This window comes from Saccopteryx leptura, chromosome 11 (assembly GCF_036850995.1).
Source record: "Saccopteryx leptura isolate mSacLep1 chromosome 11, mSacLep1_pri_phased_curated, whole genome shotgun sequence".
NCBI lineage: Eukaryota > Metazoa > Chordata > Mammalia > Chiroptera > Emballonuridae > Saccopteryx > Saccopteryx leptura.
In genome coordinates this window covers 76,182,491-76,254,273 of record NC_089513.1, presented here as the reverse complement: position 1 = coordinate 76,254,273, position 71,783 = coordinate 76,182,491, and the positions used below count along the sequence as shown (strand labels likewise).

General features: G+C 47.3%; 1 protein-coding gene across 1 annotated transcript; it reads left to right on the top strand.

Annotated features, from left to right (window-relative positions):
* The first annotated feature begins 34,881 nt into the window (after window positions 1-34,881).
* Window positions 34,882-68,978, top strand: PLPPR4 (phospholipid phosphatase related 4). Its single transcript, XM_066353487.1, has 7 exons — window positions 34,882-35,224; window positions 52,731-52,916; window positions 59,728-59,857; window positions 62,414-62,609; window positions 64,286-64,343; window positions 65,114-65,287; window positions 66,280-68,978. Exons 1-7 carry the CDS (start codon window positions 35,147-35,149, stop codon window positions 67,633-67,635), a joined length of 2,178 nt encoding a protein of 725 aa, XP_066209584.1. The 5' UTR covers window positions 34,882-35,146; the 3' UTR covers window positions 67,636-68,978.
* The last annotated feature ends 2,805 nt before the right edge of the window (window positions 68,979-71,783 follow it).

Below are 71,783 nucleotides of genomic sequence, written 5' to 3'. Positions count from 1 at the left end.
GTGTAAGGATGTGAACACCGGGAGGCCGCCGACCACACTCGCTAGGTCATCAGATGAGTGTTACTGTCCTCATTAGGATGGCCAGGCGCCAACATGGAGAACCTAGGCTTTTAGAGGAATTTACCTTTTTTTTTAAGATGTCGTAGAAAAAAGACTTCCATACCAAAGTCTGAGGACATTTTATCTGAAGTTCTAATGGGAAACGCAAGCAAGGCTCGCAGGTGTGGAAGAACAGAACTCCACCGAGTCGATGCGAAGATCTCAGGGCTTTAGTGAGCGATGTGTGTGTGTGTGTGTGTGTGTGTGTGTGTGTGTGTGTGTGTGTGAGGCAGCATCTCAGGGCTTTAGTGAGTGCTCCGTGTGTGTGTGTGTGTGTGTGTGTGTGTGTGTGTGTGAGGCAGCATCTCAGGGCTTTAGTGAGCGCTGTGTGTGTGTGTGTGTGTGTGTGTGTGTGTGTGTGTGAGGCAGCATCTCAGGGCTTTAGTGAGTGCTCCGTGTGTGTGTGTGTGTGTGTGTGTGTGTGTGTGTGAGGCAGCATCTCAGGGCTTTAGTGAGCGCTCCGTGTGTGTGTGTGTGTGTGTGTGCATGTGTGTGTATGTGTATGTGTGTGTGTGAGGCAGCATCTCAGGGCTTTAGTGAGCGCTGTGTGTGTGTGTGTGTGTGTGTGTGTGTGTGTGTGAGAGGCAGCATCTCAGGGCTTTAGTGAGCGCTGTGTGTGTGTGTGTGTGTGTGTGTATGTGTGTGTGTGAGGCAGCATCTCAGGGCTTTAGTGAGCGCTCCGTGTGTGTGTGTGTGTGTGTGTGTGTGTGTGTGTGTGTGAGAGGCAGCCTTCCAGCCAGCAGGGGGGAGGGCACCCCGAGGGGCCGTGCAAAATGGAAGGAGTTATAGGGAGAATCATGGGCGGAGGGAGCTGCTAACAAAGGCAACGCAGGGATTTGGGGGGAAAGGGACCTCTTTTGTTTTGACCACTGATTTTTCTGTAACCGAGAAGAGAGAAAATATAATTCACCAATCCACCCCATGTTTGCATTACCATTTCACTGAGGGTGGTGAGTTCGGCATTAAACTCATCTAACATGGGGTGAAGAATTGGAATATTGACTGGCCCTTTATTTCAGTCGAGTTATGGGGTAAAGATGTTGGAAACCGAAATATGGTTTGATGTCATTGAGTTTTAAGGGGGCATGAGAAAAAAAAACACAAAAAAAACCCCTTTTTTACTTAGTCTCTTTTAAAAACCAGTCAAATCAATTTCCTTCCGTTCCCCAAACCCTAAAAGGCGTGCAGATTCAGTCCCTACTCTGATTAGAAACACTGTCACGCATACACAGCAAGGGGCTTCCCTGAGCACAGGGGTGTGGGGACAGGAAGCAGCTGACCTGCTACCCCCCTCCCCCATGCAGTAAGGACATCCCTTTGTAAAAGTCCCCAGGGGTGCCTCAAGTGTCCCCTAAAACTACAAGAAAGGCAAAAATCAATTCTCTCCTAAAAAGCTCTGTCCTTCAAAGACCGACAGAATACTCAGGTCAATTATTTAGTCCTACAATTAGCAGGCTCAGAAACGGACCATCTGCGGAGTCAAATTCGAGTGAGCCTGGGTGCTTGCAGGTGACTTTCTCCCTCCCTCTGTCCGTCCAAAAGGCCAGGTAACAGGTGTGTCAACAGACAACACCAATATTAATAACTATGTGTCCGTCCAAAAGGCCAGCTAACAGGTGTGTCAATAGACAACACCAACATTGATGACTATTCCGCACCACGTCCGGAATAGATCACATTGCCAAGTGCTCTCCTAAGCTTATTTTGTGGATTGTAATGAATCCATGATCTTGAAAACGTCCCATTCTCGCATCCTTGATACTCAGAGTCACATCTCTCTACCTGACCGGTCAGGCCGGTGACCTGTTTCTTCTATAGCGGTGTTATGGGCACTTTGTCACTGTGAGGGACAGAGATGGGGGTGTTCTCCTGGGAAACTTAATAGCCATCTGGGAAGACAGAATGGAGAGGGTGCCTCCAATATCAGGCACAAGGCACCTTTTATTTCGTGCCCGGGAATTCCCAGACATGAAAGTATTGCTTCGCTGCTAAAAATCGGTTACTATATTACTCTTTATTATATAAATAAAGGGCCAGCACGGGCAGGGGAAGATGACGTGATGCACAGAAGGCGGCGTGGCTGGAACTTCCCTGCGCCCACAGAAGAGGTCAAGGGCACCTTGATGGACAGGCACCGTCAGTATTGAGGGGAGAGAACCAACACCAGAGGCGAGAACACGTGCAAATACGTACTTTGGCGGACTTGATAAATGACTAAGAATGAAAGTGATTCGCTGTCAGGAAATAATATAAAGTGAATATTTACATTTTCTGAAGTCCAACCTAGACTCCTTTGGAAATGTAACATTGTCTTTGAAAGACTGTTATTGGTAACTAAATACCTGCTCACCGCTTGAAGCCTTTTGCTAACTGAACCTGATACGTGATCGCACGCCACGGTGCAGGGCCCTGACCCTTTTTCACACTCCTGTGTACTTATTTCATACTAAGCGGTTCAGGCCAGTTCAGAGTGTAGACCTCCGTAAATGTCTATCCCCTTCAGAGGGACTTCTCCCGTGCGGGTGGGCGGGGCCCCACGCAGTTCTCGCTGTGATCCCCACACAAGCTGTCCGTCACCTTCATTTGATCTGTGGAAAATCAAGGTTCAATGCTGGCGAAAGCCAAGCTGAGCCAAGCGGAGATGGAGATGGGGTGACGTAACCTGACCCAGTCTTATGACACACACACCTGCTATTATCATTTCCACCGGGGTTAAACGCTTTGAACTGAGCCGCCGATCAGGTGGGATAGTGCTGTCTCCCAGAGACCGGGCTGAGGCCAGGTTGCATAGCCTCCCGTTCCAGATGACAGCCTGGTTTATTCTCACAGACTAACTATAAAAAAAAAAAAAACTCTTAATAAGAGCACCCAGTGTCATAAATGGTGATTTTCTGAAACCTGTTGGCAAGGACTCCGTTGTTTGATTAAATTGAGTTTAAAAAGAACTATCCACTTTTTGAAAAAACAATGAGGCCTGACCTGTGGTGGCGCAGTGGATAAAGCATTGACCTGGAAATGCTGAGGTCACAGGTTCGAAACCCTGGGCTTGCCTGGTCAAGGCACATATGGGAGTTGATGCTTCCAGCTCCTCCCCCTGTTTCTCTCTCCTCTCTCTCCTCTCTCTCTCTCCTCTCTCTCTCTCTCTCTCTCTCTGTCTCTTTCTCTCCCTCTCTCTCTCCTCTCTAAAATGAATAAATAAAATAATAAAATAATAAAATAAAAATGAAAAAAAAACAATGAGCATCCATCAAAAACAAAAGTTGGAAGAACCCTTCCCACAGACCTAAGTTTAACCTTGTAAAAATCTCTCTCTCTCTCTCTCTCTCTCTTTCACATACACACACCCTACCCGATACCATTAACCATTATTATTTAACTACAGCTCTTTTTCCTTTTTAATTTTTTTTAAATGTCTTGATTCATTTTAGAGAGAAGAGAGAGAGAGAAGGGGGGAGGAGCAGAAAGCATCACCTTCCATATGTGCTTTGACCAGGCAAGCCCAGGGTTTCGAACCGGTGACCTCAGCGTTCCAGGTCGACGCATTATCCACTGCGCCACCACAGGTCAGGACTAACTACATCTCTCTGAGCACAGCTACGCCTCAGTCCCTGAAATTACATAAGATTGCAGAAAGCCCTCTTGGAGAGGTATAGACTGCTCAGGGCAAGAAGCTGCCCCCGACACCCCAGCTGGGGTCCCAACTTGGGCTGGAGTAGGAATAGGGTACCGCCTAGCCCCCAACCCCAGCCAGGCACATGGGTCTTCCTGCAAACGGAGGCTCAGCAGGACCCCTCCCCATTCGGGATGCTTTGAGTTTCGAGCCCTCAGCTCCCGAGTGAGAACAAATACAAATCCGGTATTAGAGGCTTCATTCCTGCCATAGGAAACCAGGAAGGGAGTCCCAGGCCCTCACATTTCTAACAGCCTTCACCCTGGAAAACCTGTCACGGTAAGACCTTTCTCACCTTCTAGAAATGCATAGAAGTCTGCAGACCAGATAGGCCTCTTGCCAGCTTTGTGACCCAGGATTATATTTCTCAAGGACCTGAGAGCCATCTCTTTGAGAGGTCACCATCGAGGGACACAGCGCACCTGTTTCCCGGTTTCTACGGGAGGGTAGGGGGCCCAGCGTCAGGGGCTGCCTGGCTCCAAGCCGCACAACTATTTACATGAAACAAACAAACATGAAAGTTTGTTTCTTCTTCTGGGTAAAGTCAAATAGCTAACACAGATGGTCACCCCAATTACCAGGAGAACTGAGGGTGGCTGCATGTGACAAATGGTGCTGTCAACTCCTCTTCCGTGAGGACTAGTTATGTTTATCTTGGAAACATGTTGACTGTTTCCTTCACTGTGCAGAAGTTTTTTAGTTTGAGGTCGTCCCGCTTGTCTGTTTCTACTTTTGATGTCATAACCAAGAAATCATTGCCAAGAACAATGTCAAGGAGCTTGTCCCCTGTCTGTTCTTGTAGTTGTTTTTTTGTTTGTATTTTTCTGAAGCTGGAAACGGGGAGAGACAGTCAGACAGACTCCCGCATGCGCCCGACCGGGATCTACCCGGCACGCCCACCAGGGGGCGACGCTCTGCCCACCAGGGGGCGACGCTCTGCCCACCAGGGGCAACACTCTGCCCACCAGGGGGCGATGCTCTGCCCCTCCAGGGCGTCGCTCTGCCGCGACCAGAGCCACTCTAGCACCTGGGGCAGAGGCCAAGGAGCCATCCCCAGCGCCCGGGCCATCTTTGCTCCAATGGAGCCTTGGCTGCGGGAGGGGAAGAGAGAGACAGAGAGGAAGGAGGGGGGGCTGGAGAAGCAAGTGGGCGCTTCTCCTATGTGCCTTGGCTGGGAATTGAACCCGGGTCCCCCGCACGCCAGGCCGACGCTCTACCGCTGAGCCAACTGGCCAGGGCCTGTTCTTGTAGTTTTATTGTTTCCAGTCTTACCCTTGAGTCCTTAATCCCTTTATATATATAAATAATATATATATAAAATATATATAAATATATAATATATATAAAATAAAAAATATATAATATAATATATATAAAGTATATATATAAAGTAATATATATATATAAAATATATATATGTATATGGCCTTGACCGGTTGGCTCAGTGGTAGAGCATTGGCCTGGCGTGCAGGAGTCCTGGGTTCCATTCCCAGCCAGGGCACACAGGAGAAGTGCCCATCTGCTTCTCCACCCCTCCCCCTCTCCTTCCTCTCTGTCTCTCTTTCCCCTCCCGCAGCCAAGGCTCCATTGGAGCAAAGTTGGCCCGGTTGCTGAGGATGGCTCCATGGCTTCTGCCTCAGGCACTAGAATGGCTCTGGTCGCAACAGAGCAACGCCCCAGATGGGCAGAGCATCGCCCCCTGGTGGGCATGTTGAGTGGATCCCGGTTGGGCACATGCGGGAGTCTGTCTGACTGCCTCCCCATTTCCAACTTCAGAAAAATACAAAGTGAGAGAAGCAAGGAGGCAAAGAGACAGACTCTCACATGTGCCCAACCGGGATCCACGCAGCATGCCCACCAGGGGGCGATGCTCTGCCCATCTGGGCTATTGCGCCATTGCAACTGGAGCCATTCTAGCACCTGAGGCGGAGGCCATGGAGCCATCCTCAGTGCCCAGGCCAACTTTACTCCAATGGAGCCTTGGCTGCGTTGGGGAAGAGAGAGATAGAGAGAAAGGAAAGGGGGAAGGGTGGAGAAGCAGATGGGTGCTTCTCCTGTGTGCCCTGACTGGGAATCAAACCTAGGTCTTCCAGACACTGGGCAGATGCTCTTCCACTGAGACAAACAGCCAGGGCCGAGTCTTTAGTCCTTTTTGAGTTGATATTTGTGTATCATGTAAGATGAGGGCCCAGTTTCATTCTTTTGCATATATGGATACTTAGTTTCCTCAACACCATTTGTTAAATAAAAAAATAAAAACGATCACATCCCCACTGTGGAGTCATGGAATTTTTGTCACAGATCATTGACCACACAGGCATGAGTTTATTTCTGGACCCTCTACCCCATTGGTCTATGTGCCTGTCTTTATGCCAATACCAAACCGCTTTGATTTTTCAAGCTTTGTCATATTTTTAAGTTCAGGAAGTGTGAGGCCTCAGGATTGCTTGGCTATTTAGAGCCCTTTATTCTTCCAGATGAATTTTACAATCACTTTTTTCTTTTTCCCTGAAAACCATGCTATTGGGATTTTTGTAAATTGTATTGACTCTGTAGTTTGCTTTGGGTAGTATGAACGTTGTAATAATTCTCAAACTCTTCTTTTAAAAAAATAGAAGAGCAGGGAACATTTCCAAAGGCACTTTTCTGCATTTCTCCAACATGGCTCTACCAGGACCAAGGCAGGCGAAGGCATTACAAGTGAAGAAAACTACAGGCCAATGTCCCTGATGGACATGGACACAAAAATCCTCAATAAAGTGCTAGCAAACTGAATTCAATAGTTCACCGAGAGGATCCCACACCATGTTAAATGAGATTTATCGCTGGGCTTCAAGGGTGTTTTCACATATGCAAATGAGCCAATGTGATATACCCCGTTAACAGTGGTGTAACAGTGAAAGCCACATGATCATTTCAATAGACGCAGGAGAAGCACTTGACAAAATCCAAGACTACTTCCTGATAAAAATATTCCACACACTAACAGTAGAGAGAAATGATTTCCAAGGATAAGGTTCGGTGAGGAAGAGCCTACAGCTACTACTCAACCGTGTAAAAGCTTCAGCCCTTTTCCCCAGATCTGGAGCGAAGCGAGGCCGCCCACTCTCACCACTCGTACTCAGCATTGTTCTCAAAGTCCTAGACAAGAGCAATTAGTCATGAAAAAGCAAGAAAAGCCATCCAAACCAGGGGAAGAGAAACAAAATCATCTCCGTATACAAATGACATTACCTTGTATGTAGAAAACTCTGAATATTTCACACAAAAAGAAAGAAAAAAGAAAAGGAAAGAACCATTGGAACTAACAGCAAATTCGGCAAAGCTGCAGGACACAAAACCAACATACAAAACTTGGTGGCATGTATATTCACTAACAACAGACCATCTGGAAAGGAAATTAAGGAAGCAATCCATTTACAATAGCATCAAATACACACACACATACACACAAACACACATATGAATTAACTTAAGGAGGTGAAAGACTTGTACAATGAAAATGATAAAATGTTGCTGAAAGAGATTAAAGAAGACGTGAATAATTGGGAAGAAATAGTCTCCTTTCTGAGTGGTGCATGTTGGTATCCTATATGTTGATTGGCCTCTATCTTCAAAGGTAGACCTAGTCCAGCTCTGAGCAGTCATCTGCACGGTAACAGAATCGCTTTGCCGCGGCCAATGGGTCACAAAGCCACCTCCCGAAGGGACGAAGCAGGTCGGGTGGGTGGCCTCCATGAGGAACGGAGAGCCCAAGGGGGCGCAGGGCAGAGACGTGACACAGGAGAGACCGGGAAGTCAAGTACCCGCGGAAGGTGTCGCGTCTTCGGAAGAGAAATGGTGGGTAAAGTCGAGGGTACTGAGCCCAACACGGAGCCTGCGGAAGAGTAAGGTTTTCCGGATACTGTGGACCAAGGATTCAAGGACGAAAACAGCTAAGTTAGAGGTGTCAGGGGTAGGCTGTGAGAGTCACCCGGTGCGTGAGCTGGGAGTTATCCCTGGAACCAACTGAGAAAGGGTCCCTCCCCAGTAGGGAAGAAGCAGTGATAGGTATTACCTAACAGAGGAAAGCCCTAAAAATGAAACCCTTACACGGTAACGTTAACCCCAAGGATACTGCCAGTGAAAAACGTGCCTGCTTTCATGTGGTTTCTGCACAAAGACTCTTTGTTGCATTGCAGATTCCTAGACACTGTACAATTAGCTGAAACTGTGCTGATTTCCAAAAGTCATTCAGAAGGAAGACTGAGGCCCTGCCCCTCAGATCCGCAGACGCTCAGTGCCCTTGGTCCCTTGAATGATGCTGTTGGAAGAGACCACTGGTCCAGTGCTCTCTGTGTAAGTAAGAGGTTTTCAGATCCTCGCTTACAGTGTCTCTTACGCCACATTTGTGTCCACAGTTTCCAGCCACTTGCAGGGATTTACTGTTACACGTGGGAATGAGTGTGTCGGGAAGAGAGGGCGAAAGCCGCCAAGTCTGATGAGGAAGGGACGCTGAGGGAAAGAGTGACATGGGGACACCTCAGCCACAGCCAAGAACACTATCTCTCCTCTGACCCCTTGCAGAACCCTTTATCAGGCAAACATAAGAGGTCTTGACTCGTTAACTGCTCTTCCCAAAGCCGTCAGAGTGACAAGGCCTCTGTCCGGTGAGGACGATGGAGGCTTTGCTTACAGAAATGCTGTCACCTGTTCGGGTCCCAGAGTGGAAGGCTTAGTCTGACTTAGGAAGCTATGGAGGTACAGACTACGTAACCAAACCAACGTGTGTTGTTTATGTTTGTGGCAAGTTGAAATCTATTCCTCAAAGGACTTTCTAGCTGTTAAAAAAAAAAAAATCACTGGTCCACGGTTGAGTTTCTTATGACGTATCGAGATTATCTGACTTCCCAATTTCTCATAAGAGAGACCTTACAGAAAACACCAGCTGCCATAACTGGAAACTCTCCAGCTGTGCTTAAGTCATTATTTTAGGTACCTTGCTATTTCCAAAGTTCCAATTACAGTGATGTATGTCCTAAGGAGACAGCTTTTGCAGTGAGGAACTCTTTTTAAAGCATAAGTGATGCTGAGAAAAGAAGTAACTTATTTGGCAGGTGGGGGTCCCCTGGCCCTGATGGCATTTTGTGCACGCTGTCCACGGCTGCACAGAGACCTGGTCGGGAAGCAGCAGCTCACAGCCCTCCGTCCGTGCGCATGCCGGGCTGGTGACTACTCTCTCTGTGCCGGTGCCCTTGCGTCTCTGGAGAAAGAACCACCCTCGTTCTAGGCATGAGAAAAAGATACCGGCATCCTTGAAGAGGACACTGTAGTAACAGTTTCAATGTGCAGATGAAAAGCATCTTGTTCCCCTCATCTATAGTTTCCCACGCTGCCTCATTTGACTCTCAAACCGACCTTTGTAAGATAGAGGAGCCGCGGTGACCTCTGTTTTACAGATGGTAGTGACACTGCCACCACACCTGTATGGTCACTGGTCAAGGGCTCTCACGGCCTCCTTCACAGTGACAGCGGAGGTGGGCTGTACCCTTCTCAGTGTCTCAGGTGTGCTGAGGAAGACCACAGGGCTCAGAAAGGTGCTCACACAGCAGGTGCCGGGCGTCTGTTCTCATCGCTCCTCACGGGGTGTCGTCATCTCCTCTGGGAATTCATTGGGGGGGGGGTCATAGAAATATTTAGCAACAAGAGTTTTGACAACTTGAAACCTCCTTGGAATCTTCACTTAAAGAAACGTTATCAGAAACTCCAGGTAGTGTTCCACTAATCCACGGCAAGATGAATCAATCCAAATGTGAATGCCGGATTTGTTAGAGGTCAACACTGAAGGCAGAATTCCTCTGGGTAGCCAGCCATTCTCCTCTGATCTCAGTACTCCACAAATGTCAGGCCAGGGCAAGAGAACTCTGCCTTCCAGCAATCTCCAGACAAAGGCTTCTCAATAGCAAAGTCCAAGATCAGCCTAAAACGGTCGTTTTACACATGTTTGAAATGTACACTACGGGATCTTAAACCTGTGGACTCTAGGGGCAGATACTGCTGTTACTTGCTCCCTGTAGAAGGCTGTGCTGAGTTAGTTGATAGCCATGCCATAGATATATGTTCCGAATTCACAATGCAGATGTTAGCATCTGCTCTACTAATCCCTCAGCCAACAAGTATTTGCTACATTCCCATGATTCACCAGTCTGAAAGATTCACGCATGCGTGAGACAGGATCTTGGAAACGTTAAGGAGGCCAAGAGAGCAGGTTGTGAAAAACATTCAGAATCCCATGAACACCCATTAAATAACCAGCTATTAAACATAGCCCCTGCCCTCACAGAATTTATAATCCCAAGGAAATAACACGCCACTGATATTATTACTAGTAATTCTTGTTACTATCACATAATTTTTTTTCTTTTTTTTAAATCAAAAGGCAATATTTTTCCATGGACCCTTAGATTAAATTCAATCTTTTCATTGTTATTTTCAGAATGTATTGTGCTAGACCTTGAAAATACATTTGTTTAACCTCTTGGTTATTGTTTGGCTGCAAAAGATGTCTTTCTCTCCCTGACCCTGCACTTGGGTCGGCCAACATGAGCGCAAGGGCGCGGTCGGGGACGGCTGGGGACCGGGTGGACGCGGGGCGGGATGCTGGACTTGCAGTTCAACCTCGGTGAGCACAGGTGCCTGTCCCGAGAGTGTGTAGGATGGAGGATGCGTGCAGAGGGACAAGTGAGGAACACATGAGGGTAAACAGCTAAGGAAAGGTGAGGAATGCTGCCGCTCTGTGTCCCCAGCGCCACCATCAGGCCCAGGAAAAGAGAGAGACATTCATCGAGCTGATTCTCAATGACCCTGGGTCACCGCTGACCACCCCCCCACCCCCCAGACCTGGTGGTTGAGTCAGGCGGTGCTGTGGGCGGTGCTGTGGGCGGTACCGCGGGCGGTACTGTGGGCGGTACCGTGGGCGGTACTGTGGGCGCTGCACCGGCTCCAGCACGCTGTGCAGCCACCACGTTTCTAAAGGCGCAAGGTTGATATTCACCAGCCGCGCGTGCGCAGGTGTGGGCTGGTGGGCACAGGGGGCGCAGAAGAGGAGCAGCCCACCCCACCCGCTGACAAAGGGCTGCTGTCACTCACACCAGGCCCATTAACTTCTTGGTATACTTCCTGGTCCCCCCCCCAAATTATTTACAAGCTTCAATCATTCTTATCTTCACTTAATAAAGAAATAAGTGGGGATGATCTTTTCAGTCTCACTCCTCGCCAGACCAAATCAGGAAAGGAAAGCCATTCTGCCTTTGAGAGACTGGGGGCCTTCTCGTAGGGCGGCTGTCACCACACCCCCCCACACCCCCGCACACACATGTGCGCAAGCACACACATGTGCACACAGCAGGCCTCAAGATCTCCTGTCTCCCTGGTTGGTTGCTGTGTTGTGATTGACAACCAGATAAGCCCCTCCTTCACCCCAGCTCCCGGAGCTTGGCTCCTCCCTCCATTTTCATGCATCTCTTTTCTGTCCGTCCCACTAGGAATGGATCCCCACTCTGCATTTCGCTCAGTCGGACCTTGTGTGACACTTATATACATTCTGAGTTTCTAGTAAATGTCCTGAATTTCCCTTAACTTCTTCGTCTTCACTACTGATAGATGACCACCTCTCCACAAAGCACATGTGCACACACACGCACCCCCACCCCACGTGTGCACACACACCCACACACACACACACACCCACACACACACACACACACACACAGACCAAGAGAAAAAGGCTTGGGCTTTCGAATCCTGAGCTCGTGTTGATGCCATTTGTGTCCCCCTGGCCATCTTGATCCGACTGTGACCATTGGAAGTGCCGGCCAATGTCACAGCTCCGGGAGTCACATTTTAAGCCTCCCTATGGGGCCTAAAATCATTTGCTTCTCCCCCCACTCTGAAATAGTAGCTTTTCCAAAATAAAGAACCACTGTAAAGAGAACTGCCGTGAAACCACACGGGGCCCACGATGAAGTGGTCCCCATGGAAGCGCGCGCTGGTTCCTGATGCCCCAGGACCTGAGGGAAGCCACACTCATTCTGCGCCCCATCGAACCAGAGGGCGGGGAACCCCAGCCCCCACGGCTCGGGATGAGCAACCTTTGGAAGTGAACAACCAGGAGCGCGGAGAAGTCAGAACCCCCAGCTGCTCAGTCGCCCCTTTCCTCCTGTTGCCATGGTCGCTGCAGGGCACCTGTCCATAAGCATCGTCCACACAGCACATGCACAAGTGGGGAGGGGAACGTCGCCAGGATCAGCAAATCTACTGACACGCACGTGGGCTCTTCTGTCCTTGGCAAGCTGACGCGTGGGGACAAGAGCCCGGCGAGTCACAGATAGAAGTAAAAGATGCCACCCGTCTCTTACCTGGGCCTGAACCTGCAGCTCCCCTGGCCTCTGCCGAGTGCCAGCCGAGTCACCTTAGGAGGCTGCTAGCGTGACACCATCAATATTTAAAAGGGAAAGGAACGGGTAGGAGGGGAGGAGCGGGGCTTGAGAAATCATCTTGGTCCTCCAGAGAGGCCAGAGAGGATCACCTTACCCTCTCCAATGACTAATTGCTCCCAACCCTGGGGGGGTGGGGGGGAGGTGAACTGTCTAAGCTCAAAACAGGCTTTCTCTGCCTAAGAACGGGAATTCAGAAATGGAGAGAATGGGACACAGAATAAAGATGAAAAGGAGAACAGAGTGAGAGGGGAAAAAAGGGAAGCAGAGGAGATGGGCATGTGACAAGAGAAAGTAAATAATGAAAAAGGAAGAAAAAATAGGAGAATTGACGATAAAAACAGAGACGCAGAACAGAGAGAAATTACACTAACCTAAGCAATGATCACATCCTCGCTTAGTAGTCTTGGGGAAGGGTTTCCAGCTTTCCAAAACAGGAGGGAGAAAACAGACACGGACGGTCATTTTCCTCTGTGACCACTGCTGAATGAAGGTACCGTATCGTGGGAGGCTCCTTGCCCAGCTTCAGGGAAGAAACAGAATTGCAGAAACACATTATTCTAGTGCCAAGAAGCAAGTTAGAAGTCACTTAATCCAGCCTCCTACTTCGTGCAAGAGCCCTCTCTACCGCTTCTCAGACGAGGCATGCTCCCTCCTCTTCTGGTCTCTCTCTTAAAGGGAGGGATCCCTACCAGAAAAGTTGTTCGTGTCCGCTTTAGGTAACACTCAGATCTAGAAAGGGCCTTCTTTCTTTTGAACAGAGGTCTGTTTCCGAAGAGCTTCCTCTCAAGGGTTCTACCTCTGCAGACACAAAGAAAAATAATAGGAAATAAAAAGAAACATAAGGGAAGGCATGTATCATGGAAGATCACATCAACACTATTAAAGAATGCATAAAGAAAAAAAATATATTAAAAAGGGGTGAAAATTGTGACTGAAGAATAAAGCAAGTTAGAAGTAAAAATAGGCTATAAGAAGATACCCACTGGAGAAGGAAGAGAAACGGAGAAGAATGTTTTATCATCTCATTAATTTGATTTCAATATTTCGGTGATGACTTTTACATCTTCTCCAAAATGGAATTTGATTGTTCTGAAGAACAACAGTAGCCGCTTAATTGTCTTTTGTATGTTGTAATTCTGAAAGTGTTATTTTTTGCCTCTGATTTTCCCAAACACAGCCATAATCTCAGCAGTCCAGCTTCTGATTTAAGAAAGATGAAGCTAAATTTGTGATTCTTCTGTCTAACGTGGTCATTACACGGTTGGAGATACAGTGGTTGCTTTTTGTTGTTGTTGTTGTTATTCAAGTGTTAGTAATTTCTGTGCTATAAATAAACTGGATGTTCTCTAGTTCATAAACAGCTTCCATCTGGGGTCCAAATTTATAATGGTTCTGGCTTGATATGTATCTATGTGTTGCCAGTATCTGAAACCTATTAAAAAGAGAAGTTTAATCTACTATTCACTTGTTCTTAGCCACACGCTCCTGAGTTTTCAAGTAATTTTAAAATGTCCGATTTATTCGTATTTCCTTAGTGCAAAAAATAGATTTATAGAAACGATTTACTTTTGCTTTATTTTCTACACAACAGAAAGGTAGCGAAAGTAGACATTAATGGTGTGGAGACCATCTCCTCACACACAAAACACCAGATGGAAAGAATTGTGAAGGCAAAGGCCACCTTAAAGAGATTACTGCCACTTGTGGGGTTAAAACAAAAATTTGGTTTTTCTACTTGTCAGAAACCTTTGAGTTTGAGGACCCTTGGAGAGCTAGCACTTTCAATGAAAATAGAATGTTCCCAAATTTATGTTACTGGAAATCAATGCTTTGTTATGAAAGCCCTCCAAATTGTATATAAAATCTTCCCTGATCAGCTGGAATAGACTCTTCAATATGAAAATGACACAGAAAGTTCCATGTGAGTGTATCATTTGGATGTTCATTGAATGAGAAAATGTCTCCTGTGGTCTTTTACCCTTAACATGTTTTCATCTGTTTTAAATTTTATAATTTTCCATGAAAAAAATAGCAGCATATGGAGAAACCCTCCCTAAATTATTATTATTATTTTTTTGAATGCTAGGAGGACAGATTTGAAATCCAGGGAGTGAAACAAAAATTCTTCCTTCCTTCCTTCCTTCCTTCCTTCCTTCCTTCCTTCCTTCCTTCCTTCCTTCCTTCCTTCCTCCCTTCCTCCCTTCCTCCCTTCCTCCCTCCCTCCCTCCCTTCCTTCCTTCCTTCCTCTTTTTCTGAAGCTGGAAACGGGGAGAGACAGTCAGACAGACTCCCACATGTGCCCGACCGGGATCCACCCGGCACGCCCACCAGGGGGCGATGCTCTGCCCACCAGGGGGTGATGCTCTGCCCCTCTGGGGCGTCGCTCTGCCGCAACCAGAGCCACTCTAGCACCTGGGGCAGAGGCCAAGGAGCCATCCCCAGCGCCCGGGCCATCTTTGCTCCAATGGAGCCTTGGCTGCGGGAGGGGAAGAGAGAGACAGAGAGGAAGGAGGGGGTGGGGGTGGAGAAGCAAATGGGCGCTTCTCCTATGTGCCCTGGCCGGGAATCGAACCCGGGTGTCCCGCATGCCAGGCCAACGCTCTACCACTGAGCCAACCGGCCAGGGCCCTTTCTTTCTTTTTTTAACCAAACCAAAATAAAAAGCAGTGAGATCTCCTCGTTTCAAGAGCTGTAATTAACTCACACAAATACTTAATGGGCAATGTGTATTGTCATCAGAGTTGTCCGCGTGCTGTGATAATTTTTGCGATAGTTCTTGAAACCTTATCCACGTTAGTTGCTGAAATTTCTCCAGGTAAAGGGTATATCTACTGTGGGAAAACAATCATTTTCAATAACAATACCTGAGAAAATGTTAAAGTCCTGTTCCCCAGCGTTCAGCCTGCCGGTTTCTGCTACTCGCATGGGAGGGCCTGTTTGTGAAGTGGACGATTGATGAGTACAGGAACGAGGCTAATGCAGATCAACATGGACCTTCTGGGAACCTCCTCTTCTCCCCAGACTTTCTTTCCTCTGAGAGTAGAGTCGACTTATGTGGAAGAACAGCCCTCTCTATCTTTACGGCATTCAATTTCCTACCCTGTGAGACTTTTCCAAGCTGCACAAAATCGTTCCGGCTGCGTTGGCTTGGCAGCCGTCACCCGCCTACACTGTGACCCTGCAGAACCACTGAGCTTCGCCCGCTCCTTACTCTCGTCTCAAGGGGGACCGCGTTAGGATTCCACACTAGGCTGGAACCTTCGAGAGCCTCCCTGACCTTCTGCCGTGTCGTATCTTGGCGTCTGTCTGTATCCATCATGACTAATTGATGTTTTTCAAAAATCCAAATAGTACAAGTTACAACTTGTACAAATCGTCCAGCGAGGAGGGAAAGAAGAGAGAGAGAAGGTGTGACTGCACATTCTCGGGAAGAAAATCTGGTTAATCTACAGTCGTAGGGATGACATTTGAACAAAGACTAATGGAATGGTTATTTTTATTAAAGCATGCTATGATGTTTATTTTCTTAAAACAGAATAATAACTCTTTTTTTAAAAAAAAAAAAGGAAAAAATATTCTAACAGTAGGTATAATTTCTTTTTCTGAGAAATATTCTAACAGAACGAAAAGCATTTTTTTTTTTCAAGAGAAGTGCTTTAGAGTTGATGGGTCTGTGTGGGAGGGCAGATTGGCTGCAAACTTAAGGAAAAGAAACTATCTAAATCATCTTTATACAAGGTAATTTTCTACAAACAAGTGAAATAATACGGCTAGGACATAGTCCTGGCCATTAAGTGGATTGATACCAGTAGAAACATTTAGCAACTGTCCAAATATTAAGGAGGCCCCCATATTAAGGAGGCCCCCAGGCATAACACAATCGTGCCGGAACATGAACGGCACCTGTACACCCATCAGAGAGAAAATACAATCCTAAAATCCCCGGAACCAGAAGGTATTACTATTGGCTGCGGTATTCCCGCACACTGCTTTCTGTAAATTAAAATACTTAGAACTATTTCTATGTTCTTAATTAAACCTTAAGGCCTGACCACATGGTGGTGCTGTCAATTGTGTTGACCCAGGACACTGAGAACCCAGGTTTGAAAGCCCGATGTCATTGGCTTGAGTGCGGGCTCATCAACACGACCCCATCCATGGTCTCTGGCTTGAGTGAGTCCAAAGGTCGCTGGCTTGAGTCCAAGGTTGCTGGCTTTAGCAAGGGGTCACTGGCTCAGCTGTAGACCCCCGGTCAAGGCACATACGAGAAAGCAATCAATGAACAACTAAAATGCCGCAACAATGAGTTGATGCTTCTCATCTCTCTCCCTTCTTGTTTGTCTACCCCCCTCTCTCTCTCCCCCCTCTCGCTCTCTTTCTCTTTCTCGATAAACAAACAAACAAAACCTTTGAAGGCCCTCCTGGCAGACAGACAGGAGCACCAGATGTCCTTCATCTGCTCAGGTGAAATGGGACAGACCACAGCGCATGACCGTGGACCACTGAATTCCTGTGGTCTAACAAATGTCAGCGTGTCGTTGATTTTCTTAAGGCCTCAGCAGCAACACGGGACCTTCAGCGACTTGGGTTGGGGCAGCTGCCAACCTGGTGATGCCACAAAATCTGAGTTGCAAAACCTGCTGCCCACTCAGGCCCGACCTTCAAATCCCGGGTGGGGTTGGAGAGGTTTCAGAAAGGAGCTTGAACAGAAACCCTGCTGCTACAGCTCCGGGAAGTCAGGTGTGTGTGTGTGTGTGTGTGTGTGTGTGTGTGTGTGTATACATTATATCACTCTTTCACTGCTTTCATCATTACATTTTTTGCTGTGCCATTGTGAGCCACGTATTGTAGTTGACTCTATAAAAAATAATAATAATAATAATGAAACTAAAAACACCCCCAGGGCCCTGGCCGGTTGGCTCAGTGGTAGAGTGTCAGCCTGGCGTGCAGGAGTCCCAGGTTCGATTCCCGGCCAGGGCACAGAGGAGAAGCTTCTCCCCCCCCCCTCCTTCCTCTCTGTCTCTCTCTTCCCCTCCCACAGCCAAGGCTCCATTAGAGCAAAGTTTGCCCAGGCGCTGAGGATGGCTCCATGGCCTCTGCCCCAGGTGCTATAATGGCTCTGATTGCAACAGAGCGATGCCCCGGAGGGGCAGAGCATCGCCCCCTGGTGGGCATGCCGGGTGGATCCCGGTCGGGTGCATGCGGGAGTCTGTCTGACTGCCTCCCTGTTTCCAACTTAAGAAAAATACAAAAAAAAAAGAAAGAAAGAAAGATACAAAAAAAAGAAAAAGAAAAGAAAAAAACCCCAGAGACAGAGGAGTGAAGTAGGGAACTGGGAAGACCTGGTAGAATTAGAAAGACTTTAAAGGGTGCCTGGGAGAGAAGACAGCGTTTCCACGGCGCTCCTGTAGGAATGAGGGTACCGGCTGGCCTGTCCCCCACCGGGTCTCCTGGGGCAGCTGGACCGCATCTGGAATCCGGGCGGGCAGCAGGGAGGGCACAGACAGACACCAGAGTCAGGGACACGCAGACTCTGTACCAGGAAGGCTAGCCTGTTCAGCAATGGTCACTTCTGGGGGAAAGTTCTTCCTAGTGGTGAGGAGGTCAGGAAACCAGCTGGACGGTCTGCCGAAGTCCTGCACTGGCGGAGGCCCTGGTTGGCGGTGGAGAGCTGCACAGGCCCCATCTCTCCGCGCCCTGGAGCGAGCGCGGCTCCAGCCGCTAGTTTGTGGAAACTGGGAATGTTCCCTGATGCTGGGCACACGCCCGCCAGCCACCCAGGACCGGTCTCAGCAAACAGCGCCTGGCAGGGCCGTGCCCACACGCCGCCCAGCCGTTAGCCAGGGGGCCTGAGGGGTCTACACCCGTTCCCCGCACCAGACGTCCCTGAAGGAGAGCTTGTGAAGTTGCCTCTTTATTCCAATCCCAATGACAGAGCAGGAGGTTTGCATCCGACACAAACAAATGAACAAACAAAAAACGATGCCTCACTAACAACAGGATGAACCTCAAGTTTATAACATCTGGTTATAACGCTCATCTCTAAACACACTTGATATCATATAAAAGCTGTAGCTAAATATTTACGGGGAAGCGTCCGTGCTATTATGCTACTGAATGAGTAGAGCAGCCCACAGCGCCGCGTGTAAGTCATATTTGGAGGAAGTTGTATGCGTACCAAATGGGGCAAGAGTCGTTCACAGCTGTGCGCACACGAAGCCATTTATTCTTGTATCGTTATTTACCGGTTATTGTGTTCTTTTCCTTATGAACAACGGCAAACATGCTTTTGTCCCCTCCCCTGTAATTTCGATGTGTAACACCATGCCACGTGGTGGGGGGCGTCAAACGGTTGATCTTTGGCAATAAGAGTCAAGGTATTTTCCCTCCGCAATTTTCTGTGTTTTCCAGAGGTTTTTGCTGCAACATCGAGGATTTGATATGCGAATGTTATTATATTCCTAAATAATTCAGCAGAGGCAGACAGTCCGAGACTGGAATCGCGTACAAGAGACACGTTCCTATCTGCCGTTGTCGGGTGACGGTTACTTGGAAGTCGTCCTCGGATACTTGCGGACTCGTGATTTCACTTGCAGTTGGAATTTTCAGCATTAAAAAAACAAAAACGCCTCTGGGAACAACACGCCTGCCTTCATTTAGTGAGAAGGACGCATCGCTAAAACCTGCTGTGGGCAAAAACGCAGTCCCCTCCCGTTCAGTCCAGCGTCCCCTCGCTGGGGGGCGTCGTAAGGAAACAGCAGCGATGAGAACGCACCATCCTCTGACTTGCTCATCCTCCGGTGGGCCGTCAGCTCGTTCTGTGGCCCTCCCCGGCTTCTCTGACTTCGGCTCGGCAGATGGACGTGGAGGCGGAATGTGCCGTGACACATTCACTCCTCCCACGCAAGGTTCTGTGCCCGCAGATCCCCCGGCATGATTTCCCTCCGACTGCAGCAGCAGCACCAACGCCGCCAGGACAGAACTAACCCGCTGCGAGCCGAGAGAACAGTCGGTGACGTTGACTGCTGGGGAGACCCAGCCACTGAACCCGAATCCGGGTCAGTGGGGACCCTTTCTGTGTTTTCTCCCGTTAAGATGGCAGTGAAGTAAGTTGTCACCGCTTTGCAACACTGTATCGTGAGTAGGAAACATTGCGTGGTGAGTGGAAGGCCTGTGGGGGTCCCCTGGCTGAATCTCGAGCTCCAGCTGCCCCTGGGATTTTCTCCCGAGTTGCCTTCCCTGAAATTCTTTCTGGCGTTGTGAAGAATGCTCTTCTGCTCGGAGAGTATACTTTCTGTGAGGTTTTTCATGCAAAAATCAGAAATGAAAGAGAACAACATTATGTTTTACTGAATTCATCTGCCAGGAAGGCCCTGTTCTGTGAAACTGGTTCTGAAGGGAGTCGAACGTCCGCCGTGGCCTCCCAGAGAACGATGTCATTTTAACCTCGGTGTTCATGCTCAGCTGTGGTTGATGAAAAATACTTCAAGCATCTCGCCTTTGATAGTAAAGAAAAAAAAAAACAGCAGCAAAGACGCCAATAATTTAAGGGGCGCAGACATTATTATGTTTCTACTGTAAACCCGGCCTGAGTGACTGCGGACGCGTTTCATGGGGCACATTGTGGGCACGTCTGCGTCCACACAGGCTGCGTCCACGGAGCCTCGGCGTGCACTACACTGGATCTGCTGATACATCGAAATAGCTTTCTGATAAGCCAATCTCTGTCCAGCCCTTACTGACTCCACCCTCGGGGTATTCCTCTGGGAAGAGCAGTTTTGTGGCAGCCCCTGGTCGGTGCCTTCTCAGAATGCACCTAACCTGGTGATGATGATGATGATGATGATAATAATAGAAAATAGAGTCAAATCTAGCTTTTCTGCACAATACCTCTGTTGACCCCAGAGGCGCGCTGTCAGAGTGACTGCAGGCAGAGCAGGAATCGCTGTGCAGCCATCCCGGGAGCACGGTGACAGCACAGAGCCATCCCGGGAGCAGGGTGGCAGCACAGAGCCATCCCGGGAGCACGGTGACAGCACAGAGCCATCCCGGGAGCAGGGTGACAGCACAGAGCCATCCCGGGAGCGCGGTGGTGGCACAGAGCCATCCCGGGAGCGCGGTGACAGCACAGAGCCATCCCGGGAGCAGGGTGGCAGCACAGAGCCATCCCAGGGGCAGGGTGACAGCACAGAGCCATCCTGGGAGAACGGTGACAGCACAGAGCCATCCCGGGAGTGCGGTGGCGGCACAGAGCCATCCCGGGAGCGCGGTGGCGGCACAGAGCCATCCCGGGAGCGCGGTGACGGCACAGAGCCATCCCGGGAGCGCGGTGGCAGCACAGAGCTGTACAAACCCACAAAGCCCACATCAGCGCAAGGGGTCGCCAATGGAGCCCCCCCGAGTGCAGATAGATGGAACCACGCAGGCAACGTCCTAGATGAGAGTCTCAGGACAAAAACGTGATGGCGGTGACACATAGCGCGGGCAAGCTTTTCAGAATTTCAACTTGAGGTCTTCAGAACCAAGTAAGCTCAAGTTAGTTACCCCCTCAGTTAAGAGCTAACATCATTCATTGGCTGCGCTGTGCTTTTTACATACATTAGACCCACCGCATGAGTATCAAGTCTGTTCTGACCTTGCAGCTTCCACATCTTTGATCAACGATCTCATAAAATGAACTACTCTGTGATGAAAGAAGGACCCCTTTTTCTTGGAAAGAGTCTATGCAAGTGCTTTCTGGGGTCTGTTGTTTTCCCTCCGCAACCAAAAGGAACGAGTTTAATAAAATGACCCCTGGATAAACAAGGAGTACAGAACAGATCCACAGAGCGGTATTATGAAAAAGGGGGCTTCTTTCAGAGGGTCTGTCTCAAATGATAACCCACAAACTGTGACTCTTAATTTAGTGTTATACATATATTGTGTCTTATATATGCTATCCTTGTATATTGACACACATATATTGTTTTGGGGGTTTTTTTGTGTGTGTTTTGTTGTTGTTTTTTTTACAGAGACAGAGAGAGTCAGAGAGAGGGACTGATAAGGAACAGAAACGAAGAGAGATGAGAAGCATCAATCATTAGTTTTTTGTTGCGACACCTTAGTTGTTCATTGATTGCTTTCTCATATGTGCCCTGACTGTGGGGCTACAGCAGACCGAGTAATAAATAACCCCTTGCTCAAGCCAGCGACCTTGGGTCCAAGCTGGTGAGCTTTGCTCAAACCAGATGAGCCCGCGCTCAAGCTGGCGACCTCAGGGTCTTGAACCTGAGTCGTCCGCATCCCAGTCCGATGCTCTATCCACTGCACCACCAGCTGGTCAGGCCATATATTGTATTTTATAGATGTTATATGTTATGTATACAATGTATATCGTTACACGTACAATCATACAATATTTGTGTTATACACGTATCATGCACACACAGACATATATATGCACAGCATTGCCTTGTGACAGTTTGGTTTAGCTACATGTTAATTCTGAGCCTTTTTTGTGAATTGTAACTTTTTAGAGCAGAAAGGGACTCCTGTGGATAAAAGTGATCTGGCCCCCCTTGTTTTCAGACACAGAAATTAAGAACTGTAAAGGTTAGTGACTTGCCACAGCACATAACCCGCTGATGGCCAGCATCTGGTCTAGAACGCACGACGCTTGACCCCTAGCGGGGAGCTGGCCGGCCAGTCCTGCCCCGCCCACAAGTTAAACCCTCCCGGGTAACTGACGTGCCATCTCGGAAGCTGCTACGTGATGTCACTGAGGCTCTTTATTCTTAAGCATCTAAGGAGTAACTTCAGGAGTGACGCCCTAACAGGTCCTGAGAGTGGAGCTCCCCCAAACGCCCGGTTTGGTGGTGAAGGGAAGTTCGCCAGCGGGGATGAGCTAGCTCATCGTGAGTAGCACAAAACACCATGTATCTTGAAAATAAGAATATCGTCTGACAAATGAATGCTTCTGAAAGGAACCCTAAAACCCAAAGAGATGGTTTGTGTATCTTAGACACACAAAGAGTGATAGCTTGTTTTCTTTGTGGAATTATTATAATAAAAAACAATCCGACATCAATATCCTTTACCCCTCCCTCTTTTCTTTAGGTGAACGGACGTGACAAACTTCCCAAGAACCATATACGTACTGGGTTTTCAATGTACTAAATAATCAAACCCTTCTCCAATGCAAAAAAAACTAATTCTAAAAAAATAATCAGTGTTATAGATTTTTATGGTAACTAAAATGTCCAATAGAGTATAAAGAGTATACACGCTAACACGTTAATAATTACCACAGTATGTTTTGTGTGCATTTTCCTGGATTTGCCAAATTTTATGTACTAACCGTTTAATAATTTAAACTTTTTAAAAAATAAGACTAGGGGACGCCTAGAAAAGGAGCCATGAAAAATGTTGGTACACTTCTGTCTCCACGAGCCTTCTGTTGCCGAAACTGAGTCTGATCACTCCGCTTCCAGAGGTTCTGACAGAGGCAAGAAAAGCTGTTTACTCGGATTATCCATGTCGGGCCGGATGTATGGTCCCATCACGTTCTCTTCAAAGAGTGACTACTTCACGGTGATGAAAGGCCATTCACAAACAAGCCCTAGAGAGTGGACACGACCGCTTTGAAGCTGTTTTGGCAACTGATGCTAAACTATATTCTGTCTCACGGTTTAGACTCAGAAATACGTGAGAAAAAGCATAGAAGGACCAAAAAAAGTGGGGGGGGAGTAGAAGCTTAACAGAATGTCTAGGTTTTTAAGGTGATTGACTCACTCGGTTAAGAATTATTTATATAAAATGAAGAAGCACGCGTCCTCAAGCAGCCTGCAATCTAATAAATATTGTCAGTGTTATCGGTAAGACTTCCAGTCAACAACAGGCGGTAAGTAGGTAGGTTCTGGGTGAGCCAAAGGTTGTAAATGGATTTTTGACTGCGCAAGGGGTCAGACTGTCCCCTAACCCCAGCCCTGTTCACGGTGGAACCATTGCACTAACTGTGTTTGCCGCCTCAATTACTTTCACACCAAACATCCATGGCATTGAAGTAGCAACAACTCACTTAAGCTCTCCCCTTCTCCTCTCCTCCTACATGCCACCACTCACCATCCCCAGCAGATCTGGTCTCTCTAACCTCTTCAGAATGTTCACCTACAAGATCATCAGGTGAAGATATTTGCCCATTAGTGTCAGATGTTTTACAAGATGCTCTTGTTCTTTTTTTTTTTTTTTTTTTTTTTTTACAGAGACAGAGAGAAAGAGTCAGAGAGAGGGATAGATAGGAACAGACAGACAGGAACGGAGAGATGAAAAGCATCAATGATCAGTTTTTCGTCGCGACACCTTAGTTGTTCATTGATTGCTTTCTCACATGTGCCTTGACCGCGGGGCTTCAGCAGACTGAGTAACCCCTTCCTGGAGCCAGAGACCTTGGGTCCAAGCTGGTGAGCTTTTGCTCAAACCAGATGAGCCCGCACTCAAGCTGGTGACCTCGGGGTCTCAAACCTGGGTCCTTGGCATCCCAGTCCGACGCTCTATCCACTGTGCCACCGCCTGGTCAGGCATGCCCTTGTTCTTAACGAACCAAGCTAAATTCTCTTCTAGTCTTCCCCTCGGCCTGGTTTCGGCTACTAACGAGCACCCTTTCCCACCGTCACCTGTGCTCAGGGCTGTCTCTAACTACCGCCAAAAGGTCAAGGTGGGTCGTCTGGGTGAGTCATCTGGGAGACGGTCGTATCCTTACCACGTTGGCATCAGCTTGATGTCCTGGTCCCATCTGCCCTGAGATCGTGGGCCCATCCTGGTGATGGCTGGGCTGTCCCTTGTTTAAGAATATGAAGCCTCTTGAGATCAACTCATTCCGCCACCACACCTGTGCTGTCCTGGACAAGTAAAAAAACAGTGAATTTTCCTGCAACTCCACCGATTGTGAGAAAGGAAGATTTCTATGCCTTCCTGCCTTGCTTACACGAGGGAGGGGGCTCCCGGATGGCGGTGGGAGGCTGTCCGAGGCCCGTTGCTATAGACACATCCCAGAGACATAGCTTCTGCTCTCGGCTTGACAACTGGAATGCAGAAAATCCGATACCTCTCTGAGCTCTAAGGCGCATTCTGCCCGCACATTGCTGAACCATGTGAGTTTTTATTACCTGAAACTCCCTGAGGGTCCGTCTAGGTGGGAGAAATGATTGCCCGGAATCTTCATTGAGATCCACCAATAAATAGGCTCCCTTTGCTTTTTTTTTTTTTTTTTTTCAATTTTTCTTACTTTTTTCTCTTCTTCCAAGACCATTAAACTTTCCTTTGTGCTTGGCGGAGGTACCAAGGGTGGTAGAGCAGACAGGGAAAATGATAACCTTTTCTTTTTTTTCACTCATTCTAAATTTCTTTTTCTATATCAAGAACTGTTTTTTGTTTGTTTGTTTGTTTGTTTGTTTTGGTTCACTGCGATGTATTCCATCTGCTCTCCAAATAAGTTACTGTATATTACCGGGTGGGGCAGAAGTAGGTGTACAGTTGTGGGTACATGGAACTGTTCATTCTTGTATTATTATTTATTCATTATTGTATTCTTTTCCATACGAACAACTGTACACCTACCTTTGCCCCACACTGTATACTAGCTACTTGGAATAGGAAAAAAAAAAAAAGGATCAGGAAAGCATATAAATTATTGGAAGATAATACTAGAATATTAAACTCCTACCTCATTCTAAGGCTGGCAGTCAGAGTTCTTCATTATAAGCAACGGAAACCAGATCCCTAGTTGATTTAAGCAGAAAAGGAATTTGTTATAAAGGCTGTTTAAAAAATCCCACAGCTTCACCAGATGAGCTGGAAAAAAACAGGATTGGGGAGGAAGAGGAAAAAAAAAGAAAAGATCTTCGAGGCAGCATCCCAGGCAAAAAAAAAAAAAAAAAATCCTTTCAACTGAAATAGCTTTCGCGGAGGAATGAATCATTCCAAAATTCGGTGGCGGCCATTTGTTCTGCTTACAGGTTTCGGTCTGACAGTTTGGACGGGGCTCCCTCCTGGGTCCGTCTTCGGTGCCAGTGACCTAGGTTGACGGGCTGCTGGAGGTTGGCTGACATAGCCGAGCTGTCATTCCCGTCAACCGGCTGGCTAACCCGGGCCCATCCACACACAGGGCCGTGCAGCGGGGTCCCAGGAGAATGAAAAATGCGCCGTTGTTTTGATAAAAATCAAAACAGACATAATTTTTCACCCACCTGGACTCTCCTTGCGGTGTACAAGATGCCCAAATGTAATCTCAGATGTAATATGTTAAATGTACACAACTGGTTTTGATTAATTAGGACCGATGTATCCTCCTCAGGCGAAGATACACCACTCGATTTCGTAATTGGGAATGTAATTCATTTTAACCGTAAAAAAAAAATATTAAGCAGTTTATGTGTAATAATTCTTGTGTCCACCTCTCTGGTTATTTGTTTCACGTTTGAAAATACTTTGGCCTTTAAAATAGATTTGGCACAAACATACAAGTTTTTCACCTCCAGTTAATGAGCAAACTCCAAAAATAGATCATCCTAATTTTATAGAGCTTCTTTTACTCCTAGATCAGATCAATTTCTCCTGATAAAAGAAAGAGCTTCTCTGTGAATAAACAAGGTATGGTTTAGAGCAGGCGTCCCCAAACTAGGGCCCGCGGGCCGCATGCGGCCCCCTGAGGCCATTTATCCGGCCCCCACCGCACTTCCGGAAGGGGCACCTCTTTCATTGGTGGTCAGTGAGAGGAGCATAGTCCCCATTGAAATACTGGTCAGTTTGTTGATTTAAATTTACTTGTTCTTTATTTTAAATATTGTATTTGTTCCCGTTTTGTCTTTTTTACTTTAAAATAAGATATGTGCAGTGTGCATAGGGATTTGTTCATAGTTTTTTTTATAGTCCGGCCCTCCAACGGTCTGAAGGACAGTGAACTGGCCCCCTGTGTAAAAAGTTTGGGGACCCCTGGTTTAGAGTCATTTGCCATGTCTTGGTAATATATCTTGATAGACTTGGAAGAAACTGAGAAAACAAGCAATTATAATGTCTAATTAACAAATTGTTTTTCAAGAAGGGCAAAATAATTTCCAAATAAATTTTACAATCGTGGTGCCAAGGTCCTCCAAAAACTATTTTGGAATTTTTATTGGAATTACTTTGGATGTATCAATGGCTTCAGGGAATCGGCTATTTTTATATTACTGAGTGTCCCGCTCTAGACGCTTGCTAGAACTCTCCATTCACTTAGGCCTTCAATCTCTCCTACTCAAATGTCTTAGCTTTCACTGCTGAGGTCTTGTAACACTTTAGATGAATTCTGATGAGAACTTAATAACTTTTATTCCACTAAATATTATTAAGAGCTACATCAGTTTCTTCTGGTTAAGTTTTTTGTATGGCGTACTGTTTTCCTTCTTCACACTTTAAAATTTTTTAAATCTTCTGTAAATAAGATGCAATTAATTTTTAATCTGACATCTTAATCCATATATATATAAAACTAAATAACTTGGTCAATTTGAAGTCATAAAATTATAATTGTACAATGTGTTATATACATGATGCATTATATGTTAGGGTTTTTTTTGTTTGTTTGGTTGGGGTTTTTTTTTGTATTTTTCTGAAGCTGGAAACAGGGAGAGACAGTCAGACAGACTCCCGCATGTGCCTGACCGGGATCCACCCGGCACGCCCACCAGGGGTGACGCTCTGCCCACCAGGGGGCGATGCTCTGCCCCTCTGGGGCGTCGCTCTGCCGCAACCAGAGCCACTCTAGCGCCTGGGGCAGAGGCCAAGGAGCCATCCCCAGCGCCCGGGCCATCTTTGCTCCAATGGAGCCTTGGCTGCGGAAGGGGAAGAGAGAAACAGAGAGGAAGGAGAGGGGGAGGGGTGGAGAAGCAAATGGGCATTTCTCCTATGTGCCCTGGCCGGGAATCGAACCCTGGTCCCCCGCACGCCAGGCCTACGCTCTACCTCTGAGCCAACTGGCCAGGGCATATGTTATGTTTATATCTTCCATTTTTCTATGTGCATTTTTTTGTGTTCCACCTGCAATTTTTTTCTTTATATGTCATATAATTGTTTCCTTTTGTTTCCTCCTTCAAGTCAGTGAAAGACCCTTAGGCTACTGTACGGCTCTTTGACTTTTTCCTGATTTACATGCTGTTTTTATCATTTTTTTTTATCCCTTAGATCAGGGGTCTCAAACTCAACTCAGCATGTGGGCCGCAGAGCAAGATCACAGCCATTCGGTGGGCTGCACTAGGTCTACAAAAGGCAACTGTTACGCAACACTTTTCTCACTGCAGTTGAAAACAAAAAAAAATCAGTACGAGTTTGAGACCCCTGCCTTAGACAGTGCTTTAATAGAGGTGTAACCTACTGTTAAACCTATCTATATAAATTTTCACTCATATAATGTTTAAGTAGTTTCTCTTCAAGTCTGCAAGTCCAAGTCCACTGAAACAACTGAAATCTGACTTTTATGTCCGTGAAATGAGTGTTTGTTTCATCCAGTTGGTGTCTGTTTCTCAGCCAGCATGGGTCTGATACTCCCAGTCTCTGGAGTTCTTTTGGAACTGTTGTTGATTCTGGCTCGTATAAACTTATCTCATTAGATGCCTTATACATTTACTTTACTTGCTAACCAAAAAGATCCTCAGATGAAGTCTGTCATTCAGTGTGCTGCTACTGTCTTCTTAGGATAGGATTTCGTTTCCTGCTTGCCATTACCCGTGGGCCCCTGCAGCGTGGGATTAGGGTCTGAGGACTCTCTGAGCTGCCTTGGGGTGCCCCAGCGAGACATTTACATCCCACATCCAGAATTCATGCCCATGGGGGGGGGGGGGTCAAGCGAGGTTTCTGCCTCTGGCAGTAAGTGGATGCAGGCTCAACACTCCCATCCCCACAGGTCGACCCTAAAGCTATTCACTGGGAACTTCCGCCCAACTCCCCTCTACCCCCGTACAGAAGTATGAGCAGCCTCCTCCGCGTGAGCAAACAGCCCTCATGTCAACAACTCCGGGTCACCTCTTTGTGGTGTTCACTCTCTCTAGTCTAAGATTGGTTTGTTCCCACTAAACTGTCAGGTGTTTCTTGCTATCCAGAGGCTCTTGTCTACATATTGTTGTATTCGATGCTCCTCTGAGGATACATATTACGTCTAGCTTTTCTGAATCACCTAGACCACCCTTATGGAAACACCTCTTTTTCATTTATAATATTAACGATTGAAGGTAGGTATCAAATCATAATGGTATTCAGATTCCATTGGACACACGCTCTTTAAGAAAAGGATGACTAGATTTAATGAAAATAGTAGTGTAGTCATTGTTGACTAGTTGCTCATCTGTTAGATCCTTGCAGGGGTCGTCAAACTTTTTATAAAAACCACCCACTTTTGCAGTGCTAGTCAACCTGGTCCCTACCGCGCAACCAAACAGTGATGCGATTGGCCCACCATGAAAGCTGGACCGCCCACTAGTGGGCGGTAGGGACCAGGTTGACCAGCACTGCAAAAGTGGGCGGTTTTTATAAAAAGTTTGACGACTCCTGCAAGGATCTAACAGATGAGTAACTAGTCAACAATGACTACACTACTATTTTCATTAAATCTAGTCATTCTCTTCTCTACCCTATACGATAGTTGGCGTTGGTTTTCGAATGACATCAAGACCAAGCTTCCATGTGTTTTTCCTGAAATATTGTTTAATGTACTCTAACGTACTTGCCACTCTAAATAACTTTGAAAGAACTCAGCCCAGATTGAACAAATTCAAGATATTTGTGTAATGTGGCTTTTGCCATTCTATGGCATTTTAGGTTTAAAATTTTCTCTGAATAACATTTGAAAAGGGCACACAGATATCTGAAATTTAAATACGATATCGAAAATATTACCCTCCTGCAATTCTATGGCGTACCAGGGAACATTTTTAATTTCTGTCACATCTTTTCTAAAAAATACACTTTAAACTCTACTTTGTGTTCACGGTATTTCTCTGTGTCCAAAGTCATGTCAGAAAATGACGGCTCAGTGAACCCACGTCCCCAGAGTGTGACACTGAAGAGTCAAATGCTAGATGGTACAGTGAGGCAGCCATTGTCTGAGGTCTCAGCCAGGAGAGATGCTGGGGACAAATGGTGTGAAAAGAAAAAGTGGTCCGTTCTGGGGACCGGGAGAGCAGCCAGGCAGAGACCAAAACGGGGACTCGGGGAGCCCCAGGAAGGGTGCCGGGAGGGACCGTGTGATAGGTGTCAGACGTCGGGGACAGCAGTGTGTCCTGCGAAGGGCCTGGGGGTGAACATTTCAGGTCCTGCGTGCTGTGCCCTCTCTGCCACGGCTACCCAGCGGCCATTGTCACGTCTGAGCAGGCCCAGACAGGATGGCAGGAAAGGGGTCTGGTTGTGTCCCCATAGCACGGGTTACAGAAGCCGCCCAGGTCTGGCCTCCAAGGGGCTCACTCATCAGCCCTGCTCTGCATGGTCCATGGGCTCCAAGGACCCCCTGGTTGCTCTCGGGGTCCAGCCACATCCAAAAGAAAGGCCAAAAGAAAGGAAGTCAAAGACATCTCCACTCCTGTGGCATCCTGGCTCCATTTTCTGCCAGTCCTGGGTCCTCCACAGGCCAGAGCAAGTTCCCCCAAGGCTGCCGAGACTCTGCCAGTGACTGGGGACCCGCCCAGGTGGTGGTAGCACCCCACCTTGGGACTACGAGCTTAGGGGTCTCTATTTCCCAAGCTCATGCTCATCCATTGTTCCTCACACACAGCACCAGGCCAGGACTGGGTCCAGAAGGGCTCCCAGCTCAGATACACACTCCTCCAGAACTGGCTTTATTATTATGGACCAGGGTCACCAAACCGCACCCTTTTCCTGCCAGCAAGCTCCTCTCATGAACCTACATGTCCCCGCCTGCCAGGAAACTTCTTGTTTAGGGCCACCCTAGGTCACCTTGACTTTTATCCAATAAAACAGGGGTCCGAGTCATGGTCTCTTTCTTCCATTCAACATGTCAGCAGAGATGCTCAAAATATTCGTGTTGGACTAATTATTAAACAAATGCTCTGTAACCAGGGGATAATTACAGAAGAATTGAAAGAACAGGAGTCACCCTAGACTAATAATTACAGCAGGTCCTCATTCGCGTGTGTCAGACTCCCTTCACACCTCTGGTGAAACTTGTCGGTGTCTGAAAGCTTGGGGAGAAAGACAGGGAGTACGTATCCCGACAGACTCCTCAATTATAAAGCCCTAACTCAATCAATAAATGTTTACTCAGAATCTCTTAAGTTTCTCCAGGGCTATCCTAACTGCCGCAGTAGGAGAGAGAAAAAAAAGTGATAAAATGTGCTGATTCAATAAATAATCACGGCACTCTTCATGTGCACAAAATACTATGCTAAGGGTAGAAAAGACTAAAGAAGGGGGAGTTACACGTGGCTCATACTTCCAAGAAGCAAAATATCGTTGGAGAATAAACACAATCAAGGCAGAATGTGACACGATCTACCCACGATGTCCAAAGACAGTCCTAAATAAAGAATGACAGAAGGGAGAGAGAGTGAAGAAGCCTCCTTAAGAAGTCGCTTTTAGGCCCTGGCCGGTTGGCTCAGTGGTAGAGCGTCGGCCTGGCGTGCAGAAGTACCGGGTTCGATTCCCGGCCAGGGCACACAGGAGAGGCACCCATCTGCTTCTCCACCCCTCCCCCTCTCCTTCCTCTCTGTCTCTCTCTTCCCCTCCTGCAGCCAAGGCTCCATTGGAGCAAAGATGGCCCGGGCGCTGGGGATGGCTCCTTGGCCTCTGCCCCAGGCGCTGGAGTGGCTCTGGTCCCGCGACAAAGCGACGCCCCAGAGGGGCAGAGCATCGGCCCCTGGTGGGCGTGCCGGGTGGATCCCAGTCGGGCGCATGCGGGAGTCTGACTATCCCCATTTCCAGCTTCAGAAAAATACAAAAAAAGAAAAAAAGAAGAAAAAGAAGTCGCTTTTCACTGGAAAGCTCAAGAATAGGAAGAGGAAGTTCATGCGAAAGGTTTCCGTGCAGGAGAGAATGGCTGGCGCAATCCCACGCGGGCTGGGGAGTCAGGACGTAGGTTCTGGTGATGGAGAATGGGGGGGAGGGGGGGGGAATAGGGCGTGAGGTGGACAGATGGCTGAGGGCTGGACCACGGAAGCGCCAAGCGTCATGCTATGGACTGAATGCAATTTTCTAGGCACTGGAGAGAAGCAAGGAGCATTTCTCAGCAGACAAGTGGCATGATCAAAATCGTGTTTTAGAAGAATTATCCTGGGGCAAAAATAAAGGAATTGGCCAGAAAGGGAAGGTTTGGAGCCAGGTGAATTATCCAGAAGGTTATAATAATGTCCTAGGGATAAGGGAGAGATAAAGAAGAAGGCGAGAGAGCAGGGGACGAGCAGGGGAGAAATGGTGTGTCAGAGCGAGGTTGGGATGTACCCAGTGAAACAAACAGCTCACGGTCAGGTGTGAGGGGGTGCGCTGCCCAATCAGAACCGCTGAGCCCTGGCCGGTTGGCTCAGCGGTAGAGCATCGGCCTGGCGTGCGGGGGACCCGGGTTCGATTCCCGGCCAGGGCACACAGATGAAGCGCCCATTTGCTTCTCCACCCCCCCTCCTTCCTCTCTGTCTCTCTCTTCCCCTCCCGCAGCCAAGGCTCCATTGGAGCAAAGATGGCCCGGGCGCTGGGGATGGCTCCTTGGCCTCTGCCCCAGGCGCTGGAGTGGCTCTGGTCTCGGCAGAGCGACGCCCCTCCGGGGCAGAGCATCGCCCCCTGGTGGGCAGAGTGTCGCCCCTGGTGGGCGTGCCGGGTGGATCCCGGTCGGGCGCATGCGGGAGTCTGTCTGACTGTCTCTCCCAGTTTCCAGCTTCAGAAAAAAAAAAAAAAAAAAAAAAAGAACCGCTGGTGCTCAGAGAGAGCCCGAGGGGCCCGGGTGAACCTCGGACACAGGAGAGGCGATGCTTCCCCGGAGAGGGGGCCGGTGTGGAGGACGCCCCGAGGCCGAATGAACGTGGCTCAGTGTGGCTGGATCAAGCCCCTCGGGGCAGAGGGCAGTCTGCCATCGGTCACGCAGATCATCAGTCACGAGGTCACAACCAGGAAGAACGTCGCTGTCCCCTCTCCCGGGACTTTCCTCATTTCAGTGTTTTAGGCTGCTTTTCCCCATCAGCATAATCATTTTTTTTTTTTTTTTTTTTGGTAGAACCCCTCTCTCTCAGAAAAATGCAGTAAAACCTGGCGTTGTGCCCTCAGAATGCAGTGGGGTGGGTTGATGTCTGCGAAAGGCGTGACTAAATTGTGTACAGTTCTTAGAACCTTAATAATAAACATCAGACACACTTCCCAAGGCCGACCAGTTGCCAAGGAGATGAGAAAGAGCTTGTATTGGTCTGCGATGACCGCCATGTGGGGGGCAGCACTCCACACCCCAGTGCGGCCCCTGGCCTGCCCGTGGTGTCCGTGACGGAGGTGGGGCGGGGAAGGGGTCTGGAGCTCACAGAAGTCGGAGCTCCTTCCCGGCTCCGATATCCCCGCCGCATTCGTCGCCGTTGCCCTGGCCTACGGGACCTCACGTCTCTGACGACCCAGTGGTACCCAGTTCGTACAGCGGTGATGAGAATTCAATGGGGTCACATAAAATCGTGTCCACAGCTTTGGAGGAGGACAGCATAGTTCCCTTCCAATTTCTACCATTTTCTGAGGGGAAATAAGAGGTGAAGTCATCACCCAGGAAGGACAAGGTGTAAAGGGACAGGAGCAGGTGTGAGCTGGTCCTCAGAGAGTCAGAGAGTGAACAGACTGTGGTCGTGGGCGTGTGGGACCCGAAGTTAGTGGTCATGAATCTAACGTAAGACGAGACAACGTGGCTGTGTGTGTTCTCCCAACGCTCTAAGCTGTTCTGGTGAGGGCGCAGAGCTGGGTTTCACTGGGGCTAGGATTTTGCCAAGAGAGTGTGGCGTAGGGGTGAGGGATGGGGGGATGGGGAGTGATGGTACTGCACTCTGGAGCCCCAGCCCGGGGGAAGACAGTGAGGACATGAGGATGAACGGCAGTGAAACGTGGGTGTGGGTGGATCTGTTCAGTGGGATCTGCTATGGACTGAATGTTTGTGCCCCCCCCCAATTCATATGTTGAAACCCTAACTCCCAAGTGATAGTGATGGTATTGGCGTTGGGGGGTCTCTGAGAGATCATTAGGTTTAGCTGACGTCATGAGGGTGGCCCCTCATGGTGGGATTAGTGCCCTTATTAGAGGCCACCAGGAAACGTAGCACTTGCCTTCTCTCTCCACCGAGAGAGGTCAGGAGAAGGCCGCCGCCACCTGCCAGGCAAGGAGAGAGACCTCACCACAACCTGACCTTGCTGGCACCCTGATCTCAGATGTCCCCCTTCCCCAACTGGGAGAAACACATGTCTGTCCTTTAAACCACAGAAGCCATGGAAGAGGTGACACGAAAAGTGGGGTGGAACCTGGCTGTCACATGCTTAGATGGAGACTTTGGAGATGTTGATGGTGGCCTGGACATGGGAGAATGGAAGTGGGTTATCTGTATTCAGATACAGATTCTTGTGTGTGTGTGTGTGTGTGTGTGTGTGCGACAGAGAGACAGAAAGAGGGACAGATAGGGACAGACAGACAGGAAAGGAGAGAGATGAGAAGCATCAATTCTTGTTGTAACTCCTTAGTCTCTTCAGTTGTTCATTGATTGCCTTGGGGGGGGGGGGTGCTGCAGCAGAGCGAGTGACCCCTTGCTCATGCCAGAGACCTTGGGCTCAACCCAGCAACCTTGGGCTTCAAACCAGTGACCTTTGGGCTCAAACCAGCGCCCTGTGCTCAAGCCAGATGAGCCCACGCACAAGCCGAGCAACCCCGGGTTTTGAACCTGGGCCCTCCACATCCCAGTTCCATGCTTTATCCACTGCGCCACCGCCTGGTCAGGCTCAGCGACAGATATTTTATTGTATTTGCTGGCTGTTTTTCTCCTATATCACTTGACACTTGACACTGGGTGGCTAAAACAGCCACAGAGTTGAGATCAGTCAGGCACAGCTGCCCACAAAGGTGAAGGTTGTCAACGTCCGAAGAAGGGCTCCCTTCTCCTGTGGCTGTCATCCCGGCGTTGTTCCGGGGCTGCAAGGACCAGCTCAGAACTGCCCTAGCCTTTGGGGTGCACGGAGAGGGCCGCACATCTGCCTCCCCGTCCCCAGACAGCAGTGGTCGCCGCGTGGGGCGTCCCCCAGGCGGAGAAAACCTTCGAAGGGGCGGCGCTCCGGGACCGCAGCCAGCTCTCAACAAGCCCCCACCTCGGCCTACTTTTCAGCGTTGGATCCAGGTGGAGGCTGGTTGTAACGCTGTCGGCCAGGGCGCAGGAGCCAGGCCCCGCCGGGCAGCGATCCCGGGGTTAGTTAGCGTTCCCCGGGGCGACCCAGGAGGCTTCCCAGGGCGGAGCGGGCGCCCCGGCTCCCCGCGCAGTGCTGCGAAATCCAGGACTGCACCCCCCTTCTCCGATTCCTGACGTCCAGTTCCGACAGCCCCGAGGCCTGGCAGGGGCGGGGGGAGGGAGGGAGGCAGGGCGGGGCGGGAGGGGAGGGAGGGGAGGCCATTGCAGCAACAGTTTGGAGAGGGAGCTGGCCGTCTCTCCGCCGGGGAAATCAGGGCGCGGGACCGGAGCGGGGCGACGGAGATCCGCCGGGCTGCGCACCGCGGGGCGGGGACAGGCGGGGACCGGGACAGGCGGGGGCGCTGCACGCTGCGCGGCCCCGGCGCTGCCCGCGGGGAATGTGACATCAGCGCGCCCGGGCGCAGGCGGCTGGAGGAGGCAGCTCGCCTCGCTGCGCTGTGCACACCTCGCCCGGGGAGGACGCAGACCCGGGCTGGCGGCGGGATGTCGGCGAAGGAGAGGCCAAAGGGCAAAGTGATCAAGGACAGCGTCACCCTCCTACCCTGCTTCTATTTCGTGGAGGTAGGTGGGCCCCGCGCCGTGGCATAATGCAGAGGCTCCGGGCGGCTCCGGGCGGATTCGGATCCTGCACCGCGGGGGGCGCGGAGACGGTGCCAGGGTGCGCGCTGCAGCCATGTGTGCCCGACCCTGCGCCTCCCCACCCCCCCAGCCTCTCGGGGGCTCCCCCGAGTGTGCCTGGGAATGCCCGCCAGCCCGGGGTGACCGCCACTAGCGGTGTCGCTGCTGCGTGGCCTGCAGAGAAGAGATACCTGTGTGAGTGCGCGTGGGGCCAGTCCCTGGGTCCTCCTGTCCTGCCTGTCCGTGTGCACAGCGTCAGTGGCCCCATGGGCCATGATGCCCATATGTCCGGGTTCGTGTCTTCAGTCTGCCAGTGTATGTCTAGAATTCAATGAGCTTTTATCAAGAATTCAAATGCACACTGCCATGCCCAGGGTGCATGCTGAGGGCTGGGGATGTTTATATAGTATTGGAATTATTGATTGCTTTATTACAAAGAGAAAAAAGAATAGAACCCTTTTTCTATCATAATTACTAGGGTGTTCATATCTGCTTCTAAAATAAGGTCTGCATCTCTAGGCATCAATTTACTTGCCCTTTTCCATGATTTGCAACATATTATATATGCATACACACACACACACATATATATATATACATTCATGTATGCATACATATATGTATGTATGTATAAAGGAAATGACATCATCTAATTTTTCATGATTTGTACATGTGCATTTATTCTGTGCTGAGCAGTATTACAGATAGGCAACTGATTTGCAGATGCATCCATAATGAACCTCTACCTCACCCAAATGCAGTATTTAAGGGAGGAACAATTTTATGGGAGGGTTATAAAGATTGACAGGTGCAGTGATTCCGTGCACTGTGGTCCATTACATTGGGAAGACATCTTTTTAAGCAAGAGGTTTATTAAATCATAGGTAGGAAAGAAATGTGTTGAATAGGTTTAGTGAAATCAGATGGTTTGAGGCATGAACCTGTGTTCTGTGTAATTAGAGCCTGGGTTGCGGAGAAGATGATAAGATTGTTGCTGAATTATAAATATCCTTCCTTAGCTGTCTTTTCAGCCAAATATGGAGGCTTAACCCTTCCAAGTACAGAGAGTAGGTTCTGCATTTGTTGATTGTGAGGCTTATCTGTGCTGAGGGGTGGTCACTGCCCTGAAACTTGGGAGAGGGACATGGTCAGATTGTCAGCTTCATAGAGAACAGTATATCTGCAAGTGTCTCTTAAGGGTCACCCATGGTTTTACATGACTTCAGTTTTAAAAAAGATGAATGTGGTTTGCATGAGTCTCAGAGAAATGATGGCTGACTTGATCCACGTCCCCTTAGGGAAGAAGAAAATAAACTGTCCAGTTTATTTAAAGTGATTAAGAGACTCATTTGTGTTGCCCTTCCTCTTTTTTATAAGGGATTTTGAGGCCATGGGTTAGGTAATTTTGCCAAAAATAACAAAGACCTTTTTTTAAAGAAAAATGTGGTCAGCAGAAGACGCCCTGATGAAAAAGGTTAAGGGAGGAGAGACGAGGTACCTGCTTCCAAGCTCAACCTTGCCAGGCCATGTGTCACATTGCTCACCCGCTGTTTTGTACCAAAGCACTGTCACTCACATCTGGACCTGTGCCATCCGTCTAGGACAGACAGACCAGTTCATTGCTTGGTCCGACCTCCAGGACAGAGCACAGCTGAGGTCAGCTGGGAGTTGACTTCAGTGGGACCACAGCCGAAGGGCTTCAAGGAAAATTCCTGAGAGGAGGTGCAAACCCGAGAATGAAGGCTGTGCCTGTGAAGGGTCAGTGTGTGCCCTGCTGAGGTACCTGTCCCAGGAGTCCATGTCCCCTAATCTAGAATGTCATCAGTAAAAATGCCTCACCGTGCATTGGAAATGCATCTCTAGGAATGAACATCTCACTAACGTCACCCCTTTCCCATGAGTGGAGATAGCCCAGAGTCATGACATTCACTTTGACCCAGTCACACATTCTCTAAGAATTCCTCAGGAGGGCACGCTATAGAACAGTTGCTTAAGGACACTTCATGGGCCTGACCAGGCGGTGGCACAGTGGATAGAGTGTCGGACTGGGACGCAGAGGACCCAGGTTCGAAACCCCGAGGTTGCGGGGTTCACTAGCTTGAGTGTGGGATCATAGACATGACCCCATGGTTGCTGGCTTGTCCCCAAAGGTCTCTGGCTTGAAGCCCAAGGTCACTGGTTTGAGCCCAAGGTTGCTAGCTTGAGCAAGGGGTCACTCGATCTGCTATAGCCCCCGGTCAAGGCACATATGAGAAAGCAATCAGTGAACAACTAAGGAGCTGCAACAAAGAACTGATGCTTCTCATCTCTCTCCCTTCCTGTCTGTCTGTCCCTCTCTCTGACTCTCTCTCTCTCTCTCTCTCTGTCAAAAAAAAAAAAAAAAGGACACTTCATGGAGTTTGAATGAGCATCTATGACATATTGTCTTGGGGGTAACAGCCACAAACATGGATTGCAGATGAGCTCCCTGAAACTCAAGAGTGTGATGAAGGAGTAACAGATGTGCTAGAAAATGGGAGGAGACGTTAGCGCACCAACAGTGTAAGGGGTTGGCAGGACGCGTTACCAAGCTCCTTTGGAATGACTCATTTTGAAGGCGGTGAAAATGAGTGGTACATCTCCTTTGGGGGAAGAACAAATATAGCATGAATTAACATGTCAGTCCGATGCTAAGAAAGGAGTGACGCTTTGCTTAACAATATAGTTTCCCGAGACGTCAGTAATTAAGACAGAAAAGTGAAACATGAGCGAATCCTCCATCCCATATCAGCCCAGAGCCTGTATTGGAAGCTTTCGCTCTGATACTTCAGATGATAATTTAAGGAACAAAATGAGGCAGAAAGGACTCGATTTTCAGGAGAAAACAGCCTCTGAGCCTTAAGTCAGAGAACTTCGTAAGACAACTTAAACCGCTGCTCATGAGGGGAAGCAACTTGAACTAGGACATTGAGGAGCAACTTTCATTCAGACCAGGGGGTGGACCAAATTATGGCTGAAAAAATGGCAGCGTGGCCCACTGGGAGCCACCTGGGCTTTGGCAGACAGGTTGGCCTGGCTCAGCCACATAGTATTTAGATAATTCTGGCCAAGTCTCTTCTCTCATACTCACTATCTGCATATGTCATAGAAATTAGATGACATCTACAAATACGCATATATGAAAAAATTTTCAATGCCCCTCTCTTAGAAAGTGAGGTTAACGCGTGGAAGACACCACGCGTCAGGCCCGAGACGGGGCAGACCCTCACGGTGTAGCGGCTCCGCTCCTCTCTCATAATTGCCCTCAGCTGGATTGCTCCGCTTCCGGGCTGGTCTTCAGGGATCCCGGCCTGACAGCACACAGCTTGGGAGTTCCCACTGCTCGGAAGAAGCCCAATTTCTCTTGTATATATTAATAGTGGTGGTTTGGGTTCCAGAGCTTTCCTGAAATTGACCTCTATTAACGGAGCTTAGTGGTGGGGGTAGGGGAGGGGAGTAAACAGGAGCGCTACATACCATTGACACCAGTGGTGGTCAACCTGGTCCCTACCGCCCACTAGGGGGCGCTCCAGCTTTCATGGTGGGCGGTAGCGGAGCAACCAAAGTATAAATAAAAAAGATAGATTTAACTAGAGTAAGTTGTTTTATAAAGATTTATTCTGCCAAACTTAGCAAAAATCCGACATAAAGTACTTGGTAAGTAATGATTATTATATGCTTTCACTTGCTGTAACTCTGCTTTATAAATTTTATAAAACAAAGTGACTTCCCTACTTTATAAATCACCATGACTGTGGAACCGGTGGGCGGTTAGAAAATTTTACTGCTGACAGAGATACAGAAGTGGGCGGTCGGTATAAAAAGGTTGAGTACCCCTGGTTTATACGATAACCTCGGCAGTCGTCTCGGGAGCACTTAGTCTGCAGTCAGAATAAAACAAAGTGCTTTACCTGCGCCGTCTTGCTAGCCTTCCGAGATCCCTGTTAAGAAAGAGGCCATTGTTGACACCCATGTTTCAAGGGAGAAGAAATGGCAACTCTTGGAAGTTAACTAACTTGCTCTGGTCCCCAAGGCAGGGTCAGAGGCACAGCAGGGCAGGGGATGGGGCGTGGGGGGTAAGTCAGAGCATGCGCTCTTCACCGGGGCCGGCAGGCTGTGCCCTCTCTCAACGTGTTGAAAGGATATTCACGCAGGCCAGGTCACGTCCTGTGGTCACCCACTGGGAGCAGCAGGAAGATGTCGTCCCAGCAAAGACGCGCTGATGAGATGGTGTGGTTGGCCTGGCAGCGGGCCCCTGTCCCCTCTGCAGGGCACCTGTGAGCGCAGAGTAGGTGGATAGTGCGTGCTCCCCATTGAGTCACTAGTTGGCAGCCAGTGTCGCCTCACTAGGTGTCCGTGGCGAGGCTCTGGGACAGAGCGGGGACGCTGACGGCCCAGGTGAGGTGTCAGGGTCTCTGCATTAGATTCCTGTGAGCACAAAGCTGAGCTGCTTAGCCACTGGAATTGAATAATCATGCCCCCAGTTCACCACCACACCTGATGCTAAGGAAGCATTACGGGAAGGGATAGAAGGAACTCTTCTCCCCTCTTCGGTTTGAGCTGCCCGTCGGCCGCTGATAAAGAGGTCTGCGGTGGACAGGAATCCAACACGTGGCTATTACCCGGTGATTTGAAAACTACATGATGATTTCCAACAGGGGGCCTCGCTTCATGGACAACGCTGACAGTTCCGTTGTCGTTGTTTAGCCTGGGGAAAGAAGGGTCAAGGTGTGACAGGAACACTCAAAACAAGCACGTCCACGGCCTTGCCAGGTGAACCAGAAAAGCAGGCAGAAAGGAATGTTCCGCTGAAGAACAGGTGTCTGGTTGCCTTTAGAGTTCCAAAACGCTCTCCACGTGACGGGCGTATCACTTACAGTAGCACCGCTGTCGGCCGCAGACCTAGAATCAGTCCCAGGTCCTCCGGGCTTCGTGAGCCGGTGTTCAGTGATAAAGGCCGGTTGTCTGGGTGCCGGAAGCGTCTCCCTCCTGCGCGGCGTGGGCTGTGCCCAGACCTGCACCTAGGTTCTCATTCGTCACCCTGCCCAGATGTCGGGGTTCATCTCAGTTCCATATGTAATAGAAACAAAGGATAAATCACCTTTTTAGGCCAAAAAAAAAGAGGTACATTCTTAATAAATACATGGAAAAGAGATTCTTCTCATGTAAGCATTGTGCTTTATGACATACATTTTTTTTAATTGCTAATCTAATGTTCACTCGAAGGAGGTAGAAGTCTGACCTATTTGCGAAGATATTTTTATTAGGGCTGTAGACACAGGTAGTTTGAAATATCATCTATTACACACACACACACACACACACACACACACCCCTTCACATATGGGCACACACAATCTCAGCAGGAATTAGAATATCAGCTCTCTCTCTAGTAAGCATACAAGTAACAGGACGTGAAGAATTACCGATTCAGAGACTACGTTAAACACAACAGACTGGAAACTCTCCGGAGAGCTTTCGCTAACTTGCGTGTTGTGTGATACTGAACATGAATGTTTCAGGCTGTCGTTCACGGCAGGTGGGGCGCGAGGGGTCGGTGACAGCAGGGTGTGTTCAGGAGAAGAAGCCTTGCCTCTCCGCTGCCAAGCTACCCACCAGGCTCAGAAAGCCGTTGTCGGAGCAGAGACACCCTGGGTGGCTCCGTCTGGTGTCCTGACAAAAACCTCAGTGCAATCTGTGTGTCCTTCCCCGTGGAAAATGTCCACAGACTCCTAAGTAGCAAACACATCAGTTTCACAAGGCGTCCTGTTTTAGCTCGTGTTCCTAGGCGTGCAAATTACATAACTCACTTGATCTTCTTGCTGGGGAACACGCTAGCTTATTACCTTTGGCGTACGCTTTCACATCCGCAGGAAGTTCAGACTCCCGAGATGTCTGCATTGCACGTCCCGAAATAGTGGCTGCAGGTTTGTTCTTCCCTCTCGTCTAGATGCGTAGAGAGATAGTCCGCTCACAGTCCTCCCCACAACCCTGACAGCAGAGCTGAGCTGACAAATCGTTCCTCCTCATTTAGAGTCACAATGCACGGAGTCCTTGGAGGAAAAAGAAAAAAAACAAAAAACAAATAGAGAACATATGACACATCCCTAAGTTTTAGAGAGACTAACTGGGGACATTCCTGCAAATATCGAGACCAAATACACAACACCAAGCCTGCCATTGGTCAGTGAGATTCTGCTCCTAGACGCCACCCCCAGGTCACTCCAACTGTCCCCTGTGTTACAATTCTTAGACAAGAAAGAAACAGATACTGGCTTCTCCAACCACAAATCGAGATTAGAAAAAAGAAGAGTCCGTTTCAAGCCTCCCTCCAGTGGCAGACCCTGTGCATACACGTGAGCTTTCATCCTGACAACACCCTGCAAGGGAGTAGTCATGTCATGGTAAGGTGGTACCAAGAAGGTATTAATATCCTTATTTTATTTTCCCATCATCAAAGTGTAACTCCGAGAGCTAAGTAGCTTTCTGGGGACACACAGCAATTTAGTGAAGTAGCCAGGGTCTGAGAGCTTGTCCACCTCACTCTTCATCCCCAGCACCGGCCTCGGAAGGTGACGTGGGACGCAGTGACAGCGTGGGTGGGAGCTCCGTCCCCACCGCGGCCTGGCGGGCTTCGTGGCATGTGAAGGGTCGTCCCTGGCAGATGCCCGATTGGGCTCCGACTGAGTTGAGGAAGAGTATTTCTCTTCACTCAGCCGCTGAGCTCGGCTCTGTGCCTGCCGCCCCCTCCGTAGAGCAGCTGATTCGATCCTGCCGTGGACGTGCAGACTGCACGCTGACCGTCTTCCTCACAAGTGCTTCCTGGGGGGGGGGGGGGCACACAGCGGGCGGCCGTGAGTCTCCTGTGGGGGCCGAATGGGCAGCTGTGGGTGGCGTGGGGAGAGGGCTTAGAGCAGAAGGGAAATGAAGGACAGTGGACTCCCTCGGTCTGTGAGAGGACACCGCATGGAGGACAAACCCCACAGAGGTCATGGAAACAGGGGCCAGGCTCTCAGTGGGACCAGAGAAAGAGCCTGAGACGGTACATGGCACAGGTGGGCGCATGCGAGGGGCCCGAGGTGGGGGCAAGCCATGGAGGCTGGCTTTAGGCAGTTGGGTGGTCTCGGGTGGCTTGTTGACTAAAAGGCTTTTGAGGCACAGCTGTTACTGCTTGTGCCGGGGATGTCTTACACACACCACATACACAGCACTGACTGGCTATTTCCCGAGCCACCTCTCACTGAAACAACGAGGAACTGTCTCGTTAATTATGGAGTTAAGCCTAACAACATCATGTACTCCAAGAACATCTGGTTCGAGTCTTTCTTCCACCGCAAACGAGCAGATAGTGGCTTGAAAAGGTTAACGAGTTACCTTTCTGTCAGATCAGTGCTGGTCCTAATTACGACTATTTCTAGAGTGACTTATATTAGAAAGCTCCCCCCTGGATTACAACACTCAAAATGCAGGTCACCCGAGCGCCACACACAGGAATAAACTGGGCTGGCTGTGGGCGAGTATGTCTGAATACCTAGGACACACGTTTTGTGACACCACATGGCATTACACCACAAGTTAAGGCTGTTACAAATGAATCTCCCCCTTTTCCCAGTTGGTAGGCTCTTTGAAAAACATGGGTGCCGCTAACGATCGGAAGATTGAAAGTGACGGTTTTCTTTCTCATTGGCCGATGGCCCACTTATTGTTTTGCAATTACTTCCCTGGACATGAGGCGTCTGACAGTCAGGAAGGGAAAGAAGAAATATTGGAGGGCTTCGAATACAATTTACGTCCACTGGTAACAAAATAATGTTGAATTTTCCGTTATGGTTTTAATGAGATTTGTTCACATGCATCATCTCGCTTGATCCTTAAGTACAGCCGAGGAGTGGATGTTAAACTCCGTTAAGCGAGACTCAGGGAGGTCCAAGAACTTGCCTAAAATCCAAGTAGTGTCATTCTCCCATGTTGGCCACAAGAAGAAAGAAAAAAGGCTGTATTTAAACTGGGCAAGGTCTAATTATGAGCATCCCGGCTTTCTATGTTTTCTTCCAGAAATAATTAGCTGAGCCAGGTACTTCTGGATAATAACCACAGAATGGATTAATTTCCTTGTGGTCAAGCGGATTTTGGAATGTGGAAGCCAAGCACAGAAATGCTCATCTTGACACAGTTAACGTTGAGGTGTTTCTCCTGTCAGTCAATTAGACGCTCGCTCATTGATGTTCATTGACACAACGAGGATAATGGCCTCCCTCCTTGCCGGGAGGAGGAGGCTGCTGCACCTCCTTATGAAACTGACATCGGACCCGTTTAGGTATAAATGAGGGAGAAGTGAAAATACAGGTGGTTAAAGTCCCTGCATTCTGAGGAGAAGATAAGCACTGTCTGTTTTGGGAGCGGGAACCGGGGACGGTGTGTGGGTAGGCTATCTGCAATCAAATGTGCTCATCAAAGCTTGTGCTGTGGGACTGTTTTACGAGTACAACTGCCACTTCACAAAGTCGAGTCATGCTTCAGATGTTAGTACCCCCTGGTCAGAGTCCGGAAGAGACCAATCTTATATATACTAAGTGCTCTCCAAGAAGGGGTGCTAATGTGGTATGCCGGGGTGTAATCTGTTGGTATTTCCATGACCGTTCATCCGGCCATTGATTACATATGTATGGGTTGCTGATTATGTGCCTTTTGGTAAATTAATGGAAATCATTACTGGCATGCTTCCTGGTTTACAGTGGCATTTCAATCAAGTCTCGGAGACTGGGTGGAATGAAACAGGACGAATCATTATGAACATAAATTTTTCCTTGACTTTCTGTTTTCAGCCAGTGGAGACAGTTTTATGCGTAAAGTGAGTGATGATGAATGTCCCATCAGATAGGTCGGCCGGCCTCAGGGATTACACAGAACAGCTGAGGGGTAAATCAGACTCCAAGGTCGACAGGTCGCCATTTCTCAGTCACACTCTGCTCGTGTGATGGGCAGACCCATGGATTATTTGAGATTTGAGACTTCCATGGGAGGCATCGTTGACACAAGCAAATTACAGTTTTGAATTTTGTAGAAAACTATTTTAGTTACATAAAGCACACATGCCAGCAAAGACAATTGTTTGTGCTAGGGTAAAACGACTTTTTAGATATCTATTTTTCACCCCTATAAAATAATATACTTTTTTTTAAAATTTGGTCTACATATTACCTTTGTAATCCTGGGCAAATGACTCACTTCTACCCAGCCTCAGTTTCCTCATCTGGGAGACAGTGAAAATATTGTGGGGCCTGTTAGTCTGGGTGACCCTTCAATGACATAAGAATTATGTAACATGGCTAACAATTTCTAATGAGAACTCAGTCCCTCGTCAATGAATTTGGTTTGTCCCATTTGCCAACAACACCCCTCCTTCTTGTCAAAAGTAAACTTTCTGTGTGACTTTAAACATTGATTCCCTGGAAAAAGGTTTGTTTTCCTGATTTTATTTTTGTATCCCTCGGTTAAGTATGCTTTACACTAGGCATACGGTGATAAAGTAGTTCATTACAATGTCAAGTACAAATTAATAAAAAGTAAATGTTTAATGGAAGACATGCTCATTTCTGGATAGAAGTCCACACACACATGCAAAATGGAGGCCACGTGCCTTAAGGACCCTTCCTTGGTCTTGCCAGTGAGAGATAATTTATTGTACGTCTTCTATACATAGGAGATATTCTCCAAAAACTGTGAATGATCCAAGGATAATCCAATCTTTGAGAATAAGCGACCTCATTTAGACTATTGAGATGAGTTTCTTAGAATCCCTTTAAAAAGGAAGTCAGATATGCCCTAAGGAATTACAAGTTTTGCCTGTTAGGTAGTTATATTGGGAGATGGTTATATTGTATAATTGAGATTTGAACTATTAAAATGTGGATTCTAACCCTGGGCTTGTCTGGTCAAGGCACATATGGGAGTTGATGCTTTCTGCTCCTCCCCTTTCTCTCTCTCTCTCTCTCTCTCTCTCTCTCTCTCTCTCTCCCCCACCCCCTCTACATAATGAATAAATAAAATCTTTAAAAAATAAATAATAAAATAAAATGTGGATTCTGGTAGAGGTCCAAATAAAGATTTTGGTATAGGTTGTCAGTCTTTCTCGTGGAAAAACCTTATTTAAAAAAAAAAATGGACAGCAATCTTTTTTTAAAAACTCTCTACTTTCTAGAGATTAACTTTTGAAATTCTTCCAGCTTACATTCTCATTTGGCTTCTAGCTTCCAGGTGAAGTTTACATGTATGAAAAAGAAGTATTTGATGGTGCTAGGTCCTTTTATATTTATGTCTACCATCTATAGGACAATTTCATGTCAGCTGTCAATGCCTCCGTTCCCTCAGCGGTGAGGAGGGGATAAGAACTTCACCCTTCATCAAGGAGGTCTTCATAACGACTGGACGAATTCAGACATGTCAAGTACCTTAAACAGGACCTGGCAAATATTAGCAGCCTTCAATTACTATGAGCACCCAGACTTTTTAAAGTCTAGAGGAAATAAATTATATCTGGAAGAAAAGATTTAAAAGCCATTAGTTTCCACAATGGTCTTTGGCCTTGGGTCTTAGTCTATAATTCAGTTTAAAGAACAAAATGCGCCCCAAGACGATGCACATCCGTCAGTGTCTAATTCTGGAGAAGGAACAAATCTTCAGGCCCTGAGGTTAAAGCTGGTGGTTACAAAGCTTACTACCGAAAGCCTAATGCTAGATCAATATTCAGTTCGTAAAACAGCCTCCTACCATTACTCAGACTTTGCTGTTAGCTCACGTGAGGGACTGTGATTAGTCTTCTCAGAGCTGCAAAGATACGGCTTATGTTTGGGCATAAAGACGTAGAACAGGTGTTCCCTCTGCATCCCACCATATGGATGAGGTCCCCCTGCACCCTACCGTATGGATGGGGTCCCCCTGCACCCTACCGTATGGATGGGGTCCCCCTGCACCCTACCGTATGGATGAGGTCCCCCTGCACCCTACCGTAGGAATGGGGTCCCCCTGCACCCCACCGTATGGATGGGGTCCCCCTGCACCCTACCGTATGGATGGGGTCCTCCTGCACCCTACCGTATGGATGGGGTCCCCCTGCACCCTACCGTAGGAATGGGGTCCCCTTGCACCCCACCGTATGGATGGGGTCCCCCTGCACCTTACCATATGGATGAGGTCCCCCTGTACCCCACCGTATGGATGGGGTCCCCCTGTACCCTACCGTATGGATGGGGTCCCCCTGCACCCTACCGTATGGATTGGGTCCCCCTGCACCTTACCGTATGGATGGGGTCCACCTGCACCCCACCATATGGATGGGGTCCCCCTGCACCCTACCATAGGGATGAGGTCCCCCTGCACCCTACCGAATGGATGAAGTCCCCCTGCACCCTACCGTATGGATGGGGTCCCCCTGCACCCTACCGAATGGATGGGGTCCCCCTGAACCCTACCGTATGGATGGGGTCCCCCTGTACCCTACCATATGGATGGGGTCCCCCTGAACCCTACTGTATGGATGGGGTCCGCTTTGCTCTTCCTTAGTGATTATTGTTGCAATGTGAAGGATCCCGTTTGAGTTTCTTGTGTTTTTTATTTTTCTTTGTTTTGTTTTTTTTTAATCATTAAAATTTCTGAAATTCACCACAGAAGCATTGTCTGGCAGACATCAACAAGGATTTTAAACTTGGGGATTTTATTTTATTATATTGTTAAAAAACAAAAACAAAAAACAACTCCACCGAGTCAATGTGAAGATCCCAGGACTTTAATGAGCTCTCCGGGTGTGTGTGTGTGTGTGTAAGGCAGCCTCCCAGCCTGCACTCGGATGGGCGCTCCAAGGGTCTGTGAAAAGTGAAAGATTTTATAAGAAGGGTGGGCTAAGGGAGCTACTAAGAAAGGAAAAGAAAGGATCATTTTGGGGCCAGGGCTTCCTTGTTGGGGGGGGATGGAGAGAGCTGATGTTGCTTGACCAGAAAATTCCAGACTGGTTGATTAAGAACCTGTTTCCGGGAGAGTCTGACCCTGCAGTTAGATCAGGTTTTCAGTCTACGTCTGGCATCGTGGGCTTTTAGCACAAGTGACGCCATTTTGGGCCCTTAACAGTATTCACCCCATTACAGAAACCATCTAAGCATTTAATACCTTCGTTCAGATAATTCATCCATGTAATTAATGGAGTCTGCATTGAGAATGGGCCCCCAGGATGTCGGGTCCCTCCCTGTACGAGGTCCCGGGGACGAGGAGAGGAACGAGACAATCTGTGTGCTCTGAAGGACCTGGTCCTCGGACAGGAGGGGAAGGAAAGGGTCACAGCTGCCCCACCTGGGATGGAGGCTTCCGTCGGGCCCCCATCCGTGCGGTCAGGGAAAGCCAGCCAAACACACACCGATGGCTGGAACTTTCAATGGGCCCCATCCTGGTATTTTACATGAGAAGTCATTCAGTGGGGAAAGTGGAAATGAACTACAAGCAGACCACATCTAAGATAAAATTAAAGGTCCTTAAAATATGACCAAAATAATAACAAGGACAACAAACACAATAATAATACATAATGGCATGGGAGAGACTGCCCGGGGAAGAACAAGTGAGACCTTGGAAGCTCAGGTCCCTAACAGGAGGACTTGAAAACACCTGCCACCCTTCACTCTTGGTGCCCGTCACTGCCTTTGCACACATGGCCACCTCTCCCGTCTGCCCTGCGAGCTGGCATTTCCACTGCAGCCCGCCCAGGGCTGCTCTTTCCTGGAAAGCACTTGGCCGGTGCCAGATGGTGACGTGTGCCAGCGGCGGCCGGCTGGAGCGGGGCCGTGCTTCTGGGAAATGAACAGATCACATTCCGGTTACTGGCCCAGACTGGGAAGCCGGGGGGTGCGGGAGGGTGGAGCGTGTCCCTTCTCTGGATCAGGGACTGCATCGTGAAATTTATTTTAAAATGCCTAAGGACGTTGTGAATATTCATGGATGGATGGGACAAACTGTGGAAGGAATAGAAGTGGTGAAACTAACACGGTCTGTGTGTTAGTGATGGTGTGAGCGAGGACAGCCAAGGAGACCTTCAGAACTCGGTGGCAGTGTGAGAGGTCCCCAGGAAGGGGAAGCGACTTGTTCCTGATCCCAGAAGTTAGTGGAATAGATAAGAGGACAAAAAGGATCCCCCCCAAATCACACTGCCCTGTTTTATTTCATATCTATGCTTGTTGTGCCAGCCACAACCATTTTATTTGTGAAGACTGGTTTCGATTTCTAGACCTTCAATAACACAGGGACTCATTCTGACCTATTCTTAATGGCACTACACATGTTAGCTTTGTTGTTGTTGTTTTTTTAACCTGTATTTCTAAGATACGTTGACATTAATCTAAATATGCTACAATTAGGATGAAGTGGTTTTTTAAATTATGAAGCCCTCTCGTCTACTATTAGTTATTGTTATTGTCACTATTTAAAGGGAACATTTATCTGCATTAGCTACAAGCCAAAAAGTACTAAAGAAGATCATTAAAGATTGCACTGTATGAAATGAAAAATGCTATCATCATTGTTGACCTATGACAAACTCCTTACTGGCCACAAACTTTAACAAAGTCACTCCAATCTGCTAATAGTTCTTCCGGTTTGAATTTCCTTTCAACGTATCGTATTAATGTTGTAAATTTCACCTTTATGTAATTTGGGAACACTTACCTGGTTAGGTTCCCAACCTTCCATCTTAACTGTGTTATTAATATTTAAAAAAAAAAAATTCTTCCTCTCTTGGACTATCTTTTGAGTATGAGCGGAATGAATGTACCCAGTTACATTCTTTGACTTCTCTGGACATGATTTATATCAAAACTGAAATTTCTCGTGCAGACGTTCCTCACGAGTGAGGCGATGCTGTTTAAATCCTCCTGTCCCGTGATGGACAGCTCCTCCGAGGCAGCCTGGGCCTCCTGTCCCGTGACGGACAGCTCCTCCCAGGCAGCCTGGGCCTCTCTGTGGCCCCCGGTTGGCATCTCGCTTTCGACAGCGACATGTTGACAATGCTGAGGCATCTCAGGTGTAGAATTTACCAGACAGATCCGGCTCAAGCTTCTCCCCGCCGTCCTCATTGCAACTAGTGACATCACTGGCCCAACAGCTCAAGCCCCAAATTCTTGACCTCACCTTTATTGTTTGCTCTTCAGTAACCGGCACGTCGACAAGTCCTGTCTCTTTATTTCTGTCTCCACTCGAATAAAAGCTGCCACCATCTCTAGCCTGGGTGACTGCAGTTGCCACGCCCCGCTAGCCTCTAAGCCCCACAAGTCCAAGCGGTTTTCTCTATTTTCTTTACTGCTAGAGTCCTCACAACACCCAGAGCGGCACCCAGCACAGTCTAGGTATTTAATAATAAACATCTGTCGAGTCTTGGAGGACCTTCTTCTATATTTTCGCCTTCCTTTTGCTTTAGACCCACCACCATCATCCTCAGCCCAACTGCCAGACTGGTCGTTGTGAGATATTCTTTCAAGTCCTATTATACAGTGTCTCCAAATATACTTTGAGTAACATACTAACTTCTGCCATGGCTTTCAATTCTCTGCAAACTCCGGTCCTAACCCCACCTCTCCGAGGACTTCATCCTGTATCACGGCTCCCTTCGGACTGGGTCTTTTATCTGCTTCTCATAGTGTTGTGTTCAATCTTGCCCGTTCAAGGCTCTGTTTAAATGCACCCACTTAGGTAGGTCCCCCTTGCTCTACACTAGCACTAGCAGTCCAGTTACTCAATTACCTCAGTCCTCTGTTTTCTCGTCTTCAAAGGATATATACTAATACTATAATTTCTCAAGTCTTCTCTTCCTCAGCAAGAATGAAACCTTCATGACAATTAAGGACTTGGTTGTATCAAAACTGGACAAAACCAATGCCCGGCCCTAGCAGGCTCGGAATAGGTATTTATTGAATGAATAAGTAAATAAGCCATGGATATCACATACATTCATTGGCCCTTTCTAACGATGATCTCCTCCAGTTTAAGAGGATCTCCGAAAACTCTGAATTCACCAGGGCTGTGAAAAAGGAAGCAATTGAACTGTACCACTCCAGGCTGAGAGCAAAGTGAACTCTCAGATGAGAAGCAAAGATTTCCTTCTTATCAACGGTGCTAAAAATAAGAAGCTACCTGACCTAGAGAAAGTGTCGTCGCCATGGATTCCATAAAATGCTTCGGAACAATTGATATGCACTGGAAATTGTTTTTCTTTTTAAAACCGGTGTAAATAATCGGTATTATCTGGCAAATGTAATCATTCTTTGGAACACATTTCTTTCATTTGCCCTGTTCTCTAAAGCTGTTATAATTTTCACTTTAAAAATTGCTCTGTTATTATTACTCACAAGTCCCTGAGCAGATGGTAATTATAAGACTCAATCTTTTCTTTCCGAAGAAAACCGTTTTTCCTAAGTTTCAGGTAATTTTCCTCCTCTGTATTAAAGCATAAAAATAATGTGGTTCGTACCTTTTTCTTGACTACAACATAAGTAGAGAATAAAATTTCTCATGCATGATTACATAACGCTTTTTAAATCTCTTTTTAAACCTCGTTTTAAGTGCACTCGAAAGATGTCTATGCAATTTTATTATGTATATATCTATGCCAAAATGAGCTCAGACCATCTGTTAAATTTCTTACATTTAAAAATAAAGTTCTGTTGTTGAGCATCTCAAAAGTGGAAGATACCTTTGAAAATAAGTATGTTAAAAGTAAACATTGTAATTTAATTCACGGCACTGTCCAGTATGAAATAACAGTAGAGGAAAACAATGAATAAATTATTTTCCCCTAAATAGTATAAATATTTTGTTCAAATCACTCTTTTGTGTGTGTGTATGTGTGACAGAGACAGAGTGAGAGACAGAGAGAGGAACAGATAGGGACAGACAGACAGGAAGGGAGAGAGATGAGAAGCATCAATTCTTTATTGTGACACCTTAGTTGTTCATTAACTGCTTTCTCATATGTACCTTGACCCGGGGGCTACAGCAGAGTGAGTAACCCCTTGCTCGAGCCCGCGACCTTGGGCTCAAGCTGGTGAGCCTTGCTCAAACCAGATGAGCCCGCGCTCAAGCTGGCGACCTCCGGGTCTTGAACCTGGGTCCTCTGCCTCCCAGTCTGACGCTCTATCCACTGCACCACTGTCTGGTCAAGCTGTTCAAATCACTCTTAAAAGCAAGATGTGAAAGAGTAAAAGATACTTTTTTAAAAAGTCAGAGAAACAAACATCATAAAGGAAGAAAGATGTAATCCTAATATGGAAACAAAAAAAATCATGGATAAAAAAATGGCATTATTTTCTTGGAAGTTTCAAGAAAACTACTAATGTCTAAAAGGATTAAGATTTATAATATTAGCAAAAGAAATTATTTAAACTCATGTGAGTATATTATGTGTATATATGTGCATAGATACTTGGAAGTCGCTATGGTGTATATTGGTAGTAGAAACATAGAAATAAGTACAATCAGGCCTGTGCCTTCAGGAGACTTTTGTTTGGGAAGCAGAGCAAAGACTTATTAACGCATCTGTGACAGATAACGCCAGTAAAGAACAAAGCACAATAATTTCCTGAAAAGAAGTTCTGGGAAGTTAAAAGTGAGGAAATTACTCTCAAAAATAATTGCCAGGTGAGGCATCATGAAAAAGGTGACATTTGACAGGTACCTTATTATTAAGAGTTATAACAGCATTAACAGCAACAACGACTTTAATAATACTAATATTTATAAACCAATCTTCATTCCAGATATTGTTGAATATGACAAGGAAAAAAAGTTTGTCATTCTGTGTAGTGATGGATGTTGGCTAAACTTACTGTGGTAATCATTTTGCAATATACCTGTATACAGATATCAAATCATTCTGTTACACACCTGAAGCTAATATAATGTTACCTGTTTATTATATCTCAATTTAAAAAAAAAAAAAAAAAAAGAGCCAAGACCTGGGGAGTGGGATAGATGTGGTGCCGGAAGGTGTAAGACCCTGAAGCAAGGGCCAGGCCGTGCAGAAACTTGCCCTCCACTGTGTGACATCCAGATCAGAATGGGAACCACGGGAACAGTGGAGATAGGAAGGGACATGTTCTAGGATATGGTCAGAGTGCAAGAGTGGAAGGAGGAGACCAGGTGGGAGGCCACCCAAGAGCGAAGGTGAGGGACCGTGGGCTCCTAGCCACCCGCCGGCCGAGGTGGATGAGATGGGTGGAGCTAGCGCTTCGAGGGCAGAAGCGGTCGTCCTTAGGAATGACCGTAAGTAACTCTGTGATTGGCGAGAAGCGCTGAGAGAAAGGGGGGAAATACACGTGTCTCCTACTGCATGGCGGACGCGTCCTGTGGATGGCCTGTGTCGAAGAATACAGCGACCTTCTCTGTCCTTCGTCCTCAGCTGCCTATACTGGCGTCGTCGGTGGTGAGCCTGTATTTCCTCGAGCTCACGGATGTCTTCAAACCCGTGCACTCGGGGTTTAGCTGCTATGACCGCAGTCTCAGCATGCCCTACATCGAGCCGACCCAAGAGGCCATCCCCTTCCTCATGCTGCTCAGCCTGGCCTTTGCCGGACCTGCGATTACGGTAAGAACTAACCCCCACGTTGTGTTTGTCAGTCCCAGCGAACTAAGGAGGGACGCACTGGTGTACAGAAGTAACCAAGAGTGAACTCTGCATCTGGAATCAGAAAGATCCTGTCTTTGACAGCCTGGTGGGGGACTATGTAACGCTTTAAAACTATCAACTGGCGCTGGTAGCTACAGAAGATTATGTAATTGCAGGAACGAATGTTCTCTAATGTTTACTTTGATAAATCATTCTGAGGGGGAAAAAAAAAGTAACTGCATAATTCCCGAGTAGCTAATATGACATTTCTGGTCCACTTCCTCATGAATGCATTTTTCGTGTGTTGATGAGGGATCTGAAATGCAGGGAACAGTGGGGAAAACGAACGAGAATACAACCAACAGACTCTCTTCTCGAAAGTGTGTTACTATCTCTTAATGGTTCATCATTTACTAGAGTAACACTTTTATTATGAGCGGTGTACCTCAGCTCCTGTAAAGAGGACATAACTCACATTACACACACACACACACACACACACATACACACACAGAATACTTTAGTTTCAAATCAGGACACTTGCATTTTAAAATATGTAACATAAGGAAATGCCCTCACCTATGAAACTGAATTTAAAACGTAGTTATTTTTAGTGTGCTAACAGACACGTGGTGAGTAACACACTTTTCGGTAAATTCTTTAATAACTAAGACTGGCCAGCCTGTTCTACTATCTCTTGTGCCCCCAGAGTCCTACCTAAAGGACAATAAACATGTTGCACGGTTGGTAGTATTTATTTCTAACGGGAGAAACTCTTTCTTTGGTTTTCTCGTGACCAGGCAGGTCACAGGAAATGTTTGTTAAATAAAAAGCTGTATATAAATGGCGGTTCTACAACGCTCCCTAATGCACTGGTTTGTCCAGGCTCAGGCCACCAGCAGTTTTAGAAGAGCCTCTGCAGAGACCTTCTGAAGTCTGTCCTTCCATTAGCCGCGGGTGTGTTTTTTTATAGTATTTCTCCCCGTATCAATCGTCGTAACATGCTGTTTGTACGACAAGTAAATCACATCAGATGCTCTCAGAAGATAAAATGAGAACTTAATTTTCCGAAGAACTTTATCATACTTAAAAGATCCCCAAAATACTTTGAAAATTAATGAGATATTTGAGCTCCAGTAACTCCAGAGTGATTGGAACTATCAGTGATGTCTTTGGAAAGCAGCTGAGGCTCAGATTTAAAAAAATAATAAAATTAATTAAAGTGCTGTATTGCTCAAAATAACAGCCGCATTGCCCTGTCCTTTCTTTAAAGATTTATGAAAACTCCTTTTCATCCAGTCCTTTTACAAGATCAAAATGAATAAATGCTTTAAACCTATTACACCAGAAAGCATTTCTCCTAGTTGGGGTGCAGAGGACAAATTTGTTGAGGGATTTGTTTGAAACAAAATAATTAAAATACTGCACCAATGTTCCTGAGTCGGCCGAGAAGACTGTGCTGATGTTAATCGTTAGGGCGGCTTGTTTTCATGCATCTCTGAGCCTTCCTTCCCCGAGTGTCTCAGGGAGGAGCCAGGAAAGCCCGACTAATTGTGTCACACACACACACACACACACACATACACACACACACCAGCACCACTGAACTTGCACTGGTCCCTTTGCTGACTCCATCACAGGTCCTGGGGGCAGTGACCTTGGCCTCATCACTGTGTTTCTGCTTCTCTGATTCACTCATTTCCCATAATAAATTCTTTTTTCTCCCCAAAGTTAGAAGCGAGGAAGCAGAGAAACAGACTCCTGCATGTGCCTGACCAGGATCCACCCGGCATGCCCACCAGGGGGCGATGCTCTGCCCATCTGGGATGTTGCTCCGTTGCAACCAGAGCCATTCTAGCGCCTGAGGCAGAGGCCACAGAGCCATCCTCAGCGCCCGGGCCAACTTTGCTCCAATGGAGCCTTGGCTGTGGGAGGGGAAGAGAGAGACAGAGAGGAAGGAGAGGGGGAAGGGTAGAGAAGCAGATGGGTGCTTCTTCTGTGTGCCCTGGCCGGGAATCGAACCCGAGACTTCCACATACCGGGCCAACACTCTACCACTGAGCCAACCGGCCAGGGCTTCCAGAATAAACTCTTAATATGCAATTTAAGGATGCTTTCTGGGGGGTGGGAGATGGTTCTGGGTCAAAGTTTTCTTTTTTCGAGCCCTGAGAGAGAAAAGAACCACTCTGCCGTGATTGCCTTCTGCACTCCGACCTGGGGAGCAGCCCGGGGTCAGCTCTCTGCACAGGGACCCCGATTGCCCGGCCGGGCCTTCGCAGGGCCTCTGTAGCCGCCGCCTGCCTCTGACGGCCCGAGAGGAACGGTCAGGGAGTATCAGAGCTCCAGCCTGCCTCTTGTCCCTGCTGCTTTGACAGGTTTGGGGTCAACAACCCGATAGGAAAACAAATTGAGTTTGCTGACACCAAATCCTACCTCATCTTTATTTGTTTCCACTCCAACCATGTGTCATACATCTTATAGATTTCTAACTTCCTTTTTACCTTTGTTAAAGCCTTCTCTCAAAACATACTCTTACTTTTCAACATGGGTCCTACGACATTTACAGTCTTCATGTTCCGGAACCATAATGCTGTCTCTAATCTCACTACGTGTGCCTGCCCTAACCCCGTGGTTTTCAACCAGTGTGCCAAACTATTATTATTATTATTATTTTAGATTTTATTTATTCATTTTTAAAGAGGGAGGAGAGAAAGGGAGAGAGAGGGGGGGGGAAGGAGCAGGAAGCATCAACTCCCACATGTGCCTTGCTTGACCAGACAAGCCCAGGGTTTTGAACCAGCGACCTCAAGAGTTCTGGGTCGATGCTTTATCCACTGTGCCACCACAGGTCAGGCCAAATAATTTTTTAAAACATACAACACCTTACTATTTAATCAGGGGCACTGACCTCTTTTCTCTTCAACCGTCAACAACAACAAAAAAATGACAACAGCTAACCCCACAACAGCTGTCTGGTATGGATGAATCAAAATGATACCTGTTTTCTTTTTTGTCAGATCGGCAAAAAATAACATACATTTTTTTTTGATGTGCCGCAGAATTTCAGGAATTAGTTTATATGCGCCATGAGATGGAAAAGGTTGAAAATGTTGCTCTAGCCCCTTCCCCTACTCTTCCTTAAAGTGAAAGTAACAGACTCTAATCTTTGACTTGAAAGAATGCCATTTTCTTTTATCCTTATGGTGGTATCCACCTGTTCCAAGATGGAGTGGTGGGGGAGGTCAGGAGTGGCCCGGTGAGCCCTGCGTTTGGGAGTGGCTTTTAGAGCCCAGGTGTGTGAGAGGCACTTCCTGTCGTCACCCGTTCCCGTGGGGAGAAGACATAGCCAAATCGAAGACCTCACATCTGCAGTATTCTGTCCAAGGACCTTTAGGTGAGCCAGAGGAAGCTCAGCTGGCTTTCTGTGCAGGGATTTACATACAAATCCTTTGGTGTGGGCTTCTCAGGTTTTTTTTTTTCTAAGCTTTGAGGGATGTTTTCAAAATAACTCGTCTCCCTGGTGTTGTGTGAGAATCTATAAAAATTCCTTTCATGTCTGTGAAGTGCGTATTCTTATCACTCTAAAATTGCCCTTAAAATGGAAAATCTCATTCTTAGTATTCAGTTTCTATTTACGTTAGGGTGGTAATGAAACAAGCATTCCGTCCCGACCCCTGGGGATTTATTTTCAGGGACAGCAATGCAGAATATCTGGGTTTAACACAACTTCATGAAAGCTACATGAATGGAAAAAATGTGCACGTTCTTTCCCCTGGAAGTGACTAACGTTTTATTACATGTTAGTAAGGGATACGTATATCCCATTGTACAGAATTCTGTCCGAATTTGATTATAGTTCCTAGAAGGTGACCTCAGCTTTAGGAGACCACATAATCAAAATGTGGAAGACTCAAATGCATAAGCGTTCCCTAAAGACTTTCGTCGCTAGTTTACCCTCTAAAGATACTCTGATAAATGCAACACAGTTTTTTGTTGTTTTGCTTTGGTGTATTCACAAGAAAGACTTTTTGGATTGAGAGTTCTGCCAGTGAGGCTACTACTCCCAGGTCAGTGCCCATGTAACAAGAAGCTATCTACTTCCTGTCTGCATGTCCCCTAAAGCAGGGTCGCCCCACAATCTCTTCCAAAGACCTGTCCATGATAGCTGACATGCAAAAAAAAAAAAAAATTGTGTTGTTCCTTTTCAGGCTTGTATATGGCATAGACCAAGTATTGTGGAAAGATACTTGTCACACACTGTTTCTCCTTACAAATGACAACAGCAACAAATAATTTGATTGTCATCAAAGCCTACTCCCTAAAACCATACTACAACCTGACCACGTGCCATTACAGACAAGAAAACCGGCAGGCACCTTTGGAAATATATCGGGAAGCATCCCCCCCTTCCCCGGAGCAGAATTCTACCTTTCAGCCAAAGGAAATCATTTTGAAAATCCATGCAATGACATACAGATCAAGGTTAAACACATAGACATGTGAGAAGAAAACTGATGTGCTCCTTAGAGCGAGGGGACAGTTGGGTGATATCAAAATACTGACAAAAAAAAAAAAAAAAAAAAAAAACCCTCTATCTCTAATCAAGCCAAACAGTGTGAGATCACGCTGTTGACATACACATTTGCAGCCTGTTAAGCCACTAATGTAAAACTCCTGAAATCTCAAGGTCATTTGAGAGAATGGCTATTGTGTTGTGTGTTGAGATACATTTTCCTAATGGCACTGTACAAACAGGTTCTTATGTCATTTAGCATTTACCGAGAAGAAGTGTGTCACTACAGATAGAATTACAAAGAAAGAAAATTATTCACAGACTGGTTATGGAAGAAGTGAAGATAAACTTTATCTCTTTTAGACATACAACAACGCGTGTCAGGAACGCGTGGTTAATTTTCCTGAAGTGATCGATTGGAGACAACCTTTATGTCATATTATTCTGCACGCGTGCTGCGTGGGGCAGGATATAGAACCTGCTGTGCGTCCACGCCTAGCTTACAGCGATAATGTAGGGCCATATTTTTCAAGGTGTATAATCAGCTCAACATTCAGTGATTTAAAAAAAAAAAAAAAAAAAAAAGACCGTTTTGATTCTTTCTCTACAATTGATCTTAAAAGTTATCATTATGCTACTTGGTTTTCAGACATGTGTGATTATTGGTAGTATTCCATTATGAAAATTGTTTTTATGCAAATCACAATTCTTTTTTAATTGTGCCCCCCCCCATACCTACAGAACCAGATACAGCAGATTGACCATTTGAAGCAGAAGGTCGTAGGATTCCTGTCATGAGTTCTTAAAAGCCTATTGTTTTAAACACTTCATAAAAAAGGGGGGAAGCTAGTACTGAGAACTGGGAACTTGCCCTGGAAAGTCTCTTTTGGCCTTAATCACGGTTATAACCTTTCAAGTGGCATGACCGCTTATGTTGAAGGGTCTGCCAGTATCTCTTGCCCCCCCCCCACACACACACACACTTTTCTCAGCTCCTTGTGTTTATACAAACAATTCTAATTGCACAACAATCTCTCAGGCACAATAACCCCAAATTCAATCATCTCTTTGCCACCGTAATCCCAAATACTGCAGATTTTTTGCATAAGTAAAGCCCCTAAGTTCGGGTCTTGCTTCCCTTACACAGAGTGACTAATAGCCCAAGTGTCCAGGGTCATCAGCCGACGAGTACCCCACAGGGAAGGGAACAGTGCGGGTCCCACGGGACCAGGCACGGCGCCGGGCAGTGAGGAGAGAGGGGAGAGGGAAACAGGTCTTCTCTCCAAGGGTCCCAGTCAGTCCCGGTCAGTGAGAGACAACCAGGGGGGTGCCGGACGTGCACTGTCATCGAGCGGTGCCCGAGGGAAAGGCAGGTGCCCAGGGGGCCACAGACAAGGGGACACAATCAAAGTAGGTCTCATGATATTGAGTTCCCACCCGGGAACTCATGCCCCATGTCGTAGGTTCCTACAGCGGTGGCTCTCTGTCCACTGTAAACGCACTTTCTAAATAGCTTAGACTTCGGAAACACCACCCCGTGGGAATGGGCGACTCTTCCAAAACGAGGTCAGCCACATCAGTGGTTCCCTTCCGAGTGTCCCCGGGGTGTTTCCATTTCCAAAGTCACCGCTTACCTAGGCTCTCCTGTCACCGGCGTTCTCCAATATGAGCCTTACTGGCCACACGTGGCTTCTTCATTTTAAACCTAGACTGATCTAGGTGTTAAATACTTAAATCTAATGAAGAGAAATAAACCAAAATTGAGCTCTTTGACTGCGGCAGCTGCCCTTCAAGGGCCCCGTAGACACACGTGTGGCCAGTAGCTTCGGAACGGACAGGGCAGAGAATGTTTCCATATTGCAGATCCTGTTGATAAATAGCTCTTCTTCGGATAGTATCGTTTCCCCCCTCAGGAATCTTGTTTTTGTGGCTTTAGGAACAAAGGGCCAAGATTTTAAGGATGAGGGCAGAATCCATCCTCATGTCATTAATCAGTTAGGAGTCACCAGGTGTCGTTGGGCTAAGGGCCGGCGTGTGGGTGCTGCCACCATACGAAAGCCCCAGGATGCCATCACGCCTTTGACCGGCACGCAGGGGCTCAGAAGATCCAGCCGGTGCTCTTTCCGGGGCCCTGACTGCCTGGGAGAGACTGGCCCCTGCTCTAATGCTGTTGAGAAATCACACGTCCTTAGCTTGTTGAATTGACGGCGTGTTGAGAGATATCTCATCACTCACTTGAACCCATTGAGCCCGTTCTGAACGCCCGTGTCTTTGCAGATTATGGTAGGAGAAGGGATCCTCTACTGTTGCCTGTCCAAGCGGAGAAGCGGGGTCGGGCTGGAGCCCAACATCAATGCCGGAGGCTGCAACTTCAACTCCTTCCTGAGGAGAGCCGTCAGATTCGTCGGTGCGTGCGGGAACCGCCGAGAAAGGAAATGTGCTTTCTGCCAATAGCCGTGTTATGTTTAATTACAGATATTAAGTCTTTGGGCTATAATTTAGATGCATCATTTCTGGTACATGATGAATTTTACATTATACACACACAAAAAAAAAAAACCAACCTGGCAATACACCCAAATGTGGGCTTTGTATCTGAAATGTATTATGTACAGTACAATTATTGTCCTTGTTTTGAGAACTCACATGCCGTGCATTTCAATGTAGGTTTGAATTAGCTCCTGTGGAAAGGTAGACTGACTTTAAAATGGTTCCCCATCGGATCTGCGGTCATGTTTTTAAAGGGGGAGAATAAATGTCAGCAGGCCAGTGTGATGGGGTGACTCGCCAGAAATGACTTTCGTCACATGGGCGATTCCATTCCATTTATCCTATAGAACAGGGGTCGGGAACCTATGGTTCGCGAGCCAGATGTGGCTCTTTTGATGGCAGCATCTGGCTTGCAGACAAATCTTTAATTAAAAAAAAATAATAACGTTAAAAATATAAAACATTCTCATGGATTACAATCCATTCATTTCCTACTGCTCATGTTCATGGTTGCGGGTGGCTGGAGCCAATCACACCTGTCCTCTGGGACAACACCAAATTTTTATTGGATAATTTGTCATGTGCACGGGTCGTGGTATGGCTCTCACGGAACTACATTTTAAAATATGTAGCGTTCATGGCTCTCTCAGCCAAAAAATGTTTCCCGGCCCCTGTCCTAGAAAGTCTCCATCCAGAAATGGCAGGACATCAGCTGTCACTGTATATACTGCGGCACCACAGCTGTGGCTCCTTGGCTATTTCCTCCCAGTTCACCTCCTCGGTTTTATCAGACTTGTTAGAAAATCCACAGGCCTGGCTAACCAGCATCTGTGTCGAATCCGTGTCTAAACCTTCATCTTTTCTGGTTGGCACGGAAGCCCCAGAGTGTTCTCTGAGTCCCGGGCCTTTTGTTTTCTCAGTGAGTTGAGAAGCCAAGCCCCAGTGCCTCAGACTGGATGTTTGACACGCATTCCCAGCGAGTCAGTCAGACGTTATCGTACCCGTCCCCTCTCCTCTCCGAGGCATAGGTAGTTTCATCGAGTACTTCGTAAATAATTAAATACCACTGTCTCTCCCACTTGGGGAAAAGTCTGGTCGAAGTCACGGCCCCAGACTCTTCTCGCCGAGCAAGGCCTGGCAAGACGGTAAGACAAGAAAGAATAGGTCCCTCAGCAGGGTCGTACGCCAAGGCGTGGAAATGAAATTTTAGGACATAGAGCTGATCTCAGAGAAGATTTCCCGACGGTAAGGACATGCTGTGGGAAGGAGGCACACAACCTCCCTGAGAGCCTCTGACCGTGAGGACAGGCCACTACACCCTAGAAAACAGGGTCCCGGGCTCTGCAAACCCATCCTCTGTGGGTCTGGAGAGTCTGACCCTCCAAAGGTGAAAACAGGTGGGTCCCCGCCCCCCACCCCGTTCTCCACACTCCCCCCTAAGACCTGGCGTGCTGCGAGGAACTGGAAGGCAGAGACAAACGTCCCGTGCCCAGAATCCCAGCTGAGCGTGTGGAGAGGGAGTCGGTAGAGCGGTTGCTAAGTGACAAAAAGCAGAGAAGGAAGGTGCAAAACAGAGCCATGTGGCGGCCAGCGATCCGGGTCTGGGAGAGTCCAGGCGTCAACCACCCGGGCGCCCTCGCCATCGGGAATCAGAATCCAGGCTGCCGAGTCAGAGTGAATAGAGGGCGTTAGACATGTGGAGAAAACAGGCGGGTTCAGACCCTGTGCTCGTGAGCAGGGCCAGACGCCCGGGGGTGAGGCCGGGCAGGAGTCCTGGCACAGGTACGGTGGTCGAGGGCGTGCGTGCACATCGGGGTTTGCGGGTGTGTGGTTTGAGACTGGCCCTAGGATAGAATTTGGACCGGAGGCTACAAGAGCCTCATCTCTGGATTCCAAACATGCCAGAAGGCTCCCACAAGCCCGGGCCCGGGAGAGAAGGACTGTTTCCACGACGGGGACACCCGCCCTCCTCTCCGCTCCCGTTAGCATTCCTGGTGTGACTTCGTCTGTAGGGAGGAAGAACTGACTCTCTAGGGATTGGTGACTGTGGCGAGAGTTGGGGACTTCCGGGGAGACAGGGCCCCGCCAGCTCAGACATGCTAAACAATGTTAAATCATTTTTAATTTTGCTTCATTCCCCAAATGTAATCCAATGGGGTCACCTTAACACGTTCCAGATGTCCGACAAGTGACCTGTGGTTAATAATATTGAGAAGTGGCCTTATTGAACCAAACTGACAAAACAAACAAACAAACAAAATAAAAAACACCCTCAAATTACTACTCTGAAGGTACTCCTCACCGCTATCTTGACCTTACTTATCTGTTTGGAAGTTGGGGAATTTTCTATAGTCTCTTCTTGAAGTAAACTCAGAGGAAACGGTCAGGCCAGAGTTGCCGGCTGCCCTGGCGACCCGGCGTCGGCGCTGGGCGCCCACCCGGTCGGTAACCACGCCTTCGCCTTGGCTCGCAGGTGTCCACGTGTTCGGGCTGTGCTCCACCGCTCTGATCACAGACATCATCCAGCTGTCCACGGGCTACCAGGCGCCCTACTTCCTGACGGTGTGCAAGCCCAACTACACCTCCCTGAACGTGTCCTGCAAAGAGAACTCCTACATCGTCGAGGACATCTGCTCGGGCTCTGACCTCACAGTTATCAACAGCGGCAGGTGAGGAACCGAGGTTGAAGGACGTCTGATCTCAGGGTTGGCGTCGTTCTGCTAACAGCGTGGGGGCAGCAGTGCCTGGGGCAGTTTTTTTGGCCACCGTGATACCGGCTCTAGTTTTTCTTTCCAATTCAGTGATCGCCTTGAGTCATCGTACCATGGCAACCCACTTGTGGCTCCTCCCCTATCTTCCTCTCTGTCTCCACGTTTCAGCCTCACATTTGGCCACGCGTCCCCCTATCACCAAATCTTATTTGTGTGTTGCGACCCGGCCTACACTCAGGGTGGTTTTAGGTTATCACGATCGCTTTCTTTTAGGCTATGTATAGTCAGTCATGGCTTACGGTCAGTTCTGTACCCTGTATTGACTTAGGTGGAAGGCTCAGTAGCTATGATATTGACATCTCTGTTATATGTTTTATAAAAAAAAAAAAAAAAATCACATGACTTTCCCTTTTGGTAGAGTTTTAAAAGAGATAACATCTGGGATTGCATGTGTCCTCTGCGAATAAACCCAGAAGATCTGGGTAGCTTCTCACCTTGCATTTCAAAAGTAGGAGATGGAAGAACTCAAGAAACTGCCCATGCACTAAATCTTTTTCAATAAATAAAAAATAAAGTGGTCCAGCAAGAGGTCATGTAGAAGTTCGAAAGAAATAAGCTACAGAATAAGGAAAGGCAATTAGTGACCATTATAAGAATTGTATTTGTCAGTCAGTGACTTCCCAAAGATCGATTTAAGAGTCAAAAATAAGTTCCTAAGTCTCGAAGAAAATCAGAGCATGACATTATGTAATTATACACAATCAGTGCCCCGCGGTCCATCCAGTAGTTTTGAACCTACATGTATGGCCTATGTCTTCTATTCTTTCTCAGACCTTTTACTTTATCTTTTCTGTATTGAATAGTAATCCTCTTTTTTGGGTACCAAATTAGGTAGGACGTTATTTGTAACTGGGTTTTCTTTTTTTCCAATCTTTTTATTCATTAAAATCAATTTCTGTTCTTCGATCTTTTTCAGTATCTCTTCCATTATATTTTGTGTTTGTCTACCTCCCTGCTTCTTAAATTGTTTAACTAAATGGGAAGCTCTGTGACCCCTGAGATAATCATTATTTTAAAGTGGAATACACAGGAAAAACATTTTGTTAAAATTAGATTTTTCTTATGCTTTCTAAAGTGTAAAAAAAACCCAACACATTCAGCCCCATTGCAGTGAGAAAATAAATTTGTCTTAAGTTTTTGGGTAAATGAAGGTATATATATAATATAATATATAATATATAGTCGGGAGGCTAGAAAGGAGTATAAAGACTTGAAAATCCTAGCTTTATGAACTTTGCCTTTAAACTGGCATCATTCTAATTCCAAAGAACAGTTATCCTGTCTTCCACCCCAGTTGTATTTCCAGCTGTCATCCTGGTGGTGTGGCAAAGCGATGTCCTCCTACAAGGCTACCGGCATTTTCTATCGGAACATGCATCACTGCTAGTCTTCAATTCCAATGGAGGTTAGCAGTGCGCCCTCTACCCCTCAGACATTTCTCCAGAGAACAAAACAGACGTTGAAGTTACTGCTTATTGCCCTGTGGCATTTAGGTTGGACATTTTAACCACACACTGTTCTTGGTGTGATTGTTGGCAGTGTCTGTATAACCAGAGTATATCTTCCTTTGGCAGGAAATCATTCCCGTCTCAACATGCCACCCTTGCCGCCTTTGCTGCTGTCTACGTCTCGGTGAGTGACCTGGTCTCCCTCCTTGATCTGTGTCCTACAGAAAACCGGGAGTGAGTGTTGTCACCTCCTAACTCCATCACACAGCTGTGTGGTAACAGAACAGTAAACTGGAGCCCAGCAATCGTTCGACACCAGGCACCAAAAGCAGCAATTGGAGGCTTCCATAAACAGTGTCATAGGAAAATAATTTTTCTACACAGTCCTGTTATTTCTTTAGCCTGGTATCCCGTTAGGGTAATGGGATAGATACTTCACGAAGAGGGTATTGTGAGCTGCAATTCTAAAACTGAAAGAATTTGTTAAGTGCAATGGGAACGACAAATTCTAAAACTGGAAGAGTTTGTTACATGCACACCTACACGGGCAAGTGTTGCTTTCAGTGTTTGTGGGACCGTGAGTTCCAAGTCGGTGCCAACTCGATAAACACTATATAATGAACTGTCATCAAATCTGATTAATACAACAGTTCTATGCAAAAAACAAACATTATGACAAATAACATGGAGACTAAACAGTTATCTGGATAATTGTACTGCTTCCATTTTTTTTTTTCAGACTCTCGTGTAATTAAATGATGTGATTCATTTGATGAGTTTTGTCACGTGTTCCTTTTTTCTGGGTATAGAACGTAAAGAGAACAGGGGGAATGGGACAGTAAAACTGATGTCAAGTGTATCCGTTCAACTCTCCAGTTTAACTTTCTATTGGATGATAATTTAACAGTGAAATGGCCTCTCTAACATCCTGAACTTGTGTCTCTCGTTTTTAAGATGTACTTCAATTCCACCTTAACGGACTCCTCAAAGCTTCTGAAACCTCTCCTGGTCTTCACCTTCATCATCTGCGGCATCATCTGTGGGCTGACCCGGATAACTCAGTACAAGAACCACCCCGTCGACGTCTACTGTGGCTTTTTAATAGGAGGAGGGATTGCACTGTACTTGGTGAGTAAGGGACTGTTCGTTCTTGTTTGAGAAACCACAGTTTAGAATGGTGAACATGCATAGATTTTTTTTGCATCTGAATAACTTACTTGAAATATAGTTTCTGTTCAAGAGAAGATCTCTGGTTGCATCCATTCTAAGCCAAAACACATATCCCACGTTTTGTTGTTGTTGTTGTTGTTAAGATTTTTATTTATTGATTTTAGAGAGGAGAGAGACAGAGAAGGAGAGGAGGAACAGGAAGCGTCAACTCATAGTTGCTTCTTGTATGTGCCTTGACCGGGCAAGCTCTGGGTTTCAAAAGGGTGGCTTCAATGTTCCAGGTCAACACTTTATCCACTGAGCCACCACAGGTCAGGCCCATCTCCCGCTTTCGGTAAAATAACTTATTAAACGCTTACCGTGGGCCAGAAATGGTGATTTTAGAAGGATTATTGCATTTTGTCTTTACACACACACATCCCCTGCATTGTAAATCCTGATGTCATGGTTTATGAACAATTTATATTCTCTGTTTTCCACACTTCTACCTTCCATCATAAGGAATGATTGAAAACGGAAGGTCAAATAAATCGGTTAAGCCATCTAAGGTGTCATTCAATAAGAGATTCCTAAACCCAGAAAAATGAATTGCTTTGAAAAGCAGAAGATTATTTATTCATAGATCTCTCATTGTCTAACTTTTCTTTTCAAAACGTATGGAGGAGTAAGTTTACAAAAACATCTGGTGGAATGGAGAAGGGTGAGAGAAATCCGACGAATCACAGAAAGGACTGGGCTCCATATTTCTGAACGGTTCCTTCCGTGACCGGTGGTCTCACCCCCAGACTGTCTCCCCAGTAACGGTCGTTGTTGGTGTTTTGTTCTCTGTATTAGTCAGTGGGGTTCAGAGAGCACAGACCTTCTTTATGTGCATCTGCGGGTCCTCGGAGACAGGGTCTGAGCAGCCGGGTGTCTAGTGTGTGGTGTTGACTGTCTCTCTTCCACACTAGGGCTTGTACGCTGTGGGGAACTTCCTGCCCAGTGAGGAGAGTATGCTCCAGCACAGGGACACCCTCAGGTCCCTGGCGGACCTCAACCAGGACCCCAGCCGCGTGTTATCTGCTAAAAACGGTAGCAGCAGTGACGGAATTGCCCACACGGAGGGCATCCTCGCCCGAAACCACCGAGATGCCAGCTCGCTGACAAACCTCAAGAGGGCCAACGCCGATGTAGAAATCATCACCCCCCGGAGCCCCATGGGGAAGGAGAACATGGTCACCTTCAGCAACACCCTGCCGAGAGCCAACACCCCGTCCGTGGAAGACCCTGTCAGGAGGAACGCCAGCATCCACGCCTCGATGGACTCCGCCCGGTCCAAGCAGCTCCTCACCCAGTGGAAGAGTAAGAACGAGAGCCGCAAGATGTCTCTGCAAGTGATGGAGACCGAGCCTGGACAGTCCCCTCCCCGGTCCATCGAAATGAGGTCCAGTTCAGAGCCGTCCAGGGTCGGGGTGAACGGAGACCACCACGGCCCCGGCAGCCAGTACCTCAAGATCCAGCCGGGCTCGGTCCCCGTCCCCGTCCCCGGGTGTAACAACAGCATGCCCGGGGGACCGAGAGTGTCCATCCAGTCCCGCCCGGGGTCCTCGCAGCTGGTCCACATCCCCGAGGAGACCCAGGAAACCATCAGCACCTCCCCCAAGAGCAGCTCGGCCCGGGCCAAGTGGCTGAAGGCCGCCGAGAAGACGGTGGCGTGTAACCGGAGCAACAGCCAGCCGCGCATCATGCAGGTCATCGCCATGTCCAAGCAGCAGGGCGTCCTGCAGGGCAGCCCCAAGAACACGGAGGGCAGCACGGTCACCTGCACCGGCTCCATCCGCTACAAAGCCCTGACGGACCACGAGCCCGGCGGCATCGTGCGGGTGGAGGCCCACCCGGAGAACAACCGGCCCGTCATCCAGATCCCGTCCACCGAGGGCGAGGGCAGCGGCTCGTGGAAGTGGAAGGCGCCCGAGAAAGGCAGCCTGCGCCAGACGTACGAGCTCAACGACCTCAACAGGGACTCGGAGAGCTGCGAGTCCCTGAAGGACGGCTTCGGGGCCGGGGCCGGGTCCGGAGACCGCAAGCGAAGCAACATCGACGGCACCGAGCACCACCACCACCACCACGGCGTCACCACCATCCGCGTCACGCCCGTGGACGGCAGCGAGATGGGCTCGGAGACGCTGTCCGTGTCCTCGTCCCGCGACTCCACCCTCCGCAGGAAGGGCAACATCATCCTCATCCCCGAGAGGAGCGGCAGCCCCGAGAACACCAGGAACATCTTCTACAAGGGGACCTCCCCCACGCGGGCCTACAAGGACTGAGCGGCAGGGACGGCCGCCCCGGGAGACCCACGCGGACAGGTGGGTTCTGCTCGCGCCCTGTTCCCGCGGACTGGGGGGGGGGGACTGGTCACCCCAACTAGAGCAGCGGCCACCGCCAGCCCAGGACTCGGCGATGACTCCGGAGCACGGCTGGGCTCAGGCTCGTCACGGATGTCACATCCAGGGGAGGGGAAAGCACAATGCAAGAAACCTAACTAATGTGATCTTCTTACGGGGCCCGGCTTCGAACCCCCAAACGGTTTGCAAGAGGGCAGTTTTAGCAAAAGACAGCGGTTTGCTTCCACGTAGACTACTTCACTTCCTGAATGTGCCAACGTGAGGCATTTATTGGGGGTTTTTTTTTTTTTCTTTCTTTCTACTGAGCTGTGGGGGCCCGGAACGCGTTCCCCCCGCCCCCACGGCAGAGGCCATGCGGTTTTATATATTCGTTCTGCAGAAACCGCACCTGCCGCCGCTGCAGGCGGCCGGTGCCGACTAGGATAGTCCGCCCACCCTGTAAACCCTCCAGCCCCCTCTAGCTGTGCAGTCGTGGTGTGCAAACCCCTTGTCCCAGACCTGCCGCCGTGTTGAGGAGACACTGGCCGCTTTGTGTTAGACTAGGACACCCCGCAGCTTGTCCCTAGCGGCTCCGTCACCGTCCACACATGAAAACGTGTGCTGCTGCACTTGTTTTTTTTTTTTTTCAAATTTATGCCTTCTTCAACCACAAAAATTATGTAGGAATCTTTTCAGTAAAAGGGAATCGCTCGTACTTTTCGGCATAGTTTTTGTTTTGTTTGTTTATTATTATTATTATTATTGGCTGCTTACTTTTTATTTAAGTATAAGGACTGCTAATGAAGAATCTGGTTTTTAGTGAGTAAATCTGCATAACTTAAAAAAAATACAGTGTTTTATAGAGAGTCTTTTGAAATTGTTGTGATCATATTTTATATTTTATGGCTTGGCTTTTATTTATTGATTAAAATAATTTTTTTTTTGATGTTACAGATAGGTTCTTTCTATTTCTAAAGTTTGACAATAACAGTTGACATTCCTTATGCAAAATGTATTGCTGTGAATTTATAAACAAGAAATCTGAACCAAACTTGACATTGTGGGGTTCCATTGCCAGCCGTGCTGGTCAGGTTAATCCTGAGATGTTTCCAACCAGCTGGTTTAGGTTGCTATCTTAATAAGTAACCCCAAAATTCTATTTAGTTCTAGATGATTAACTTCTTTCGATATTCTGATGACCAGTGATGGGTTTTTACCTTCTTCCCTATTTTTGTTAATTGGACACCAACAGCAAGAATCTGAAAAAAAAAAAAAAAAAAAGCAAATTGATAATCAAAGTATCTCAGAGAATAAACTAAGAATGTATTCCTCCAAAATATCTAAAGAGGCACAGTTTCCGCGCTCTCTCCTGAACGGAGCTTTCAGCCTAAACACAAGGAAACCGTATTTATTATTGCTAAGACGATTAAAACCAAACATTTTCAGGGGTTTCCAACTTAAACGTTTATTTCACATATAAAGAAGTATTTGGTTCTTGGAATTTAGTGTCAGACCCACCCTTTCGACACCATTTCTTAAGAATTCCCGCCTACACTGGATGATTGCTGAGGGGATCGCAGGGTAACAGGAAAGCTGGCTGACCCGTCTCCGTGGAGTTTCCAGAGAGAACGAAAGGAAGGCGTGGTTTAGAGATGAGATGACCACATCATTATCACCTGCAGGGAAGGGGGCGGGGCTTTCTAGAGTAACCCACCTCCCACCCAGAGCATTAGGGACTCAGCCCAAACCAGCAGAACTGAAAACTCTGGCAATAAAATACAGATTTAAAACTCCATCCCTTCGGGCAATGTCCTAATCAGAGAGGGGAGTGGGAAAAACACGTTGCCTTCCCCACTTCTCAGCCCCACCGCCATGATAACATCCCTGGCCTTCGCCAGTTTCTAGAGAGAAAAAGGTGGGCTGATTTTCGTACTCTGAAGACAAGAAGAAATTTAAAAAGCTGCAGCATTTCAGGTGCAGTCTGTTTCCTAATCTTTCCTACTTCTTAACAAAAGATTTTGAAGTACTTCTCTAGTCATTGAAGTTTTTTTTTTTCTTTACATAAATATTGATATATTCTTTTTCTACTCAAAGTGCCAAAGGCTACAGTTTTTAAAGACTTAAATTGTACCACATTGTTAAGGAAATAAAATGACAGTCGCTAGAACTCAGACCTCTGCATGTATATTTGATAACACATCTTTTGTAAAAAAAATTTTTAAAAAAAATTACAAAAAGTTTGTTTACATTCCACTGGTACCTTAATTTAAAATATATGAGACTAACAGGTGGTATCTCTTCTTAGTGTTCTATTTATCTTACTTGCTAATGAGAGGACTTCTTCCTTTGTTAGGCTGTGCTTTACTGATACAACCAAGTATTGAATAAAGAGAGGTAATTATCTTTTTAAAGTAAATAAAGTTATGAAAATATATATATAATATATATAAAGTTATCGTGTTTAATAAAATGTTACGCAATGTTTTCCAAACTGATAAAGTTTGTAAAGTGCTATAATGTATTTTGTTAAGTACAGATCAAAGCTACTGTGTGAGTACATTGTGCTAACATCATAGAAATAAAGATTAGATTTCTTCATCAAAGTTGGGACACTTTAGTTTTTTCTTTTACATCAGAGAATGTATGAATGGATAATAACTTGGCTTATAAGAAAACAGATGGGATATGAATGAATCAGAACTAATTATATTCATAATTGTTTAGGAGAAAGATTGTTGCACTGGGAAAGAAAAGTTTGTCAAATTATGACACAATATTCCCTTCTCATTTAGAATTTTTATGCTTATTGAAGGAGCTCTTTTAGACTTACTTACACAAATTATTTACATATTAGTGTTGTAGAGCATAAAAAAACGGAAAGATGTAAGAGTCATGGGCAATTTTTCTGAAGGAATGTTTTACTAAGAGTAGTTGGTGTGCAAATTTTTTCAAACATTGTTACCCTTTGTGCCAGCTTGTCTTAAAAAGAATGCTTTAGTCTTAACTTCAGGGTTGCTTCCCAAGCCACAAACACCTGTTACATGAGTTGTAATGCTGATACTTTATACATCTCACTGGAAGGTGTTAGAACAGGTTTGTGAACCACAGGCAGGACTTACGCTTTACTCAAATGATCCTTAAGTGGTTCATTGACTGAAACATAAAGTTACAGTTGTCCAATAAAGCCACCATGTTCATGCATTCCATCATGCAACTACATCATGAGTGCCACCTGGCCAAAGCCATTGTAAGACACTATTAATGATACAAAAAACATACCGGTTTTAGAGACACTAACACATGAGAAAACAATGTGTATCTTACAATGGTTGAAATGTGACATTAACCCTCTCTGGGTCTTGATTTTTTTTTAATTCCTTTTTACAGGGACAGAGAGAGAGTCAGACAGAGGGATAGACAGGGACAGACAGACAGGAACGAAGAGCGATGAGAAGCATCAATCATCAGTTTTTCGTTGCGACACCATAGTTGTTCATTGATTGCCTTCTCATATGTGCCATGACCGCGGGCCTTCAGCAGACTGAGCAACCCCCCACTCGAGCCAGTGACCTTGGGTTTATGCTAGTGAGCTTTTTGCTCAAGCCAGATGAGCCCACACTCAAGCTGGCAACCCCGGGGTCTCGAACCTGGGTCCTTCCGCATCCCAGTCTGACGCTCTATCCACTGTGCCACTGCCTGGTCAGGCTTGATTTTTTTTTTTTTAATGTCTAAAATGGAAGCATTCAGCTATATTATTCTTTCTCAAGGATATCCTACACTCCTTTCTAAATTTCTGTGGGTTACACTGAGTATTTTATCCCAGGAGTGAAGTGTGTATGTGTGTGTGTTCCATGCCCTGAGTCAGCTCCTGGTGAATGCCTGATGTCCACACAGTCCTGGCCACATCCCTGCTCAGCTTTTCTGTAGACTCATGCTGATGACTTCCTTTGTCGGAATCAATCTGTCTCACATCTGGCCTTCCTGCCGCCTTCTATTTCTCCCAGCAAAAATCACTGACAAGGAAATAAAACGAGTACAGTCATACCTTGGCTTTCGTTGACTTCAGTTATCATCGGTTTTGCATTTTGTCG

What these genes read in the sequence shown, in the direction of transcription:
- PLPPR4 (XM_066353487.1), top strand. Translation starts at nt 35,147, where the DNA reads ATGTCGGCGAAGGAGAGGCCAAAGGGCAAAGTGATCAAGGACAGCGTC. An exon ending in TTGCCGGACCTGCGATTACG is followed by an intron (nt 52,917 to 59,727) that starts GTAAGAACTAAC and finishes GTGTCTTTGCAG; the next exon opens with ATTATGGTAGGAGAAGGGAT. An exon ending in GAGAGCCGTCAGATTCGTCG is followed by an intron (nt 59,858 to 62,413) that starts GTGCGTGCGGGA and finishes CTTGGCTCGCAG; the next exon opens with GTGTCCACGTGTTCGGGCTG.